The 69,929-nt window shown below is 41.0% G+C and overlaps 2 protein-coding genes across 2 annotated transcripts; one reads left to right on the top strand and one right to left on the bottom strand.

Moving 5' to 3' along the window:
* Nucleotides 1-20,206: 20,206 nt before the first annotated feature.
* On the top strand, nt 20,207-36,404 carry LOC121879294 (WD repeat-containing protein 6-like). Its single transcript, XM_042385890.1, has 9 exons — nt 20,207-20,475; nt 21,827-21,978; nt 28,354-28,584; nt 29,983-30,171; nt 31,006-31,303; nt 31,498-31,744; nt 33,194-33,350; nt 34,211-34,502; nt 34,756-36,404. Exons 1-9 carry the CDS (start codon nt 20,445-20,447, stop codon nt 35,055-35,057), a joined length of 1,899 nt encoding a protein of 632 aa, XP_042241824.1. The 5' UTR covers nt 20,207-20,444; the 3' UTR covers nt 35,058-36,404.
* A 9,703-nt stretch (nt 36,405-46,107) lies between these two features.
* On the bottom strand, nt 46,108-63,034 carry LOC121879284 (DNA polymerase epsilon subunit 4-like). Its single transcript, XM_042385879.1, has 3 exons — nt 62,918-63,034; nt 48,617-48,821; nt 46,108-47,332 (listed from the first exon to the last, which is right to left on the bottom strand). The coding sequence occupies exons 2-3, from the start codon at nt 48,788-48,790 to the stop codon at nt 47,192-47,194; spliced, it is 315 nt and encodes a 104-aa protein (XP_042241813.1). The 5' UTR covers nt 48,791-48,821; nt 62,918-63,034; the 3' UTR covers nt 46,108-47,191.
* Nucleotides 63,035-69,929: the final 6,895 nt, after the last annotated feature.

The raw sequence follows: 69,929 nt of genomic DNA, 5'->3' as shown, positions 1-69,929 counted from the left end.
AAAGTGGCATTAAACAAACACGCATAAATCAAGAGATGCCTGTAATGTACAGTAATTGAAGTGGCTTTGAATGAAAATTATTAAATTATTACTGCATGTGCACAAAATTCACAGCAAATTATTGTGTGCGAGATATGTACTATGTATGTATACACAAATTGTTTGCTAGGTCGGGATAAAGGAACAAAAATACAAGATGTGTAGTGTTATGGTGGCCAGCAGGGACAACCCATGAGAGGCATGGCAGATATACTAGTATACTAACTAGGTGTATCACAATGTGCTATAATGCTACAAATTCACATTGGACTCATTCTGAGGTCAACTTTTGTGCAAATTTATATTGCACATGACAATTTTATTGTATTTTTTCATTTGAATTCCATATACTTCACTTATCATAAACTTAACATCCACCAACATCTTCCATGTCTTGTTCATAACTTAAATTTTCATCTTTGCAACTTCTTTCCTTGGTATGTTTTACCTTGCCTGTACAGTATCACACTTTTTGGGGACTCGGTAAGACCAGCCATCCTGACATCTTCACAAATTGGTCTACCGGTACTTTTACCGCGCCTTATTGATGCACTTCCCACTGAAAAGTATGCTAGATTTATGGAAAATTTGACTTAAGACTGGTCAAGAACACCTACCTCCTGTGGTGATGTATTGAACACTGAATTAATCTGGTCATTTCCATTTTGTTGGCATATCAGTAAGCCAGATGCCACCTTAACCATATTTTAATTCCACCCATAAGAGCCAGCTGTCAAGTGTATCAATGAGGTTATTGGTAGACAACATGTTTCATAACTGTACAGTACATGTGGTCATACTAATACAGTGTATACTGTACTGTACTACAATATACTGTACAGTACATGTGGTTGTACTAATACAGTATATACTGTACAGTACATGTGGTTATACTAATACAGTGTATACTGAACTGTACTACAATATACTGTACAGTACATGTGGTCATACTAATACAGTATATACTGAACTGTACTACAATATATTGGACACTACATGTGGTTGTACTAATACTGTACAGTACTGTACAGTACATGTGGTTATACTAATACAGTGTATACTGAACTGTACTACAATATACTGTACAGTACATGTGGTCATACTAATACAGTGTATACTGTACTGTACTACAATATACTGTACAGTACATGTGGTTGTACTAATACAGTATATACTGTACAGTACATGTGGTTATACTAATACAGTGTATACTGAACTGTACTACAATATACTGTACAGTACATGTGGTCATACTAATACAGTATATACTGAACTGTACTACAATATATTGGACACTACATGTGGTTGTACTAATACTGTACAGTACTGTACTACAATATGCTGTACAGTACAGTACTAGAATATACTGCACAGTACTGTATACAATATACTGTACAGTACTGTACTACAATATACTGTACAGTGAACCCTCACTTTACGCGGTCAATTGAACCCACGGCAGCCCGCGTGAAGTGAGAAACGCGTAAAGTGAACAACATAACATATGGGATTAATTGAAATAGAGACCGGGCTGACCCCCAAACTCCACTTTTTCAGACACAATACCTACGTTGTAGTAAAAATAGCGTCTTAATTTTATGATGGTATGCACACACAATTAATAATTAAGAGAAATATCAACAATATTAGGTTTTTTAACACTTACATTAGTAGAAAAGATGGCTGGGCACACGGGGATGGGGGGTTGGTTCCGAGGCAGAGGGCAGATTATTGGCCCTCACCTGTATCAATTGTATCACTATCCACCACAGAGGCTTGCAGGGCCTCTTTGTCAAACCCTTCGAAGTCCATATAAATCCATATCCTCACTATCACTGACTTGGGCCGGCTGTGGAGGGTGAAGAACTTGGTAATGTTTTGATGACTGGGCGACCTTGTGCGCACCCTGCTCGCGCCGCTCTCCGCGTAAAAGGGTACACACTCCGCGGAAAGTGAGCATTCCAGTTTCGGCAGGGTACCACGTAAACGTGGAAACGCGTAAAGTGAGACCGCGTAAAGCGACGGTTGACTGTACTCCAATATACTGTACAGTACTGTACTACAATATACTGAACAGTACAGTACTACAATATACTGTACAGTACTGCACTACAATATACTGTACAATACTGTACTACAATATACTGTACAGTACTGCAATATACTGTACAGTACAGCACTACAATATACTGCACAGTACTGTACTACAATATACTGTACAGTACAGTACTACAATATACTGTACAGTACAGTACTACAATATACTGTACAGTACTGTACTACAATATACTGTACAGTACTGTACTACAATATACTGTACAGTACAGTACTACTATATACTGTACAGTACTACAATATACTGTACAGTACTGTACTACAATATACTGTACAGTACAGTACTACAATATACTGTACAGTACTGCGCTACAATATACTGTACAGTACAGTACTACAATATACTGTACAGTACTGTACTACAATATACTGTACAGTACAGTACTACAATATACTGTACAGTACAGTACTACAATATACTGTACAGTACTGTACTACAATATACTGTACAGTACAGTACTACAATATACTGTACAGTACTGTACTACAATATACTGTACAGTACTGTACTACAATATACTGTACTACAATATACTGTACAGTACTGTACTACAATATACTGTACAGTACTGTACTACAATATACTGTACAGTACTGTACTACAATATACTGCACAGTACAGTACTACAATATACTGTACTACAATGTACTGTACTACAATATACTGTACAGTACAGTACTACAATATACTGTACTACAATATACTGTACAGTACTGTACTACAATATACTGTACAGTACTGTACTACAATATACTGTACAGTACTGTACTACAATATACTGTACAGTACTGTACTACAATATACTGTACTACAATATACTGTACAGTACTGTACTACAATATACTGTACAGTACTGTACCATACTACAATTACAGTACAGTACTGTATTGTAGTGGCTCCTCTCCCCTACAACTCCCAACTGAGCTCCGGCCGCGCGCCTACCAGCCAATCAGCTTACAGCCAGCTACGCCGAGCGACTAGGTCTATACAGAGGACTTAGGGGTACGATCGCCGACCTAGTCTCGACCTTCAACCTCCATCTCAGGATCAGAGCGTTTCACACCTTACGCTTAAGCCGCTGTGATTGGCCCTCTTGCTACGCTCACCCCAAATCCTGATCCTCGTAAATTGTATAAATACGGCCATGCCTGGCCAGGGAGACCATTCTACACTCGGCTACCGGACCAGCAGCACCTCTCGCAGCTCCACACCACCTAGCTTCCTCAGAAACCTCCTCGCCCTACAGGACCTCTGAGCAAGTTTCTCCTCACCTAGTCACTCCTAAGCACTGAGCTGTACAACAATATATATACAGAAAGCACATTGTGAGTTTCTTTCCTACCTCATTCCTGAGTGTGAGATATCTACATGTACGTACGTTTGTGTGCCCATAATAAGAGAATTGACAACTGGCCACATACAATACGCTACAATTGGTGACCCCTGGAGCCGGGAATAAAACACTCCTTTCTGCTGCCTTACTCCTGGAGCTGAGAAGATCGTCCTGCCTGCTGTTGTTGTTATTATTATTTTTATTATTAATTATTAAATTTTCGCCCCCAGGCCTCGATGTGGGTCATTGACCTGTGCCCTGGTGGGCTAACTCGTAAAGAAAAATAATTATGGGAAATTTTGAAAGTTCATTAAATATTAGTTAAAGTAAAAAGATAAGAGTAATTACAGTACAAAGTAAATTTAAATCACATTACTTATAAAATATTAAATTATAAGTGACAACTGTTTTGTACCAGCGGCCACGGTTATACCTTAAATAAAATAATAAAAAGAACATGACAACAGCTAGAGCGGTTAGTAAGCTTATAAGGAGCAATGGTGAAATTATAATTAAAAAATATTTAGGCCATGTTTCAGTCAACAGCTGATGGAAGTAAACAAACACGACCTGGTGGTTCATGTTAAACTCTAATACCCCAAATAATATTACGAAACCGTTTATTGAAAAGATTGATTTTAAATCTAAGAAACATTAATTATGCTGTACTAAATAATATTATTATTATTTTGAGTTAGGTCAGTATAAGTTGTGTTGCGTTTTGTCGTCATTAAAATAATAAGTTTTGGGAGATGGTCGTAGATACTATAACAGAGGCCATAGACAGAGGCCATGGCACACATCAACCACCTGCTGTTGTCCATCAAGTGACAGCCTTGACGGAAAAATGACATTATTTTCATCGGTAAGTGGTAGATAGTTTAAGGGGCAGTTGTAGACCCGTGTTTGGCTCGTTTTAGTGTGTTACGAGATACAGGTGACTACTAACCACCCTTACTGTGGCACCACTACTAATTCTTACTGTGGCACCACCATCACCTCATTGTGGCACCACCACAACTTTTACTGTGGCACCCACCAAACCCCTACTGTGGCACTCACCACTACCCCTACTGTGGCACCACTGCAACCCTTACTGTGGCACCACCACCACCCTCTACTGTGGCACCACCACCACCCTTACTGTGGCACCACCACCACCTTACTGTGGCAACCACCACCATTCCCACTGTGGCACCACTCACAATTCTTACTGTGGCACCACCACCACCTTTACTATGTGGCACCAACCACCCCACTGTGGCACCACCACCACCCTACTGTGGCAATCCCACTTCACCCCTTACTGTGGCACCACCACCACCACCCTTACTGTGGCACCACCACCCTTACTGTGGCACCACCACCAACCCTTACTGTGGCACCACCACACCACCCTTACTGTGGCAATCACCACTCCTTACTGTGGCACCACCACCACCCTTACTTTCAAAATACCACCACCCTGCTGTGGCACCACCACCACTCCTTACTGTGGCACCACCACCACCCCTACTGTGGCACCACTAACACCCCTACTGTGGCACTGCCCAACACACCTTACTGTGCACCACCACCCTTACTGTGGCACCACCACCACCCTGGCTCAGGCACCACCACCACCCCTTGTGGCACCACCACCACCCCTTACTGTGGCATCACTACCTTCCACTGTGTACCACCACCAATTCTTACTGTGGCACCACCACAATCCTTACTGTGGCACCACCAACACCCTTACTGTGGCACCACTACCAATCCTTACAGTGGCACCACTACCAAACTTTCTTGTGGCAATATTTGTAATTTTCATGATCAGTGTCTGAACTAATCATCCTAACTGGATCAAATTTTGTTTTATGATTTAGCACTAGTAAATTAGCTTAGATTTAGGTTTAGTTAGTGTTAGGTTAAGCTAGGCTAGGTTAGGCTTATTTAGGTTATGTTATGTTAGGTTAGGTTAGGTTATATTAACTTAGATTTAAGAAACAGTTATATGTATTATGGAACTACACACCAAACAGAAATTGTCAGTTTTCCATAAAAGTGTGAAGCCTCTCTCTAGTTCCTCAGGTTTTAAAAATTAAATAAACAGAACTTTTATCTTTAGAAGAACAGATCCAAAGACTGACATTGTAAAAGTGATTTAATTTTCCAAAATGAGACTTAGTGTAGTGGCGCTTAATCGTGGTTTTGATTCTAGTTTGTATAAGATGGTGGCCAGTTATTGTATGGAGGCTGCGAAATGTTCTCAGGTGGGAGTAGTTAATGGAGGTAATTATTGTTTTATAAATCTGAAATTGGTTACTTGTACTACAATACAACCATGTAAGGTTAATGTGAAGAGTTTACTTAAATTCTGCTCTATCTATCTATCTATCTGTCCTATGTAACTGTGAAGATAAAATTAGGTTAGATGAAAGAGTTGTATTGAGACTCTGGTAACAGATTAAGGACAAGGGTCTGGGTCCAGGTTAATGGAGGAATAACACATGATAATTTGTATGTGTCTATACTTCAAATTTCGTGAGGTGAAAGCACATTTACAGATATTTTTGTTGTCATTCCATACTCCTCAGAACGAACCAACAACAACAACTAATATAATTTTGTTAATGACAGTGGTGATCAAATTATTCTCTGTTCGTTAATAAAGAATATTTTCCCAAAATAATAAAAATAGTATTTGAAATTTTTAGTAATACAGTGATATCTCTGTTAACCGGAACAATTGGTGCAGAGGACCTCCGGGAATGAAGATTTCCGGGTCAATAGACGCCTCTCAAAAGAGCGGAAAAAATTCCTCATCTCCGAATTTTCCGGTAAGGAAAAATCTTCTCCAATTTTCTGAAAATGTACCCCTCGAAAATTCAACTCCTGCTATTGGAGAGTTCGGGTTTGAGGATTCTGGCTTATGGAAATATTACTGTATTAACAGCACCACAAGTGCTTCCCATCAGTGTTGCCTTCTTCACCAACACAAACACTTCCAGCGAATGTTTTTAGATTAATGCTTTATAATGCCGCGACCTGTAAGATGAACAGACGGAAAGGCAGCAAGGCAGCTGCCAAACAGGGAGGCTACTACCGCCTGGGAAGATATTGACATTAATGTGTTGTCTAATGGTAGACCCTGCTGCTATATGTGATAAGTCCCAGGTTGATGATCTGACTTTCTGCCTCATTTACACACAATTGCAGGGTCACAATTGATTTCTCTTACTATTGACAACACAACTACCATTTTTTTAAATTTTGTATTTCTTTAGGTTCTTTATTATTATTATTTTCACTATATTGTTATTATTATTATTATTATCATCATTATATAATTATAATTTATTTTAAGTTTTGTATTTTTTTTTATTAAATTTATTTACTGTACTATAATTACAGTCTCTCCTCGATTCTGACAGGGTTCCGTCCCTGACGACCAGGTCGTAAGTAAAAATGGTCGACGTCGAAAAACAAAAATAATACATAGAAATTCTAAAATAGGTTGTCTTTTTCTTCTCAGCACCGAAGTTAAGAATCTTATGGAAGGTATTCGTTAACCAATCTTGTTAACAGAAGCTCGTTGAGGATCACTGTATTTTACAACATTTTCGCCCCTCAGGCCTGATGTGGGTCAGTGACCTGTGCCCAGGTGGACTAATCCGTAAAAAAACACAAAAAACGACCTCTTCTTGTATGGATTTTATTACTGATATCTCTGGTTTGCTTTAATTCACTCAACATTAAATTCGGTTTAGCTGCAAAGAATTTTGACACTCTTGCTTAATGTTAGGTCTAGCTTGAACCCACTGGGGTGGAAACTGGGATGGGGTAACTAGTTTATTTCTCAACGATTGACCACACTAAGGCTGCTGGTCCAGTTAGGTCAGGTTAGGTTAGCATTGGGTTGGTTTGTAACAATGTCATGAGTCTCCCGCCACCCGAGTTCCCGCCAATTCCAAGCCAATAGTGTGAAGGCCTTAGGCCTGTTGACCAATGATAAAGCCTAGAGGCGTGACATCATGAAAGTTGTATGCCTCTTGTAGGCTGACGCTGTTTGAACAGGAGTCTGTGTTGAATTTTGTGTAGGAGGTGGGACGCCTGTAGTGGCAACATGGCAGGTATTTTGGTGTAGTATTCTATTTGATAAACTCAAGTTCCCCATTTGTTGTAGACACGGGTCCCCTAACTAGTTAAGAACATAGGTTTATTATTTTGAGGTGGAGCTGTTAAACCCATAAAGTATTCAATAAATACAGTAACCATTAATAAGAGTCATGAGTCATCCTCCCTTGTAAGAAAGAGGTTGATATAAAAAATATGTTACATTAAATTAGGACACATATATAAATCATTTATTTGTTACAGGTTAATTCTGATGAAATAAGCTGGGTGTCTAATCTTCATGTGAAATAAGTTAGGTGTCTAATCTGAGGTGAAATAAGGGGTGTCTAATCTTGAGGTGATCCAACAATATTATCAAGATACTGTTCTAGTGTGTTGATTCCATTGTGGTTCTAACCAAAAGTTTCACCCATATTTTGATTAAGTCGGTTAGGGTTAGGTAGGTTGGTGTGTTAATGTTCTCTTATAAGTGATTCATGTCAACTGTATAATAAGATGACTGTATTGAAATTTTTACTTACAGAATTACTGAACAAATTTATTAGACTTAGTGGGATGAGGAGAACAGTGAGAAACGCCAGTTAGTTTAAATATATAATACTGTACAAACAACTACAAATTTATACTGTATACACTACAGTGATGTATGAGGAGTGTGGATATAGAGGCTGACTCTGTTCCAGAGGTCGGTGGTTCATTCTCAGGCACTCCACTTCACCCAGCTGTAAATGGGTCCCTAAGTTACAATTTGGGAAGTGAGTGTGGTTGAGACAAATGGGCCATACTGCCTCCTTGTGTACTGAACGAAGGCTTAGTATACAGTACTGTGTGCTGTATCTGTACTGTCCCTATATGAGCAGTCATGTATGGGACCCACATTTTCACAGTGATGTATATTTTATAATATTACTGAACCTATAACTAATTCCCTGACACAGTACTGCACTGCTTCCTACATGACTGCTAACAATAATACACTTACACTATAACCCTACAGTAATATAGTGTAATAATTGTGTCAAGTCTATGATGACGTCTGAATAAGTTTTATTAATGAGAAAATTTAGAATACAGTACAGTAGTTTACCCTATTTTATTTGTCAGGCGAAAGCAGCATCTCCACGTCCACAACATCAACACTGAGCTTGGTTATTCAGTGTTGAAGTTTTCCCTCGCGGCGGTGATTCACGGCATTCAGTTCCACTCAGCCTCGCCTGCCAGGAGATGTGTGGAGGGCGGCCTGTTTGGGCAGAAGAGTTGGGCCTGTGTTTTGATCCCACTCCTGTTTATGGTAGGTGATATGAACTGCCAGGTGTTTATCCCACCCCATGTATGATGCATCACAGGTGCTTATCCCACCCATGTATGATGCATCACAGGTGTTTATCCCAATCTCCATGCATGCACAGGTGTTAATCCCAACCCCATGTATGATGCATACAGGTGTTTATCTCACCCCATGTATGATGCAAGAGAGAAAATAGTGATTATTGTTGAGAGGAGGATTAGCAGAGGTGTCTCTCTGTTGTTTTCTTATTTAATATTTGTCTTGAGCTACTGTATTGTGGTGTGTGAGAACAGTGGTGACCAGTAGATGTGAACAGGGGTGTTGTGAGAGCCCTTCTGTGAGGTGACTGGAGTCCATGGTAGAGGTTTTCTCTTTGGCGGAAAGTTGCACAACAAGCTAAGCTTGACAGGAAAAATTCACATCATGTTACCATAAACTTTCCTCCACCCATTTTTAAGTCAACCTGTGTTTGTACCCACGTGTGGGCTCCCCTTGCTAAATAAAATAGTCTGGCATTGCCCGAATAAAATATTAAAAGTTGTGTCTGTAGTAGAAGGTGTTAAAAGCTTAAAGTGAACCAATATATTACAGTAGATAAGTTACACCATGCTCACACCTTTCAGCCGTATGTTACTGGAAAACGGCACTTTGATGACTGGATCGTTGATGCTCGCCTGGGAAGATGATGCATCACATTGTTCTGGCGTTGGCACACAATTCTCTTCACGTTATCAATTCAAAAATTTGGTTGAATCTATAAGAAAAGTCAGTATATGAAAGCAATCAAGAGGAGCCAACAGTAAATCTGGAAGCACAAGACAAGATGGTGGACCCCAGAGAGGAAAATACCTGTTTTCATTATGACCGAACATCACAAATGAGTGTATTGAAGGCGGTCCACGTAGCGACACTCGCGGCAGAAGCTAAGCATTTATCACAAGAGATAGATTTATAGTGCCACAGCTGAGTTCAGAAAAATGTGTCTGTTCTGCGGTCGTGTGGTGATGATGTCTGGTTAGCGTGGGAGGCGCGGTCCTTCTGGCAGGCATGGTGTCCCAGCAGCTGGTGGTATGGGAGCCTGGGGAACACTGATGATAACGGCACAATTGTTCCTCTTCATTCCTTAATTGGTCATCAGGTAAGTGTATCAATGTTCTTTATTATAGTATTTTAACAATTGACTGTCCTCGAGCGTTAACGGAGGCGAATAACTGCCACTTTGCCAGTTAAGAAGAAGGCCGGTGAAGACTAAGGTAGAAACATAATTAATTTGTTTATTTATGTCACTTACACTCTCACTGCTCTCCACCACACACTGTACCACATTTCCTTCTGGTCTATACTTAAAAAAAAGTTTCTCAAGGTTCAGTGAACATTTTGGGGGCTGCCTCACCTCAACAACATTTAACACATAAAACAAATGGCCTTACTTAATAGAGATACTGTACAGGTAGTTAGTCCTTATTAGTGAAATTTGATAATGAAAATATACAATTAATGTATACTCATGTTGTTTTTCTACCAGTATTGAAGCTTATTTCTTTCACTCACTCTCCCATTATTATCCAACACTCACAATGTCTATCAATAATGTTTCAGTGTTTCTTCTACATAACCTCCTCAAACCCACAGTAGATTCTATTACAGTAATACCCATTCTGGTCAATTGAACCCGAATGTAGCGTAAACGAAGCAGCGTAAATGGAATAACAGAACATGTGGGATTAAATTGAAATAGAGACTAGGTCGACTCCCAACTCACTTTTTCAGACACAATACTTACGTTGTAGTAAAAATAACATCTTAATTTTATGATGGTACACACACAATTAATAATTAAAAGAAATATCAATAATATAAGGTTTTTAACACTTATGTTGAAGAAAATGGCTGGGCACACGGAGATGGGGGTTGGTTCGAGGAGAGGGCAGATTAATGACCCTCACCTGTATCACTTGAATCAATTGTATCATATCCACCACAGAAGCACAGGCCTCGTCAAACCCTCAAATTATATAAGTCCATATCCTCACTATAATTATCACTATCACTGACTTGGGCGGCGTGGGTGGCGGGTGAAAACTGGTAATGTTTTGATATGCGACCTTGTCGCACCCTGCCCGTCTGCTTCCTCGTAAATGAGTAAATTCCGCGTAAATGGCATCGGTTCTGGCAAAGATGCAGCGTAAATGACAGCGTAGCGAGAACCGCGTAAATCGGTTCAACTGTATAATAATAATGATAATAATAATAATAATAATAATAATAATAATAATAATATAATGATAATAATAATAATAATAATAATAATAATAATAATAATAATAATAAATAATATATAATAATAATAATAATAATAATGAAATTACAGTATGCCCTTCAAATTCACGGGGTCAGGATCTCAAAATGGCGTGAATCACAAATCCATAAATAACATTTGCTGACTGGGGGGGGTTACTTGTGTGCAAAGAAATGCATACAGTGATCCTTGATTACCATGAATTCGATTAATGGAATTTCTGTTAATATTTTGCATTTTATATTAAAATTATTAGTCATTTTAAAATTTAGTTAACATATTGATAATATATATGTACAGAACTAGTTTTTGTGTATCAGCCACTTGACTCAGCCTGGCGTCAGTTTAGCTTTGTTGACAGGAGTGAGCATCTATTTTGTTGGTGTCTTGAATATTTTTCCATTTTACATTGAAATTATTGGTCATTCTGAAATTTAGTTAACATATTGATAATGTATAACACAGCAGTGTTGATTTAAATAAAATAATCTTGAATTACACCTAGTGAACTTAAAAATTTATTGTGAAATGATCACATGAAGCATGGGTCCCTGAAGGTGATTTCTCCTCCATTCCCATTTCCTTCTTCCTTTCCTCCACCCTTAATTCTAATTCCCATCATCATCATCATCAACCAGAACCTTCTACATACACACCTTCAAAGTAAGTGTACTTGCTGTGAAGATAATTTTCTTCCATCGTCTTTAAATTCCACTAAAACTTTGCTGCCCTCTTATACAGCACTCAGTAGCCACCATGCCTAATCAACAATGAAAATGTCACTTTTTCTTAAATTTTTCGAACCAGCCTTGCTGGCCCGAAAATCTTCAAATTCTGTGCCTGAAGAACCAGGTTGATCTGTCTTTATATGTTCGTAAATCTCCTGGCTCTTTTCACAAATGAATTCAGTAGAAACTGAATCACCTTTCATCTGTTTTTCTAATCCAAGAGGAAGTAACCTCTCAGTTTCTGCAATTAGGATCTACTTTTAAACACTCTGTAGATTTGTCTCTCACTTTCACTTTTAAATTTGTCTTTCTGTTCAAGAATTGTCGACACAGTTGATGTCGACATGCCATATTCTTTGCATAGCACATTTGTTCTAATGCCTTGTTCATGTTTTCTTATAATTTCCTGCTTGGTTTGGATTGAAAATCGCTTTTCTTGATCTCTCAGGCCCCATGCTGGACTCAAACAATGTCAACACGTGATCTTAGTATAAACTTGTTGTAAATAAAGAATATTTTCTTTTAAAATAACACTGCACTGCACTATATATTGTCAATATGAAAATAAATTTCAAATGACCAATAATTTGCTTTGGAAACACAGAAAAAGAATTATGTTGAAGAAAGTCTCAAGCAAGATGTTACCCACTGAAAACAGAGAGAGACTAACGCTTGTTTGCTGTGTTAAGAGGCTGATGGCGCATAAAACTAAGTCAATTTACCTTCAATGTCAACAATTATTGTTAAAATGACTAAAAAATTTAATATTAAACTTTTAAAATTATTGAATAGTATAAACTTCTTGGTATTTTCTAAAATAGTAAGAATTTAAGCCCTAGAACCGATTACTGTATTGGCGGATTAATACTACAGCTGGTGACCGCCGCGCGTTTCGAAAACTTGTTGAGGTCGGTTCGTAAGAAACTCGTTAACCGAGGGATTGCTCGTTAACCGAAGTTAAGAATCTTATGGGAGGTAACTTGATAACCAAAATCAATTTGAGGATCACTGTACGAATTATTATCTGTTAAACTCTGGTAGCAAATTCACGCTTTAGGAGGATGCATTTAAAATACGTATACGTACTTATTTTACCCACACACTGAGACAAATTAGATATCAGTAATACTACATTATGCAAAAACTAACATTTTAAAAGATTAGAATTCCACACTGATATATTACGAAGCGTCAACAAGGCGGGAAATATGAAGTTTCATAAACCATTAGTATGTGTTATATAAACCATTAGTATGTGTTATATAAACCATTAGTATGTGTTATATAAACCATTAGTATGTGTTATATAAACCATTAGTATGTGTTATATAAACCATTAGTATGTGTTATATAAACTATTAGTATGTTATATAAACCATTAGTATGTGTTATATAAACCATTAGTATGTGTTATATAAACCATTAGTATGAAAACCATGTTATATAAACCATTAGTATGTGTTATATAAAACGATCTAGTACAGTACAATTCTCTAAAAGGCTTATTCATGGCTGACAGTAGTGAGAATTAAGGTGAGACATTTCTTTGGATGTTATTTGATGTTTTAATCCATATTTTAATTTCACAGGGCTCCATCTTCTCGGTGAACTTCGTCATGACCAGAAAGATCACCACCACACTGATGACAGAAGTATAATTGTGGAACATTATTCCAGCACAGAAACAATCTGACAAGGATTCACACCCAACCTCTGCTCCCATGGACCCTGAGCAGGAGAGACACTACTGGAGAGGTGCACACATTGTACAAAAACTGAAATGTACGGACACAGCGAGAGTGTGGAGGTTGCTCATCCTATCCTCATGTATACTGAGCGTGCGAGACTCAAAAGAGTGCGTGGGACCATGAAGGAACTTTATTCAAGTCTTGGAAAGCTCACGATGGTTTCCTCTATATGGAGCATTGCAGCTACAGAGTGTCAGATAAAAGTGATAACAGGGGTGGGGCGGCAGTGTTAAGTCATGAGTCTTAATACAAAAGTTGTTCAGCTGCGAGTCACTTGTTGACTTACCTTGGACCATAGGTTTAGATCGTCGGATGAGGTTATGAATAAAAAATCTTTACAGAAAACTTACTAACAACTTCAGACAAGAAAATGAAGATTATGAGCAAGCAGTATTGAAGACACGCATATAAGTAGTATTGTAAAAAACTCCAGAAAGATAAAAAAAATATTAAAATCGAAGGACAGAAACTAAAGGGATTTTCCAAGATGTGTTTCACTGTTTGGGACTAAACAATTATCTGGTGATGGACAGTGGAGAAAACTATATTGTTGGATGAAGAACTCTGCCTCTTAGTTCAGCTGTGAGGAAAACGTCTGGAGAATACGTGGTGATGGGCGTGTCCTGACCAAAACAGCAATTGGAACTTTGTGGTGACGTGATCATCTTTAGCAGGTAGGTTTTTACAAATATTTATAAAGTTAATTCCATAGATGATACAAGGTTAATGTTAAATTAAACCCATATTCTGTGACTAAACCGGAATGTGTTGTGGACGGCGTTTATGCGAAATAGTCGGGCTGTTTTATACTGTACTGTATCATCAGAGTCGTTAATCTAGCACACTTGGTCACCATTTTATTTCTCAGCTGCAAACCCACTTTCATATGTCCTTTATTAATATATTTATTCTATTGATTTATTTATCATTTCAACACGGTATATTTGTTGTCAAGCTTCAACAACTGACACCACACAATCTAAAATATTTCCATGTTACTTGTACACCACTGACGCAGACTGATAACCTACTTCTGGCAGTACAATTGTGTGAGGAGAACACTAAGCACTATATGAGGTGTCAAAAATATAGAATAACAAGACTTTATATGACATTTTGGGATGTCATAATCTTACATATACATTGTGTCTCAGAGGAGCAGTGTGAGGAGAAATCAGATGGATATAATCGTCATATACATTGATGGAGACCAACTCTTGCTAGACAGTGTGGTGCAGTTGCCTGTGGGTTTTAGTGGGAAGACTGTAGCGGGGCTGTAGTAGTTGTTGGTTGGCTGAGGCATGTTCGACAACAAGTGTAACCATGACACTATAAAAGTGATGGTGTGACACTGAAAATATCTATTAAGAATGAAATATACCCCCGTGTGTCATGCGTCGTGAGTGGGTGGAGTGGGTAGTCCTACTAGTGATGTTCATAAGTGTTGAAAGTTTTGAGGATTTTCTGCACTGACTCAAGGAAGCATCTTGTCACCTCTACCCAGATATAGATGGTATGAGGTTATTGTTGAGTAAGTATAGGACCTGGCTCTGAACAGGAATCTCAGCTTTATAACAATGATTTTGGCCAGAGAATCCAACAAAACATGGCCCAAAGGTTGGTAAAATAACTCAGATATCTCAGTACTAAGTCTGTGATGATCAGATGGTGTTGTGAATCATTTACCAACATTACCTCAGACAGCCTCTGATCGGATCCTTTATCCCATAAACCCTTAGTGGCTGCAGGCTGTGTTTCTAGTTATATTAGTAACATAAGACCTAAGCTATACAATACACTACAAGGCCGGGACTAGTTATATTACAGTAACATCGACCTAAGCTACAGTACTACAGATAAGATAAAAGTTATATTACAATAACACAGAGACCTAAGCTATGATTTCTACAGGCCAGGACTGAGTTATATTACAGTAACCTGAGACCTAAGCTATACAGTACACTACGAGATGCAGGACTAGTTATATTACAGTAACCTGAGACTTAATATACAGTGCCAGAGCCAGGACTGGATTATATTACAGTATCATAAGACCCTATAAACTGTACTACAGACCAGGACTGGATTATAATACAGTGACTTTTGAGACTACACTGCAGACTGGATTCAGTTATATTACAGTAACCTGAGACCCTGGCTATACAGGCCAGGATGGTATATTACAGAGTAACCTGAGACTGTTTTATACAGTACACTACAGGCCAGGACTGGTTATATTACAGTAACACAGACTTAAGCTATACAGTACCACTACAGGCCATTCAGATTATGTTACAGTATCCTCAAGACCCTCGCTATACAGTACACTACAGACAGGACTAGTTATATTACAGTAACATAAGACCTAAGCTATACAGTACCTCTGGTAGGACTAGTTATATTACACAATGGCTGTAGACCTAAACTATACAGGTACACTGCAGGCCAGGACTGGTTATATTACAGTGACACAGGGCTAAAACATACAGTACACTACAGGCCAGGACTAGTTATAATGCAAATGACAAGACCCTATTTTATGCATTACTACAGACCGGGACTAGTTATATTACAGTAACCTGAGACCCTGTAATACAGTACACTACAGGCCAGGACTGGTTATATTACAATGTTTATCATTTCGACTATACCCAGTACACTACAGGCCAGGACTAGTTATATTACAGTAACATAAGACCTATAAGCTATACGGTACCTACAGGCCAGGACTGGTTATTACAGGCTAAGACCTTAGCTATACAGTGCACACTACAGGCCAGGACTAGTTATATTACTGATAACCTTACTGAGACCTAAGCTATGGCTACCTAGGACCAGGACTGGTTATATTACAGTAACAAGACCTAGCTATACAGTACTACAGACCAGGACTAGTTATAACAGTAACATAGAACCCTCAGCTATATATGGTACACTACAGGCCAGGACTAGTTATATTACAGTAACCTGAGACTAAACTATACAGTACACACAGACCAGGACTAGTTATATTACAGTAACACAGACTGGCTATACCATTGCTAGGGCAGGACTAGTTATATTACAGTGACAGAGACCTAAGCTATACAGTACACTACAGGCCAGGACTAGTTATATTACAGTAACATAAGACCTAAAACTATACAGTACACACAGGCCAGGACTGGTTATATTACAGTAACCTGGGGACTAAACTGCTGCAGTACACTGCAGGCTGGGACTAATTATAAGTAACCTGAGACCTAAGCTATACAATTACTACAGGCCGGGACTGGTTATATTACAGTAACATAAGACCTAAGCTATACAGTACACTACAGACCAGGACGGTTATCACGGTAACCTGAGACCTAAGCACTACAGTGCACTGCAGGCCAGGACAGATTATATTACCCAGTAACTTATAAGACCCTAAGCTATACAGTACACTACAGACCCAGGACTAGTTGTATTACGGTAACCTGGGACCCCTAAGCTATACAGTACACTACAGGCCGGGACTAGTTACCATGCAGTAACATAAGACCTAGCTATACAGTACACTACAGGCCAGGAGACTAGTTATATTACAGTAACTTACAGACCTAAAAGCTATACAGTACACACAGACCAGGACTAGTTCTTCTGACCAACATAAGACCTAAGCTATACAGTACAAATAGGACCTGGTTGTATTTTGGCTAACATGAGCCCTAAAACTGCAGGCTGGGACTAGTTATGTGAATAAACATAGACCTAATATTACCCAATTGCACTACAGACCAGAACTGGTTATATTACAGTAACATAGACTATTTATACAATTTACAGACTGAGACTAGTTATATTGTCCAACCTGAGACTAAGCTATACAGTACACTACAGGCCAGGACTGGTTATATTACAGTAACATAAGACTAAGCTGCTCCCAGTACCTGGTAAGATGAACATAATATACAGTAACATGAGACCCTAAGCTATACAGTACCTACAGGCAGGACTGGTTATATTACCAATAAACCTGAGACACAAAGCTATACAGTACACTACAGGCCAGGACTAGTTATATTACAGTAACACAGGAGACTGGCTGTCGTGCACACAGACCAGGACTAGTTATATTACAGTAACATGAGACCTAAACTACAGTACACACTACAGGCCAGGACTAGTTATATTACAGCTAAACCTAAGACTTACAAGCTATACAGTACACACTACAGACCAGGACTGGTTATGTTACAGTAACCTGAGACCTAGCTATACAGTACACTACAGACCAGGACCTAGTTATATACAGTAACACTGAGACTCGCTATACAGTACACCTGAATGATTTAATTCTATTTATGAGACCTAAGCTATACAGTACACTGAGCCAGGACTAGTTATATTACAATAACATAAGACCTAAGCTTCTATGGATACACTACAGGCCAGGACTAGTTATATTAAATAACCTGAGACCTAAGCTATACAGTACACTACAGGCCAGGACTGGTGTATGCAGTAACACAGGACCTGGCTTCTTACAGTACACTACAGGCCAGGACTAGTTATAATACAGTAACATGAGACCTAATACACATTTTCTGTTTGAGATACATTTATATTGCAGTAACCTTGCAGACCCTCACTCTACAGGTCAGGATTGGTTATATTAGTAGCTGAGACCTAAGCTATACAAGTACTTTTCTGACTGGGACTGGATTATAATACAGTAACCTGAGACCTAAGCTGTACAGTACACTACAGGCCGGGACTGGTTCTGCAGTAACCTGAGACCTATTTCTCCCAGTACTGGTAGGACTAGTTATATTACAACCTGGATTTCGGACATAGTACACTACACAGACCAGGACTAGTTATATTACAGTAACATGAGACCTAAAGCTACGGTACACTACAGGCCAGGACTAGTTATATTACAGTAACCTGGGACCTGGCTGCCTACAGGCCGCAGGACTATTTTCTTCTGCAACCTGAGACCTAAGCTATACAGTACACTACAGACCGGGACTAGTTATATTACAGTAACCTGCGAGACCTAGCTATACAGTACACTACAGGCCAGGACTGAGATTATGTTGCAACAACATAAGACCTAAGCTATACTACAGTACACTACAGGCCAGGACTAGTTATATTACAGCTAAACACTGAGACACCTAGCTATACGGTACACTACAGTGAGACTAATTATAGTAACCTGAGACTAAGCATACAGAAATCTACCATTAGGGACTAGTTATATTACAGTAACACCAGGCTTCTATTCTACAGTACACTACAGACCAGGACTAGTTATATTACTAGTAACATAAGACCTAGCTATACAGTACACTACAGGCCAGGACGTTCTTACAGTAACATAAGACCTAAGCTATACAGTACACTACAGGCCAGGACTGGTTATGTTCTGTTTGAGACCTAAGCTATACATTGCACAGGCCGGGTTCAGATTATATTACAATAACTTATAAGACCTAAGCTATACAGTACACTGCAGGGCAGACTGGTTATATTACAGTAAACACCGAGACCTAGCTATACAGTACACTACAGGCCAGGACTGAGATTTATATTGCAGTAACCTGAGACCTAAGCCTGCAGTACGCCTGAGCCAGGACTAGTTGTATTACACAGTAACCTGGACCTAAGCTATGCACAGTACACTACAGGCCAGGACTAGTTATGTGCAATAACATGAGACACAAACTGCTGGTGCTGAGCGGATAGACACATTACAGTGGAGGCATGAGACCTATACAGTACACTACAGGCCAAGACTAAAGTTTACATTACAGTGACATAAGACCTAAAGCTATACAGTACACACAGGCCAGGGGCTAGTTATATTTTACAAGTATAACAGAACTCAACTATACCCAGTACCTGGGCCAGGACTGGTTATGTTACAGTATCATAAGACCTAAGCTATGCAGTACACACAGGCCAGGACTGGATTATATGTCATAAGACCTAAGCTATGCAGTACCATACATAATAATAATGACATTTGTAGTTGTCAATACATATATATAGTTCTTTTTACAGTAAGCAATTGGATGTTTTTTTTAGATAGGTTAAAAGCTTAGCTGTGGTTGTGGTTTAGAAAACTTGTGGGCTGGGGTGGTACTTGAAAGACAGCCTGGCCAGGTCACCTAACTGACCTACCTAACTGACCCACCTTACCTAACTGACCCATCTTACCCAACTGACCCACCTACCTAACTGACCCAATCTTACCTAACTGACCCACCTTACCTAACTGACCCACTATCAATCGACCCAATCATTTAACTGACCCACCTTACCTAACTGACCCACTCATCCTAACTGACCCACCTTACCTACTGTACAACCTTGACTTGCATTTATTTAACACAATTCATTACAACTGTTGTGTGTTTCATGACTGTCTTTGTTGTAGTTGTTGGTTTAATATACTGCACCTACACGAGGTTTGTCTTGGGGGCATAGCACGATTACGTAATATTGCTACTTGACTTCTTCTGGGGTTAAGATTCCAATATATATGAGTATTCTGATCTCAGATTATTCTAAGGATTAAATTTGGTCTAATCTGATGATTTTCCTTCCTCTGTCTACCTTAATTTAATGGTCTTAGTTTTCCAGGTACCATAATTCTTAACAAGCTATCACTTGAACATACCACCAGGAGATAGAGGCACCGTGGGGGTTCTGCTGGAGGAGAAGGTGTGTGAAGGGAAGGTGTTTGGCCTCACCTGGCTGGCTCAAGACCACCTCCTCGTGTGTGGGGCCGTGGGGGTCATGTCCACCTGGCGTGTCCATCTCCATACAGGTAAATCTTAAAGGTTGACAATTTTTTTTTTTTTTTTGTAACTTGATTTCTTAATGGCAGAAATAATGCTGTACTGTAATATACATGTGAGCTGTAATTATTATTGCCGTGTAATCAACCTGTCCATCTGTCCACTACTATACAGTATGTCTGCTCTGTATGTGTTCGTTTTCTCCCCTGGGTGTGGACCATTGATGATATACCACATGTGGACAGTTTTGAAGAAGAGTTTTTGTTAATAACTCCAGTGAAAACAAAGCCAGAGTTTTTATTTTGTTATGATCAATGGATATGATACTGTACACATGCTAAACATAAATTAACACACTAACTCTTCATGAAAAAATGGAAAAGTGAGTATAGTTGCAAAGTCAGGGTTGAGGTGACTTTGGACAGCCTTGGGGTGACTTTGGCCAGCCCTGGGGTGACTTTGGACAGCCCCGGGGTGACTTTGGCCAGCCCTGGGGTGACTTTGGAAAGCCCTGGGGTGACTTTGGCCAGCCCTGGGGTGACTTTGGACAGCCCTGGGGTGACTTTGGACAGCCCTGGGGTGACTTTTGGGGTGACTTTGACAGCCCTGGGTGACTTTGGACAGCCCTGGGTGACTTTGGACAGCCCTTTGTGCCAGCCCTGGGGTGACTTTGGACAGCCCCGGGGTGACTTTGGCCAGCCCTGGGGTGACTTTGGAAAGCCCTGGGGTGACTTTGGCCAGCCCTGGGGTGACTTTGGACAGCCCCGGGGTGACTTTGGACAGCTCTGTGAGAGGCGGGAAAATATATATAATGTATATAGTGTATATATACACAAAGGGTAATGTCAGTGTGTGGGTAGGGTATGGTGGGGTGGGGATGTGTGAGGTGAGGTGGGGTAGGGTGTAATGTGTGGTGAGGTGTGGGTGGGGTAGATGTGAGGTGAGGGTAGGGTGGGGTGGGGTAGGGTAGGGTGGGGTGGGGATGTGTGAGGTGAGGTGGGGTAGGGTGGGGTGGGGTAGGGTGGGGTGGGGTAGGGTGGTTGCCATAGGACCCATCAGAGGAATATTCCATACCCATGTACTGATGTTATTATAGACTGTACTGTATATGTACAGGGCGACCAACTATGGGTTAATGTACACATGGCTCAACTGACTTGTATTGAGATACTTTTCACAGTGCATACATTTTGAGAAAGAACTAGTGTGTGTGTGTTTGACTGCTTCTATCACCCTGCTTTAATATAAGGTTTCTCTGATCCCTGTACTCCTACTAATATTTACAGCACAATACAGTACATTACTGTATTATATGACTCAATACCATGTAATATATGCTTTAGTTACAGGATGAATACATAATTGGTGTATTATTTAAAGGTGAACTGCAGAAGGAGTGGAGTTATATCTTACCGGCCTGCAAGCAGCGGTGGGTGTCTGCGGCCTGCACCCACCCCATAACACCAGCAGCTGCTACTCACAAACTTATTTGTGGAGATCGTGCAGGTAGCCTTCACCTGTACATTCCTGATGTTAGTATTAACAACTTACTTCTGTGAAACATTTAATCCATCATACTTCTGATTCTTGTAGAGTATTGTAATGTTCTCCAGCCTCTCTCCTGAAGCTCACATTGTTCGTGTTCTGGGTAATAAGTTCAATATACAGGAGCGAACACAAACACCTGTATAATTTTGTAGGTTCGATTTACTGGATAAGAGATATGTACACAAGGGGAGTAGCGCTCTTCAACCTGTCTGCTGGTCAACTGCTCTATAGACGACGTATGGCAAGTGATACATTAACAGCTTCCATATGTCGCCAGGCACATTAATTAGGCATGTGGGACATCTTAAATATATTGCCACACGCTACTAGCTAGGCTGAATAAATAATACATAAATGGAGCACATACATAAAATACATACATAATATAAATACAGCATACAGAATATACATACACACATGGTTTTAGTTTCTGTCTTGTAAACAAAGTAAACATGTTTTTGCTAATAGTTTAAGTAAAGTTTATAATCTTGGGATTTATATACAGATATACTGTACGTACTTTAGGACCATATAAATTGGCAATGTAAAGTAGATACGGTTCGTCCCTCATAATGATCTTCAAAAGTGATGTGCTTCCCCGACTGGAGTACTATCACCCTGTCTGGTCCCCGAGATATGCTAGGAACTGTCAGTTGGTTGAAAATGTTCAAAGGAGGGCCACCAGACTGGTGCCTGCACTTCGGCACCTCAGCTACCCTGAGAGATTGGAGTGCCTGAACTTGCCTAGCTTATACTACAGACGGGCAAGGGTTAACCTAGTTGAGGTGTATAAGCATCTCAGGGGGCACTACTCAGTCGAGTGTCCTTACCTGGAGCTGGCGGACGCTCGCCCCACAAGGGGTCACATCTCAAGATTGAAGAAGCTGCAGGTCCCAAAAACTGTGAGGGCAAACATTTTCGGAGTGAGAGTTGTGAACTCGTGGAATAATTTGCCAGAAAGTGTTGTGACGGCACCAAGTGTGAGCTCTTTCAAGACAAGACTTGACCAACACTGGAGCAGGTTCAGGTACATTCAGGAGCCAGTACATGCCCAGCACTTGCCAACAGTGCGTAACAGAGACGGGACAGATCGCCCAAGCGGCTAGCGAGTCGATCAATGGTGAAGAGGATAAAATTAAAACAAGTAAGGATCTGGAGGTGGCTGCTGTTGTGGGTCTACCATACAATCAAAGAGAATCAAAGCTTCCGATCTAATGACTGTGCGCCAAAAATCTTTCAGAAATACTTTGAGCCAAAATTTAGATGTGCCAGAACGAAATGCCTACAATTGCCTCAAAGGTATTTGGACCATTGGCCTTATCAGAACTGGATGAACAGTTGAAGGATGCTCATTGTGAAACAATATTAACTGATAAAGCAACCATTGGAGCACCAAAATCTTCCCTATGAGGGTGTTCAAGTAAAACTCCTTGATTTTCAGTCTCAGCCTGGAGAAACCTCGGATATTGTGGTGAACTATTTAACAGATATTATCAAAGAACATGATCTTGGCAAGAAATTAGTTTTTTCTACGGTGATAATACAAACTGTAATTTGGGTGGAGATAAAGAAAAGAAGTTAATAACATCTTCAGGAAACTTAATACTGTATTTACTAAGGCAGAGAATTGATTGTAATTGGTTGTTGTGCCCACATTTTACATAATGCCGTGCAGACTGCCTGCGACTGATTGCCAGTTGATGTGGAAACAGTTGTTGTTAAGATAAATTCATATTTATACTTGTATACCGTTAGAGTAGAAGACTTGAAGGACTTCTGCAATTTTGTGGAGACTGAATATAAACAGCTACTGGGGTACTGTACAGTAAAACAAGATGGTTAGCTCTAATGCCTGCTGTTGAGAGAATTCTTAGAATGTTTCCTGGCTGAAAGTGGTATTTTCTCAGTCAAAGGAAGTGTCCTTGTAAGAGTGCGGGTTGCTACTACTTACTGCTGAACCACTGAGGCCACCAATTGCAAGAACGCGCAACACAAGCTGCCACCCTGCGAGGGCTCGGCACTCTTACAACTTACGTTGATACTCTGACCTGGTAGCGTGACGTGAGAGGAAGGCCCATGGGTACATGTAAATATAGTATCGAGTATTAGGGAAAGAACAACGGTGAATACTATAGGTGAATCATAGACCCACATACAAATACACTGTTTATTGAGACACAAAAATGGTTACAGAAAAGATGTTGTATGCACCCAAAATAGGAACTCCTGGTACCACTACTGGGTGTACTCACACCAAAACGCACATAACTCTCACAGCACCTTAGCACCAGTAAACCTGTGGCACCTGCCAGTACAACACTCAATACCCCAGGGGCAACACTCCAGTGGCCGCCAAGGGAGTCTCATTACCAAGTGACACTTTCCAACACTCCGATAATTCCGGTGGACTAACACCACCACACAAATAGCCTTACAGAGCTATGTACTGTACTCATCCACCAATGATGGGGCTGGCAGTGGTTTGTGGGCTTGACGATCCGGGTTCACCACAGGGCATGGCGTCAGGGGGAATACTGGCCAGCTATGGGCCCCATAGGTGGTAGTGGAGCTTCTTACAGTCGGGGTTCACAGGGATACCCGACTCTACTGGACCTCAGACATCTCCCCAGACTAGTGGATGCGTCAACCATGCTACAAACACGTCCTAGGCTGCGATAGGGACCTGTGGGTGGAGGAGCATGGCGCTGACTGACGGTTCATAACGAACCTCCACGTTTCAAAGGGACATTAATGATATAAAATACTTCACTCAAAGCACATTAACTACTTTACTTTAACACTTGCACAAACAAACTACAGTTAGGTCAAATCACTTAAAAATGGCGAATTACAACACGGAGAAGGTGGAGTGACCTACCTGTGGGTGGAGGAGCATGGCGCTCACTGGTTTGAAAAAGCAACCGCCACCTTCCACCCCACTAAAGTCACATATTCCACCTACTCAACCATTTCACTGAAATGCGTTACTGTAACACTCTGACGTTTGAAACTGAGACTACGAACTCAGTTTCATTCCCTACTATTATCTTTACAAACAATGATCTGACTGAGCTATCAAAAGCAAGAATTAAATTGATAACAAAAGGTTGGATGGCAACAGGTCTTGCTGCAACACCCGTGGAGCAGATTTTAAAGTTTCCTTTCCAGGAATATCAACTCATTCCTCAGTTAACCTCCCTACCACAATTTCACTATGATTATCAGAGTCTCTGCTAATCATAGGTGAAAAAAAAGGTTTACAGGTTCTCGGTAGCAGAAAGAATTTACAACTACAGTCAACAAGCATATGACATCTCGATGACGTCATCAAAGAAACAGGGAGAACGGAGGACATTCCCACTGGGAGACTCAGAAGGTTTTGTGGACGTGTAAGCGTAATATGGATCATTAGTTTAACAGGTTAGCCGTCATTACGATCATGACATCCTGTTGTGCTAAAGATTTGACTTTTTTGAGAACCTTTGTGCAGAAGTCTGGCTCAACTTTGTGCATAGTCAGTCAGCCACCCTCCATCAGGTCATCTCAAAGATTGAAGAAGATACAACAGCAGTAGAAGTTATGATCACAATCAATGATCTGTAGCAAAATCTGTAATCCAAGAAAGATAATCTATTTTTGCCACATTCAGTGAGGGTTCGTAGCAAACAAACTTGAAGAAGACGGATTATTTGACTCATCTGCATTGGAGAAAACTGCTACAGATTTTTATGACACATGTGTTCAGTATTTAGGCCAGTGGTCAGGTCACTTGCAAGACTTTAAACATAAGCAGTGGGCCTCATTAAAGCAAATATGGCAAGACATTAAGAAAACAATGGATTTTGCTGCAGAAAAGAAATTCTATGACTCAAAGTTTGATACTGAGTTATATGAGGAGTTTTGCTGTGTTGCAAGTTATATCTCTGAGGAAAAAGTGTCATAGTGGAATGTAGCTAAGTTACTTACAGACCAGCACTGGCGTAGAATTGATCACTCACTCTGAGGACAGATATATTACCCACCAGCACATGTTAAAATTGGTTCAGTTCATTCTGTGTCTTCCTGGAACAAATTCATCTACCCAAAGTGTCTTCTCTCAGCTAAACAAACTGTGGACATTTGAAAAATCACAATTAAAAGTCCCAACCCTCAAAGCAACTCCAGAGATGTTAAAACAAATCTTATCCAGTGAAAAGTACGATCATTAGAAGGTAAGTTGACAAATACCATTGTTATGTACAATTGTTTTGGTTTTGGGTCAAGTATAACTGTGTGGTCAGTGTTGGTGTACGGGTTGTAGGGTTTTGATTTGATGATTTTTGGTATGTCCCGCTTTAGCTCCAACGTATGTCCCGCTTTAGCTCCAACATGTGTCCCGCTTTAGCTCCAACGTGTGTCCCGCTTTAGCTCCAACGTGTGTCCCGCTTTAGCTCCGTGTGTCCCGCTTTAGCTCCAACGTGTGTCCCGCTTTAGCTCCAACGTGTGTCCCGCTTTAGCTCCAACGTGTGTCCCGCTTTAGCTCCAACATATGTCCCGGTTTAGCTCCAACGTATGTCCCGCTTTAGCTCCAACGTATGTCCCGCTTTAGCTCCAACGTATGTCCCGCTTTAGCTCCAACAAATACGATCACTTTAGCCACATCCGCCCTTGTCCATCAGTGAAATTTATCATATATCTATGATGGTTAGTTTTTTATACTATACTAGAAGCATTGCAACATATTTGTGCAGTAATTGCAATTATGTTAATAGTCAACATTGATTTATCCTTAGGGCCTGCTTAGGGCACCCACCTCCTTCTTACGAAAATTTCAGTTATATGTCAGCATTCCCCACGCTTCTTGAATGCAAAATGTGGACAGTCCCCATAGGGAGATCTCAAGCTGAACGATCTTGAATATGGACCTATATTTGACCCGGCTGGATCCAATGCCAGGGTGACTCCACACTACACTGTGTAACAGTGTAGGTTACTCATACACCTTTCTTTTATTCTTTGTCTCTTTGTTTGTGATGGAGCTCTTGGCTTACACTGTGCAAAATCAAACTTGACAGCACTGACATGAAAAACAAAATGAAAATAATTTAAGGTGTTGTGTTGCATCAAATTATGTTAAGTCAGGAGTCTAGTGTACTGTACACTGTGTCCATCTCATAGTCATTCCTTTTCTAACCTTCATCACCACCACCGTCCTGCATCAGCTAGGTAACATCTATATCACCACTTACCCACTTGAGGTGGCCATGTGAAGGGAAGATGGCCAGTGGCCTGTGTAGGATTATTCCATTGCTCTTGATAATTTTGTCTATGTTTATTTTCAAGCCCAGTACTGTTCTTGACTGCACAGCTTGGGCTGGTAGACCGTTCCATAGGTCTACCAGCCTCTGTGTGAAGAGGTATTTCCATATGTTCACTGTGAATGATAACTTGGCCAGCTTGTAGTTATGTCCCCTCGTGTTGGTGGTGCGTGACATCATTAATAAATGTCCCGGGGTTCATGTTTTCCATCACATTCAGGATTTTTAATGTTTCATTGAGATCTGTCCTCTTGTGTCTTCTATGAAAGGTTGTTAGTCCTAAGGCAGTCAGTCTACTTAGATAATGGAGATGACATAGTTCCAGACTCATCTAAGTCTCTCCGTGTTGCACTTTTCTGGTAAGCATTTTAACAGTAAGCATATAATAACTATAAGGATAAATAAAACAATTATATAACTATACTGAACTAACACATAGATCTAAGCCTATAGGAGAACAACATGGGTGAGGTTATAAGATGCAACATGATGTTAGTTAAGAACCTGAGAAGAGAGACCGTGCATCATGGAGAGCTGCCATTAGGTTATTGAGGCTAGTCCATGCAAGTGTGTTTAAATGGCCATGAAATGTTGATGATGATGATGCTGTAATTTTTATTATTACTGTCCACTGTATTCTATTACTGTCCACTGTATTCTATTACTGTCCACTGTATTCTATTATATTTTTATTTATTTGATCTCCTGTGTGAAGATGATCATCATATATACTACAATATTACAATGATTATTGGGCCATTTATTGAAGTTAGATCATTGAAAGGGTAGTTTTGTGGTACAGTACTGTGGTGCTCCTGGTACCTGTCCTGTGTGAATAACATATTTACCGTACAGTGCTATACATGAGGTGGCCTTGACTATAGTATTGCTCTGAATATTTATTTAAATTGTGAGTTAATTTCAGTACAGTTTGTTGGGATAATTAAATGTTTCTGGGTAATTTGAATGATCCAGAGCGTTGATGACATTGGATAAGTGAAGGTTCAATGAGATCAATTTCTTGTTTACTCTGGAGGTTTACTGTTAGTGTTATGCCTACAGATACCCCAAGTCCAACACACCCTTCGCAGTATCCACGGTAGAAATGGGGTGACCAGCCTGACCACTCACGCAAGTTTTGTGTACAGCAGCGGCCGAGACGGGTGCGTGCGATGCTTGACCGTGAAGGACGGCCTCCTCCAGGTCGTCACGGTGTCTAGGGTCAGCGGCGTAAATTGGGTCGCCAAACTATTGTTCATATACGGCAGACCTCTAGCTGTGTGCTTTCATGACGTAAGTACAGCACAGCACAGTGAAGTACAGCACAGCACAGTGAAGTACAGCACAGCATAGCACAGTATAGCACAGCACAGTACAGTACAGTACAGTACAGTACTCTTAACACTCTTTTGTGCTTGTAAATTACAAATAAATACAAGGTAATCATAAAAACCTTGTTCTAGCTACAACACTCTGTTTACATTATACAGTTGTTGGTCTCATATATTAGGATGGTACAGCACAGCGTGGGGTAACACGTTGAAATGTTTTATGCCAGAACCAATACCTAAAAATATTCACAGTAGCCTGGATGATGTTTTATCTGGACATTATTATAGATATTGGGACATTAACGACAGGCACTCATACACCCAGCCACCCACAACTTAGGGTGTTGAGACCAAAGACACAGACAGACAGACACCTCATTCACTTATTATCCCATTTTTTTAGCTGATGTAGCGTGATAAGTTTAGCTGATGTAGTGTGATAAGTTTAGCTGATGTAGTGTGATAAGTTTAGCTGGTGTAGTGTGATAAGTTTAGCTGATATAGTGTGATAAGTTTAGCTGATGTAGTGTGATAGTTTAGCTGATGTAGTGTGATAAGTTTAGCTGATGTAGTGTGATAAGTTTAGCTGGTGTAGTGTGATAAGTTTAGCTGATATAGTGTGATAAGTTTAGCTGGTGTAGTGTGATAAGTTTAGCTGATGTAGTGTGATAAGTTTAGCTGATGTAGTGTGATAGTTTAGCTGATGTAGTGTGATAAGTTTAGCTGATGTAGTGTGATAAGTTTAGCTGATGTAGTGTGATAAGTTTAGCTGATGTAGTGTGATAGTTTTAGCTGATGTAGTGTGATAAGTTTAGCTGATGTAGTGTGATAGTTTTAGCTGATGTAGTGTGATAGTTTTAGCTGATGTAGTGTGATAGTTTTAGCTGAGCTGATAAGTTTAGCGTGATATAGTTTAGCTGATGTAGTGTGATAAGTTTAGCTGATGTAGTGTGATAGTTTTAGCTGATGTAGTGTGATAGTTTTAGCTGATGTAGTGTGATAGTTTTAGCTGATGTAGTGTGATAGTTTTAGCTGATGTAGTGTGATAAGTTTAGCTGACATAGTGTGATAAGTTTAGCTGATGTAGTGTGATAAGTTTAGCTGATGTAGTGTGATAGTTTTAGCTGATGTAGTGTGATAGTTTTAGCTGATGTAGTGTGATAGTTTAGCTGATGTAGTGTGATAAGTTTAGCTGATAGTGTGATAAGTTTAGCTGATGTAGTGTGATAGTTTAGCTGATGTAGTGTGATAGTTTTAGCTGATGTCGTGTGATAGTTTTAGCTGATGTAGTGTGATAAGTTTAGCTGATGTAGTTTAACAGTAAAGTCCCACTAACAATAGTATGATATCATTCTTGAAGGTGAAATTAAAAGTATGGAGTGTGCAAGAGGACAGAAGTGTGGTGGAGGTAGACTGTGGGGGCGGCCACCGCTCCTGGGACCTGAGAGTTTCCGAGGGTGAAGACAAAGTAACTTGTTTGTTCCTGAAAGATGGTAGACCTTATACCTTCCACACTACACTGAAGGATAAGTTGTTACCAGTGATCAAGGTCAGTTTGGTGTTATTCTTTCCATATTTTTTTTTATAAATGTTGTGATAATGAACCTGGTTAGATTACTATGTGTTTAAGGGCCTTAGTTGTTGAAGCACAGTAAGACACAAGAACAACGAGGTCGCTTGTTGTTTGTGATGATTACGTGCACCAGTTGTGTGTTTGCGTGATAAAGTCTTGAGTCTAGATTTTCTCTTTCTGTCATTTGTGAGATTAAATATTGATCAAGTTGTTTATTGTGAGAGTTGTATCTTTGAGATGGTCTCTCAAGAGAACTTCAGTACAGGGGGTCACTTTTTGTAGTGGCTCTGTGGAGGTAGATGGTGGGTGATCTCTGGAACTGGTGATGAATTTTACCGAATTATGGGAGCAGGTTGTGGGTGCTCAGTATGTGTACACTAAGGGATTAGTAGTTTGAAGACTTATTGTATCTTTAGTTGCTTGTTCAATCTTTCATTAGGGGTAGGTTGGCAATACCAACCTCAACAAGGAAGTTTTAAAACGAAATTAGATATATTTTACTTTTTTTTTCAGAGATGAAATCTAGTGGCAACAAAAATATTTAAATTTGAATTACGTAGTAGATGACATGAGCAGCCCCATGATGGAGCCAGGCAGTTTTGGTGAATGGTGACACAGCCTTTGGAGACTTGTTAAAACTAAAAACATTGTTGAGAGGAACTTTACATGTATTTTGGAATCAGGTCATTACTGTTACATAAAGTATAGTAAAGTACTGTAGAGCAAAGGAACATGCTGATGGCTCTCTTTATATGGTTTTCTTATCATAATTATCTGCCACGTATAGTACAGTACTTCATATATTTTCAGACTGCGGTGAACACCCACGAGACCACGTGTGTACAGGTCCTCTTCCTGAGTGGGAGAGAGACAGTGTTTGTAACAGGAGGGGAAGACACCACAGTGAGACTTCATTCTGTCTGGGGCTCAGAGATGCGTAAAGCTCTCAGTGTTATCCGCAGCCACATATCCAGTGTCAGGGCCATTTGTCTAATAGATGGACGAGGAAAAAATAGTGTTAATGGAGATCCCTCTGCGGTGTGGATGGTGTCTGCCGGAGGCCGTGCACAGCTGAAAGTGTGGAAGGTTACTCTTAGTAAATATACAAGTAGGTGTATAGCCCAAAATCTTCTTGTAATTACAGTTCAGAAAGTTTATTTTATAGAATGAAAGTAATGAATAAATATGTTTCAATAACTTGATCACAAAATACACGTTCAAGAAACTTTGATGGACGCCAGGGTGGTGTAGAACGAGTACTTAACTGCAAGCAAAATATTCATATAGATTTTTCTTCTTCAGGGGAACAAGATGTCCCGACTGGCAGTGACATGAAAGCAGTCATGGATAATAACGTGGGGAGACTGGAGGCCACGGACGTTGTGTGCCGAGAGGTCACGTCCCACATGTTACGTACTGGTTCTAACAAAACTTGGAAGAGCCAAGAGCTAACCTTTGATCCGGAGACACGCTACATGGGTGCCGCTGCTTTTTGGGTCACTGAAACTCAAGCTATATTGGCACTGGCATCATCTGATGGACTTTTAAGGTAAATGAGCAGGTTGTTGATAAGTGAGTTCCTAAAGTTTTTCTGGTAACCATGTTTTAGAAGATATTACACTGGGTAGACTCACTTGTACTGTATTTACAGTATAAGTTTGTTAAGAGAAGAAGTTGTCATGTTTGCCTCACTGCACATAGAAGCTGTACTGTGAGTGGTGAAGTTGTTGTTATACTCTCATGTGTTGTGAGCTTCACAACCCTGTGTCCAACATGTGTTGTGAGCTTCACAACCCTGTGTCCAACATGTGTTGTGAGCTTCACAACCCTGTGTCCAACATGTGTTGTGAGCTTCACAACCCTGTGTTCAACATGTGTTGTGAGCTTCACAACCCTGTGTGTTGTGAGCTTCACAACCCTGTGTCCAACATGTGTTGTGAGCTTCACAACCCTGTGTCCAACATGTGTTGTGAGCTTCACAACCCTGTGTCCAACATGTGTTGTGAGCTTCACAACCCTGTGTCAACAACAATGTGTTGTGAGCTTCACAACCCTGTGTCCAACATGTGTTGTGAGCTTCACAACCCTGTGTCCAACATGTGTTGTGAGCTTCACAACCCTGTGTTCAACATGTGTTGTGAGCTTCACAACCCTGTGTCCCAACATGTGTTGTGAGCTTCACAACCCTGTGTTCAACATGTGTTGTGAGCTTCACAACCCTGTGTCCAACATGTGTTGTGAGCTTCACAACCCTGTGTCCAACATGTGTTGTGAGCTTCACAACCCTGTGTTCAACATGTGTTGTGAGCTTCACAACCCTGTGTTCAACATGTGTTGTGAGCTTCACAACCCTGTGTCCAACATGTGTTGTGAGCTTCACAACCCTGTGTTCAACATGTGCTGTGAGCTTCAAAGAAATGCTTACTTGGCATCCTTTTATGAGACAGAAAATAATTAATATTATAATACCTGCATCATGTAGTAAACCCAGGCACCCATTTACAGCTGGGTGAACTGGGAACACCTCCTTGTGTACTGAAGGCTTAGTATACAATGTGTTGTATCCACACTGTCTCTAATGGGCAGTCATGCCTATTTGAGGAGGGGTTTAGTTGAGGGCTCTGTATACTACAGTGAATTTGTTCAGAATAGAGAGGTACTGTACTACTGGAATCTGAGGAGCTGTTCAGTATAGAGGTAATACTGTCCTGTATGTAGTGTCTTACCATTATTCTATAACATGTGATAAGCTTGATAGAATTACAATGTGGGAAATGTTAACTGTGTGTGTGGTAACTGAGAAACTATTGAAAACCGTCCATATTTCTTATAATGAGACACGCACATATGACCAGTACCACAGAGACACATGGGCAACAAGAGACACACACATGTATCACTTTAATGTGTCTTGATGCCAATGTTGTCTATAAACTGTTTTTAGTGTCATACTGAAGCAAATTTATTGACATTAGTTAATAATAAGTTTTGTTTATAGAATATTTCAGTTTGATAGTGAAAGAGAAGTGGTGGAGCTGGTGTGTTGGGAGCAGTGGGATCAGTGTGTCCTGGAGGTGACCACACTCATGGTGCCACACACCTCCATCCTGGTCTCAACAACTACCGCTGGCAGTGTCATCTTCTCTGACATACAGGTTTGTGTTATTTAACTTGTGTACACAACTCCAGAGTGAACTGTGCTCTTAACCCTTAGGCCCAGGGTGACGTTCCAGAACGTCCTTCTATTCCCGCCAATTTTTTTGTTTTTGTTTTTTAATAATTTTTGGAAAAGTAGATTTTTTCTCGATTTATCCCTGTGGGGGGGGGGTGTGTTATTGCCAGCAGCACCCTAACCTGGGGCTTAAGGTTAAATATTGGGACCTTAGAATGGTTATATATATATATATATATATATATATATATATATATATATATATATATATATATATATATATATATATATATATATATATATATATATATATATATATATATATGTATATATATATATATATGCTGTAAACAAGAGTACTATACTGTACTGTATATACATGCTGTAAACAAGTACTGTACTGTATATATATGTTGTGAACAAGAGTACTGTACTGTACTGTGCTGGATATATACAGTACACTGTATGCTGTGAACAAGAGTACTGTACTGGTTACTGTTTGAAGTGTTGTTCTTACAGAATTTTTAAAATTTTATATGGGTGTATAGTAGCTGCCCATACTGTACTGTGTCATTGTGGGCTTTATATTGTTGAACTTTAATATTATTAATAAAGGAACCTGCTATTGAGATGAGGCCCAGCCAACTTTGCTGCTGGGTCAGTGTTATATGTTGGGTAATACTGTAGTGTGCAGAGAATAACTTGTATGGTGAGTGAGATAAACCAAGTGAGTTAGAACAAAGTATAAAACCCAGAGACCTGAAAAAGTGCAGAATATGAACCAACATTCTGGGCCATAATGTGTAGAATAGTGGTTTGTGAGATACTTACTGACATTTTCAGGCTGTAGTTTACTGGATTCACGAGGGTGGTGGTTCAGAGGGCTCGGCCGCACCTCCACCGCTGCAGGTCAGCAGCGTCGCCGCGCACCAGTCGGGAGTCAACTGTATAGCCTTCAACTACCACACTGATGGTACAATGTTACCCAATAAGTACAGTGTTACTATGGCAACAGGAGGTGATGACAACAAACTGAGCATCTGGGAAGTGTTAGTGGACATCTCAGGAGCTCAGCATGTAAACATTTTAATAACTAACATATGTAATGTGTTAGGACATTCTGCACAAATTACAGGTTAGTGACTTTTTCATTAATGTCTTGTAAGAGTAACTTCACACCTGTCATATGATAATTTGTGTTTGCATTTCTTTAATCATATGCAATACTGATTTTTTTATTTCTGCATCATAAAACTGTGGACAGATTTGAGGCAGTACACACACACACTAATGATGCCTTTTTAAACTGTATATTTAACTTGAAATTTTATTATATAAATTTCTATACAATATGATAATTAATAGTCTCCTTAATGCTTCACGTGCAGGTCTTCACTGGCTCTCCCGGGACCTACTGGTGAGCGCCTCTATAGACCAGCGTGTTGTGGTTTGGAAGCTTCAGCACACACACAAGAGCAGCAACGAACATCATGCAGGAAACACAACAGAACTGGATAAGCCAAGTCTGTCCACACTACAACCAGTATGTTCACGCTTCACAGGAGTACCAGATGTTAAGGGTATTGCTGTGGTCGAGAGAGACGTCACAGTTAGCCATACGAGGAGGAGGAGGATCATCGTGTATGGTATGGGTCTCCAAGTGTTTGAGTTACACCTTGATGATGATTAATGACACACAGTATTACATGATACAGGTATACACATTGATGCATACTTAAAGTTTACAGAGATACATGACGCAGCTACAGTAAAACCTCGATAAATCGAATTTCAATATACTGTATTGGAATTCGCTTTTTTCTGACTCTGAGATGCTCTGGTCACCACAAAAAAAAAATTAAGAAATGGGGAAGGTTAAAAAAATTATTCAATCAACAACACTTGCTCAATGAATAGTGTACAGTGGTTTAATTAGATTAGCTATAGGCCTACTGAGAACTAAGACACTGTAAGCAGGCTGGGGCTGATCAGGTGTTATCACATTCATCAGGTTTATTTATTTTTTGATTCAGTAATATATTCTCATATGATTGGCCTCTTATGGTTTCTCATGATTAATATAACAGCTTCAGTAATAAAGAAAAAATACAATACTGTATGTAATTTGTAATATGACTAGAAAATAAAAGGGTAAGCTGTATTGGAAGGTCTTCACTCAGGATGTGTTCGTGTGAGAGCTTTAGGCAAATAAGCTTACAACAGGGGTTACTATAACACACTTCCTTTGAGTGTTATATGATGACTCAGTTTGTCTACTTGTTCACTGAGATAAATGATTAATGAATAAACCAGGGTATATGCAGATGCATAGTACTTTACAAAACAATATTACTTATTAAGTGATGATAAATACACAACTTTACTGTACTAATTTACTAAGTGTTAAAGACAGATATTGTGGTAAGCCAATCAGATGTTTGGGCCAAACAGTTTGGCCTCTGTACCTATAGTTTTTTTTTTTTTTATCCTCTTCGCCACTGATTGGCTCGTTGGCCACTTGAGCAATCGGTCACTTCTCTGTCTGCACTGTTGGCAGGTACAGTACTGGGCATGGACCGGCTCCTGAATCAAGCTACTAAAACACATAGATGGACCTCCCCCTCAAGCTGGCACTCAAACAAAGTTACTACAGGATACAATATTACTATATTTATGATGGTTCACATAGAGTATTGAAGTTGATGAACTAAAGAGAAAAACATTATTTTATAGCTACAAGAGTTCTAGGTGTGGTGATGATGGCTGTTGGTAAGGCAGCCATGGACTCCTGCAGGTTTACAATATTGAAGTATTAGTCTCCTGTTTGTGTCTTTGAAGCAACACACACACACACACACACACACACACAGACACACACACACACACTAAGCTGCAAAATACTATGAAAACTGTGCCTTAAATATTATGTCACTCAATTCATATCAAATAATATTTATAGCTAATTATTTTTGTAATTAAAATTCTGTAATGAAGGTGATGTGATGATGATAAATAATAATAATAAAAAATACACTTATCTCAAGACTGTGAATGACCTGCCATTGTCTGAGATACATCTGTGTTTCAGAGACTCATTAGTGAGAACAAATAGTACAGTTTACAGTACTCTTGATTTAACAGAATCCGATATAACAAACTCTCGTTTTAATGGAAGGGGTTTGTTGTTTATTTTAATTTTTTCTATAAATTCCACTTTTTTCAAATTGATAGCCACACGCTTTTCACTTTCTCCCCCACACCGCTTCCTTTGAGATGTCAGAAAGACTTTCAGCATGATGTCTAAGCTCAGTAGTTAGTTGACTGAGAGGTAGCAGTGAACAACACATGCGGTGGTGGCAGCACACAGACTGAGTGGATGTAAGCAAACCTCATGTGCCAAGTGGCACATTGGTGCTGAATTTAACAGAATCATGCTTAATTTAGCAGAAATTTTGGTTTAACGGAAAGGGGCGGCTCAAATTAGTTTGTTAAATCGAGAAAATACTGTGTATACTGTACTAGGTCAGGATAATGAAGATACTCCCTGACAGAGCTGCCTTGTTCAGGGGGCTATATGCACTCTGAGGGTGGGACACTGTACAGTACGTTCAAAAGATACAATCAGCTTAACACCCACACAAACCAAAGTTATAAAGTAATGTCTAACTGTGATCTGATAGTCACTGAGTCAACAGATACACTAGGTTGAAGTGAATTAGTTTGCTGGACAAGAGTTTCTGACACAAACTTGGGCATCATTGAACAAAGCTCATGTTTTCCTGTAAACTCCTTGTGTACGGTGTCCCCTCTTGTGTTGAACAAAATCGTCCATCATTAACCAAATAAAATATCAAAAGTGGTGTCCCAGTAGTGAAGGGATTAAGGGGCCTGGGAGTCCAAAAGGGAAGAGGAAGATATTTCAAGTCACTTGACTTACATTTGGCCATAACATAGGGCTTTATAATTCAACCCTTTGTTTTATGGCCAACAGAGGTTCACAAAGTGACTGGCAAGATTCCTAACCTGCTAAGGAACTTGAATAAGTAATTGTCTAGGAACCAATATAAAGCAGCCGAGCCAGGAAGTACTCACTCGCCTCAGAGAATTGACTACTGTACAGTAAACGGTGTTTACTTGATAACACCAACGGTCTGCTGTAAGAGTCATCATCCATCTGGTCCATCTCTGAGTTCACCATAAAAATTACCCAGAAAAAGACAAACTGAACAGTAATTTGATGTACTGTAAAAGTGATCTTCCCTTGGGATAAAGAGTTACTGAGGCATCTGATGTAAAAGTTCTGGTAAGTTATGTTGACTAGAAAGAATGAATGAGGTACAAGACTTACAAAAGAGATCAAATTCAAGAGTTATTTGGCAGAAAAGCAACTAAAAGGCTGTGGTACAAACATCTTCTTTGTGTGATAATATAAACTAGAAATCCGCATCTTGTCAACCTTCAGTATGACTGCCATAATAAACTGTCTCCACTCACCAGTAAATCTATCAACCGAGGTGTCATCCCTGTGTCTGAGGGTTGTCAACCACAGTCCTCCACCCAAACTTTTTCAAGCTGTATTTATACATTCTTCCAGATTTTAATTTCACTCATCGACCCAGTCTCTACCTCCTCCTGACCTGAAACAGTTTCCCCGTACCTACACCAGCCATCTTGGGGTTCATCATTACCATCATGTACAGCCAGCAAAAAATTATCCTGCCACTTTCCGCACTTTTTATTCTGGAACACGGGATGAAATGTTCAGAAAAACCCGGGTACTGTATGCCAACCCAACACATACCATGCGTGGCTGAGGCATTTCCTCATTCCCAGTTCCAACGGACCCCCTGGGGTGTGATAATTTTTTGCTGACTGTAGTTACATCAATTCAATTTACAAATAAGATTTAGGTAGTTTTTTCATATAATGTATAATAGTACCCTGAGAGATTGGAGCGCCTGAACTTGCCTAGCTTATATTACAGACGGGCAAGGGGTGACCTAATTGAGGTGTACTGTATAAGCATTTCAAGGGGCACTACTCAGTCGAGTGTCCTTACTTGGAGCTGGTGGACGCTCGCCCCACAGGGGGTAACAGCTCAAGATTGAAGAAGCCGCAAGTCCAGAAAACTATGAGGGCAAACTTATTTGGAGTGAGAGTTGTGAACTCTTGGGACAATCTATCAGAAAGTGTTGTGACGGCACCGAGTGTGAGCTCTTTCAAGACAAGACTTGACCAACACTGGAGCGGGTTCAGGTACATTCAGGAGCCGGTGCATGCCCAGTACTTGCCAACAGTGCGTAACAGAGACGTGGCCGATTGCCCAAGAGGCTAACGAGCCGATCAGTGGTGAAGAGGATAAAAGTAAGTAAAAGTAATAATAAAAAAAATGTAAAACTAATAATATCACTAAGGAACCATAAATGAAAATTTCCTAAAAAGGTAAATGTAAATGTGCAACATAAATTTTTATTATTTCATAAACATTAATAACATACAAGAAAACACTGATAAATATGTAAACAGAAATTATGAGTAAAAAATAAAACAAAAAAACATAGAAAAATATGTAATATTAAATAATAATCTGTGAGCTCACCACCACTGTACAGCGTAAACAAACACAAGACGGGAGCTGTGATGTCATAAGAGGGGTATGGGTTATATGCTAAACTGAATCTAATAATATTACTGAATATTGAATTTATTAAGCTGTCATGTGATCGCAATTATCTTCTTCAAATTTCAGAACAACTACACAATACCCTCATTAATTAGACTCTTCACCACTGATTGGCTCGTTGGCCGCTTGGTCATGTCTCTGTTACGCACTGTTGGCAAGTACTGGGCATGCACCGGCTCCTGAATGTACCTGAACCTGCTCCAGTGTTGGAGCAACCATTTCACGTGACCTAGGCTTCTCGTACTGCTCGACCATATCTACTATTCTGAAGGACAAGGAACGTATTCGTGAGGTAGTGAAAGGATCAGCACCTATAAAGGGAACTATAATAACGAAGAAAAGACTAGGTCCTCTTCATGAGATGGAAAAATTACTTGTGACATGGATGGAAGACCAGATACAAAAGCCTTCAAACCCTACAGGCTAAGGCAAGAAGCCTTTTCGAAAGCCTGAAGGAGCAGGCATGAGATGAGTGCGACCAAACCTTCACAGCAAGTCATGGGTGGTTTAACAGATTTAAGAACCGCTACAGTTTACATAATGTTAAGGTGAGTGGAGAGGCAGCTAGTGCTGATGTTGGTGCTGCCAAAGCTTTTAAGGAGGAGCTAGATCGTGTCATCGTGGAGGGAAATTATTTGCCTGAGCAAATATTCAATGTGGATGAAACTGGATTATTATGGAAGCGCATGCCTGAACGGACATAAATCCACAAAGTGGCGAAAACAATGCCAGGATTCAAGGCATTCAAGTATGAGGGCCTGTGCTGCCACCATTTATGAGGGCCTGGACTGCCACCATTTATGAGGGCCACTACTGCCACCATTTATGAGGGCCTCTGTGTGCCAGTAACAATCCCTTGTACTCTCATACTTATTACCATTGGTAGCGTGACGAGAGGAGGCTCGTGGGTAGATGTAATGATAGTATCAAGCAATAGGGAAGAAATAACGGTAAATACTGTAGGTAAATAATAGACACAATTATACAAATACAAAATTTATTTAAACATGAATATGAAATTAGGAGAAAGAATTTATTTGTACCAACAGACGAAATCTAGTACTAGGCCCTCAGGCTCAACATACTCACACCACTACTGGGTGGACATACTCAATAACACTTCCAACCCTATTGGGTGGACATACTCAATAACACACAACTCTTATAGTCACTTAGCACCATAAAGACCAGGGCAACTGCCACTACAACACTCAGTCGTCAGGGGTGATACTCAAGCAACAGCCATGGGGTCCAGCCACCATGGAGTACTTTCCGACGAACTCTGAAGATCCCAGTGGATTAATTCCACCACACAAATAGCCCTACTGAGTTAGACACTCATCCACCAATGATGGGGGCTGGTAGTGGTGTGTGGCTTGGTGATCCGGGGTCACCTCGCAGGCCGAGCGTTAGGGCCAGACGAGCCAGCTATGGGGGCTATAGGTAGTCTGAAGTGTCTGACGGCCGGGTCTCACGAAGGTAACTGATCCTACTGGACCTCGGACATCTCCCCAGACATAGTGGATACAACATCCACGCTACAGACACGGCCTAGGCTGCGTTAGGGACCTGTATGGATGAAGGGACGGGCACTCACTAACGGTAACAACAACATCACGTTTCAGGGGACGTTAAAGACGTAAATATGACTTCACTCAGAGCATATCAACTACGTTACTGTAACACTTGCACAATCAACTATTAATTGGGTCAAATCACTTAAAGAAGGGCGAATTACAACACAGAGTGGAATGGCATACCTGTATGGATGAAGGGACGGGCACTCACTAACGGTAGAAATGCCCGCGGGCCCTCACTGAAAACAGACCAGGGAGCCCACCTACTTCTATTCCGATGAATTAATTTACTGTACACTCTGACGTTGAAACTGAGACTATGAACTCATTTTCATTCCCTACTATTATCTTCACTAACAATGCTCTGACTCAGCTATCAAAAGCAAAATTAAATTGATTACAAAGGGTTGGATGGCAACAGGTCCCAGCATACAGCGTCTGCTACTAAATCCGTGGATTATATTCAAAGTTCCCACTAAACAAAGACGGGGAAACAGAGAAAACGGGGGACGTTTCCACTGGGGGACTCAGAAGGTTTTGTGGACGTTTGAGCGTAATATGAATCCTTAAGGTTTTCAGGTTAGCCATTATCACGATCATGACACAAGGACCGAATTACACTTCTGTTGGGGACGAATATAGCTGGTTTCAAGATAAAGCCCTTCATGATCTATCATTCAGAGAACCCAAGGGCTATTAAACATGTCAGCAAGCACACACTGCCAGTGTTTTATCGAAGTGACAAGAAAGCCTGGATGACCCTAGTACTGTTTGAGGATTGGTTCATGACTTGTTTCATTCCTCGAGCCAAGGAGTATTGTTCTGCAACAAGGGATTGCATTCAAGATTTTGTTAATTTTGGATAATGCTCTGGGACACCCACCACACCTGGACGACATGCACCCTGATGTAAAGGTAGTCTACATTCCACCTAACACTACCTCTATCATCCAACCCATGGATCAAGGTGCTATTGCAGCTTTTAAAGCTAATTATTTATGTGCGACCTTTGCTCAGGCTGTTGCTGCTACTGAAGATGAGAAAACGCTCAGAGATTTTTGGAAGGACTACAACATTTTGAAATGTATAAAGAACATTAGTGCAGCATGGGATGAGGTTACAGGACAGTGCGTGAATGGAATATGGAAGAAAGTCCTGAAAAGATATGTGAACAATTTCAAAGGATTTAATGAAGATGAAGTAATTTCTGAGATTAGTAACAAGATAGTGGAGTTGGGTAAACAGCTTGAGTTAGAAATTGATAATGAAGATGTTGAACAGTTGGTTGAAAGTGTAGCAGAAGAGCTCAGTAACGAGGATCATATCGAACTGGAAGCACAGAAAAATGCAGAGGAAGAAGAGAGTAAATGTAGAAGAACCTGCACTAAAGACCATTCCGACTTACGACCTGGATTTGGGTCCCTAACCCCGTCGTAAGTCGGGGAGTAGCTGTATTTGCTCACCAGAGGCGCCAGCGTAACTGCTCACTCATGCATTCACGCTCCCCCGCTCAGTCTTTCTGAGTGAGTCTGTTGTTCTCGGGATGGCGCGTCAGCTGCTGAGTCTGGTGCAGATTCCACTTTCTAAGGCAAGTGTAAATGGGTTGCTAGTGATGTGAAAAGTGAAGTGAAGATAATGGAAAGCTTAATGGAAAAGATTTAATACTGTAACTAATATTTTTGGTGTTCGTTTATGTAGGTGTGGGATTGTCAAGTGAGGGCGACAGTGTGGCATCTACTGCCGAGTCTGGTGTTCCTTAATATTGATATTGAAATAGCCTGTTGCTCCCGAGTCTAGTGTTCATTGGTTCTTTAGTTAGTAAGAAAATGAACTCGTTAAGTCAAGTTTAGTCACTTTTTTTGGCCTTCAGAACCTAACCCTATTTTTCCCATTGATTACATGTAATTACAGTATTACCCCCCTTTACGCTTTTTTTTATGCGTTTCCACGTTCACGCGGTACCCTGCCAGACCCGGAATGCTCACTTTACGAGGTGAGTGTACTCTTTTACGTGGAGAGCAGCGCGGGCAGGGTGCGCACAAGATTGCCCAGTCATCAAAACATTACCGAGTTCTTCACCCGCCACCTACCACAGCCGGCCCAAGTCAGTGATAGTGAGGATATGGACTTATATGGACTTTGAGGGGTTTGACAAAGAGGCCCTGCAAGCCTCTGTGGTGGATAGTGATACAATTGATACAAGTGATACAGGTGAGGGCCAATAATCTGCCCTCTGCCTCGGAACCAACCCCCCCATCCCCGTGTGCCCAGCCATCTCTTCTACTAACGTGTGTTAAAAAACCTAATATTATTGATATTTCTCTTAATTATTAATTGTGTGTGCATACCATCATAAAATTAAGAAGTTATTTTTACTACAATGTACGTATTGTGTCTGAAAAAGTGGAGTTTGGGGGTCAGCCCGGTCTCTATTTCAATTAATCCCATATGTTATGTTGTTCACTTTACGCGTTTCTCGCTTTACACGGGCCTCCGCGGGTTCAATTGACCGCATAAAGCGAGGGTTCACTGTATACATCATGATTTAGTATACAGGTGCTCCTCTACTTATGAACGAGTTACGTTCCTGAGGCTTGTTTGTAAGTTCAACTTTACTCTTGTAGGTACCAAACATATTGTAAAAAATTAAAAGATTATGGATATTTAGTACAGCTATACCCTTTAATACAGCCTTACAACCTGGCTCACTCTTCTCCTCTTAGGTAATGTTTGTTCTATCTGGAATTTTCTTCAAAATAATCCAGTCTCATCCACATTAAACACCTGTTCTGGCAGGTAACCCCCCTCAGTGATGATGTTTGTATCTCTGAAAGTTTGTAAGCTGAACGTTCTTAAGTAGAGGAGCACCTGTATAGTGAAGCCTCCGATAACGATGGTTCAACTAACGAGGATTCATATCTAAGACCCTGGTTAATTTAGGACCCAATTCAATTTACGCCATTATTTTCTTCGTATTCACGACATAATTAAAAAATATTACATTTTCATATAAATAATATCTAAATCCCAATATTAAAAAAACAAAAACACACTTTGCGCACGGAGGCTGTGGGCTTGTTAGTGGTGACGCCAACATCACTAGTATAAACAATCGCAGCTGGCGAGCCCTTTGTTTTCACACGAATCTGAACTTTCTCAGGTTTCTAACAGCATTTTTGCATCCCTATTCAACATGAGCAAGAGAGCAAGTGATGGCAGTGTTTTTCAAAAGCCTAGCCAAGAAACTAGATGTGTTAAAACGATATGAAAAAGGTGAGAGGTCTGTGGATATTACATGGAGCAAGCAATGAACATATTTTCTGCAGTGGATCCATTAACAGAACAAAGCATTAAAATTTAAATAAACACAAATGACCTCAACATAAAGATGTACTGTATAATGAGAAAAGAAAGCAGCTGTGCAAGGTTCTTTCGACAGCTTTATTATTCGCAGGCCTAAACATGCAACTTTAGCTACACCATCAAATTCAGCATCATAAGCAACTTCAACAACAACTTCAGGTTCAGTAACAGCTTTATGGAAAGCTACAGCTTCAGCCAGAGTTGAACCTGATGACTCCGTCATCTGAGTAAAAACTCGCACAACATCATTGGCTGTTCTCATGTTTTAGACTTTACCACCATTGGTGAGTAGAATTTTTGTTTTACATTTGTAAATATTATTTAAAATATATATGAACAGTAAGTAAGTAAGTGTTGCTTTCATATTCATATGCTGAGAATTGACGATATAATAATAATAATAATTAACGGTTTATTGAAAAGTTCTGAGTCTTAAGGCTGAAAAAATAAATATACATTGGACATAAATGACTTATTACATACAAAAGCCTTCTATTAGAGAAAGGTAAAGGACATACAGATTAATGTAGGTGTTGAAAAGCAAACTCGTAGTGTAGTAACTCCTCCCAGATGGTGTTAGGAGGAACTCACGTGGCCTCAGATCAGTGGTGAGGGGCCTCACGTAGTAGTAATTCTAGCAGATGGTGTTATGAGGGTTCAATGGTGTATATGTTTTCACATATAATGACTCATTGTCATAGGCGTTCCCAATTGTCTCGCTTTATTTCTTTACCATTAGTGGTTACCTACTTCTATTGTTCCATTTATTAACATTAAATAACATTACTTAAAACATACATATGTACAGGTATTCGTTTTTTTTTACATTAAGTTTACTACAGCTACAACCAGGGTCTTATTTTCTTCAGTTTCTTATGTAGAATCATCGTCACTCACGAAAACAATGCCGTCTTGCCTCTTGTGCGTTTTAATATTCATTGTGTTATTAATGAATTGCGTTGTTCATTTCACACATATAAACATTAATTCAATCAAATACATATTCAGTAATAAACAATAATGAATCTTTTGTACATACAGCTACTCCCAGACTTACGACCACTCGGACATACAACCGCCTCAGTCGTACCAAAATTTTGTCAAATTACGTATTTTCGAGTCCCAATGTCAGTGATTGCGCTGTGTACTGACACAATTTTCGTTTGTAATTCACTTTAAAATGGCTGGCAAGCTTAAAAGTGAGAGTTTTGTGGTGCTGAGAAGAAAAAGAGACCCATTTTAGATTTTCTATGTATTATTTGAGCACTTTCGACTTATGACCTGGATTTGGATGCCTAACCCCGTCCTAAGTCGGGGAGCAACTGTATTCTTAAAAAGATAAATGACGTGGTATCCTTAAATGCACAAGTATATGTTGGCATTCCCAATCCATCTCACTTTTTTTTCTTTACCATTAGTGGTTAGCTACTTCTATTGTTCCATTTATTAACATTAAATAACATTACTTAAAACATATACTGTATATTCATTTGTTTACGTTAATTTTACTAAGGCTACAACCAGGGTCTTATTTTCTTAATTTTCTCGTGTAGAACTATTGTCCCGGACTCCCGGCTGTAAACATTAACGAAAACAATGGCATCCCATCTCCTCTTGTGTGACCATTTATTGTATAAGGTGCATTCAGAAACATTATTTAAAGAATATAGTTTGCAATTTTCATAATTGTATTGTTTTGGGGGAAAAGAGGGTAAAAAGCCACACAAAAGATATGAAAAGGTCACACTTGGGAACGCATCTCATTATTATAGCTTTATTTTAATTGTAATTAATGATTTATGATAAGATGATTCACCTTACACTGCAATATTGGAGGACACATTACCGTCGTTATTTGAGGCTTTACTGTATAGCGAACATCGTTGGACCCTATCTCATGATATATCCCGACCCTACTGAAGTATCCTTAAGGCTCTTCAAAACTCCATCAATACTTAAGATTTTTGCTGTCATCTTAAGTAGTACCTCCTGCCTTCTCTCAGGATAACAGATTCTAAAAGCCTTCAAAATCTGCCATATGGACTGAAACATAACACACTCTCAGGGACTAAAGGATATATAAACACAAAACAAGACAGGATAATAAAATGACAAAATTCTAAAAAGTATATATTGAAAATTTATCTCTAAGACTGATCACAGATGGAAGTACACACACATACGACTTAGGCCTGGCACTTATGTTAACCCTATCGCTGCGTTTCCCGCACTTGCTATTTTATTCTGGCTACCACCACGATGATTTTATTCAGCTTAGGGTAACCTTCCACAGCCAAAGGGTTAAGCTTCCTGTTATTTGTATGATATAAATACAGTATACTACAATGGACAGTGTATATTTATGAATAAGTCTGCTGCAATAATTTACTTGTACTTTATACAATTAAGTACTGTATTTTGAAATCAACTACTGTACTGTATACCCAATGACATTATCTTGTTACCCAGAAGAGTAACCTCCCAGATGATCACCTAAGAGAGTGAGTGAAAAGTTGCTCAGATAACAATGAAGACAGCATGACTTTAAGGTCTCTAAGTAGAGATCTTGAACTGAGGTAGCAAGTGATACCAACTTTTGTAAGAACCAACTATAACTACCATAATCTACTTATTAACAGCCAAAAAATATAAATTATGTTAAAATGGTTTTCAAATAAGTTAAAATGGAAATGACTCTTATTGTGTAAATCTGAGGATGGCTGAAGATGAATAACAGCTTGGTGGTCAATAATGTGTTGAGTAACTACCTGAACATCACTTATTAATGACAAGACTAACATGTAGAACAGTAGTTATATGATCACTAATCCTTGGCAACACTATCATATTCAACATTACACAGTAACAAGTTGCAAGGATCAACACAAAGGTTCACACTACCTGGGTTCACAATGTCTGGTAAGTACAATATATAATGTAGAAAATATTATGTTGTGGCTAGTCTCTGGTATTAAAGACATCAGTGTGTTACGCCTTCATCTACAATTTTCTTTACAATAATAAATACTGTACCTGCATTGTCACCCCCCGACAGGCTGTGATGCCCTGAACAAAACACACCTTGTCCTCTTGAGAGCCAGTCCTGGTAAGGTTGTCGTGACCTCTTCACGAGCATGCAGGCCAGGGTATCACAGCTTAAGATTTACTGTCACATCTTGGAAGCTTTACATCCCAACACCTTCATTCCAAGGCACCCTCCAAGAATGCCAGGGCCTCGATGGCTTCAATGCTGTTATCAACGTCTCTTCTGGACACAGTTTTCTTGCGAGAATGAACAGTGTATTGGTAGGACTCCTGCACCAGACTCTCCACAAAAAGTTCCTGAAATACAAAAATTCATAGTAGTTTCATCATCTCCTGAAGCTGCTACGCTGACTTACTCACCTCACTCTTCAGGGAACATTATAAAGTACAGTATAGTCTCGATTCACGCGGCACCTTGCCAGACCGACAATTTTTATTTACACGGTTCATTCCACCATTTACGCGGGAAGCAGCGCAGGCAGGGTGCGCACAAGGTCGCCCAGTCAACAAAACATTACCGAGTTCTTCACCCGCCACCCACCACAGCCGGCCCAAGTCAGTGATAGTGAGGATATGGACTTTGAGGGGTTTGACAAAGAGGCCCTGCAAGCCTCTGTGGTGGATAGTGAAACAGGTGAGGGCCAATAATCTGCCCTCTGCCTCGGAACCAACCCCCCATCCCCGTGTGCCCAGCCATCTTTGCTACTAATGTAAGTGTTAAAAAACCTAATATTATTGACATTTCTCTTAATTATTTATTGTGTGTGCATACCATCATAAAATTAGGATGTTCTTTTTGCTACAATGTACAGTATTGTGTCGGAAAAAGTGTAGTTTGGGAGTCGGCCCAGTCTCTATTTCAATTAATTCCATATGTTCTGTTATTTCATTTACTCGTTTTACGCGGACCTCCACGGGTTCAATTGACCGCTTAAATGAAGACTATACTGTACATAAGTAAAATGCATTTTAGGTATTCCCAGGAATATTTTACAGGAACACACAGTGTTAAGGGGTGAACTTAGCCTCCGGCCCACCTGTCCGTCCACCCAGGCAGGATAGTTTCATGCAACGGTGGTAAACACTTCACACTGCCGGCCAACTGACTCTCTTATTGATGTTGTAGTTTGTGTAAATGTTAAAAACGGATATTTTAAAAATAAACTCTACTTAACACTTGTGGTTATGAAGAACAGACCTATAACTAAACCACACCTTCCTACCTACCTTACCTTACCTTACCTAACCTAACCTAACCTAACCTAACCTAACCTAACCTAACCTAACCTAACCTAACCTAACCTAACTTCCCCGGTATATTAAACAGAAAGAACTTACTTCAAGGGGCTCCTGTCATAAAGAAATAATTTACCACAGTTTCTATTAAATGCAAAAACTACTAATTCACGCAAAAATGAAGGTCAGAATTTAGTAAAAACTAATATAAAAAAAACTATTCACATTCCAAAACCTGATGACAGCCAATGGACGAATATTTACCGGAATAAAAGACAAAAATGGTAAAATATAGTTAAGGTGTACATGATAAAACAGATGTTACATCTTAGGGGTGAGACTCACGGTGGCCCGGGCGACGAGGTACACGGCGTCCTGGCTGGCCAAGTTCAGGTCTGGGTCACACTTCATGATCCTCTTGACCCTGGCCAAGGGTAACCTTAGTCCTGACCCTCTCTCCTCCTCCTCCACAGCTCCGTCTTCACCAACACCGTTATGACTCCACTCACCTCCCGCCATTAAGACAAAATGGCCGATGTTACTAATTAACCCGAAACAAAAAATTTGACCTATTATGTTTTTATATATATATATAGATATGCTGATAACCACAAGGAAAGAAGAAAACACGAAGTTCCCAAGTGCTTTCGTGTAATTCACATCTTCAGGGGTGAGTACAGACTAGAGAGAGAAATACAAATCAAGGTGTATATATACAGAGGAGGGTGAGACCAGGTCCACCATGGTGGACCTGAATCTCCCCTTTCACCTTGCACCTACAATGATTTACTTGCATATATATATATATATATATATTATATAATCTGACGTTTATAAAAAGAATATTAATTTATAGTCTTTAGGCGTTTTATTTATTAAGTTATTTCTTGTATTTTTGGTTTTGTTCTTTGAAAAATTAATAGGTACTTGATTGTGTTCGTGGTAAGGCTTAACATTAACCAAACACTGGCTGCTGGTTGGGGTTAAATACGGCTCAGGTAATATTGTAAACAGGTAATATTGTAAACTAAATTTTATATAAATATTAACCTTACTTTTGCCAAAAATATTAAGATATTACAATAATATTATACTTAAATTATTTTTTATTATATTTATTATAATTTATGAGCTATTTTATATTGATATATATTTTATGGCTTTATGTAATATGGAGCTTAAAAGAATTTCTTTCCAAGGATAATTGTTCATATTTTTTAATATAATGTACAATATATTTATTTTGATGCTATTTTAACCAAATAGAGTAAAAGTTATAATTATAAAAGTCCAAGGTAGCCGTTATCGACCTTACGCATACTGTTGCAGCATACAACATGATATAACAACGAGCTCTGGATTATTTTCTATTATTTACTTTCATTTTTACTTTTATGGTCTTTGTCACTGATCGACTCGTGAGCCGCTTGGACGGTCGGTCACGTCTCTGTTATACACTGTTTGTTGACAAGTACTGGGCATGAACTGAAATTGTCTGTACCTATCGACAATATTTACCTAGATGTTGCCAAGGATTTCGACAGTGTACCCCACGAGAGGCTGAAAATCAAACTGGAAGGGTACGGAATTCGGGGAAATGTCCTAGCGTGGATAGAAGACTTTCTACATGACCGCAAGCAGTTTGTGGTGATTAATGGTACGAAATCGTCATCCGTACCTGTCACAAGTGGGGTACCACAGGGCAGTGTATTGGGCCCGCTGTTGTTTGTTTGTTTCATAAATGACATGCCTGACGTTGTACACTCCTCCATACAAATGTTTGCCGATGACGCCAAGTTATTTCGGGAAATTAAGAACCAAGCGGACTGTGAAGAGCTGCAGAAAGACCTCTGTGGGCTCCAGGAATGGCCGAAGAAATGGCTGCTGAGATTCAATGTCACGAAGTGTAAGAGGATGCACCTGGGGCATTACCAGCAGTCAGGAGGCGTATATATGTCCCAACAGGATGAAAACTGCACCTAGTTGAGACTGTGTGAGAAGGACCTAGGTGTGTATGTTGACGTGAGCTGGGATTTCTCTGTTGCATTTGTGAGAGAAGATGAAATGGGCAAATAAATTATTGGGTCTTATAAGAAGGTCGTTCAGATATCTAGACGGTCCGACCCTCCTTGATCTTCAGGGTAAGTGCTTCCCCCATCTGGAGTACATGCCCCATCTGGTCCCCGAGATACTAAAGGGACTGTCAGTTGGTTGAAAATGTTCAAAGGAGGGCCACCAGACTGGTGCCTGCACTTCGGCACCTCAGCTACCCTGAGAGATTGGAGCGCCTGAACTTGCCTAGCTTATACTACAAACGGGCAAAGGGGGGACCTAGTTGAGGTGTATAAGCATCTCAAGGGGCACTACTCAGTTGAGTGTCCTTACTTGGAGCTGGCGGATGCTCGCCCCACAAGGGGTCACAGCTCAAGATTGAAGAAGCCACAAGTCCAGAAAACCGTGAGGGCAAACTTTTTCGGAGTGAGGGTTGTTAACTCTTGGAACAATCTACCAGAGAGTGTTGTGAGGCAACTCCACGATGGCATGAACGGCAGTGTCCTGCACAATGGCACCCTGTCTGAGTTCTTCTCCATCCAAACAGGGGTTAAACAAGGGTGAGTACTGGCACCAATTATCTTTTCCATCTTCTTGGCTGCCTTCCTTACTCGTGTCAGTGCCAATTTAGCCGGCGGGGTGGACATCGAGTACCGGGTGAAGGGGGGTCTTTTCAACATAAGACGACTCCAGGCAAGAACAAAAGGCCTTTTCCAGGTATCTCGGCTCCCACTTGTCCACCACCGCAGACATCGATGAAGAGATTCAGCACCGGATCAGATTTGCATCTCAAGCCTTTGGCGGACTCCTAAACCGTGTCTTCAACTGTAGGGAGCTGAAATTATCTACAAAGCTGCATGTATATCTAGCAGTGGTCCTCCCCACCCTGCTATATGGCAGCGAGACATAGGAAGCACCTCAAGGCACTTGAAAACTTTCACCAACGTAATCTACGTTCCATCCTCTGAGTTCGCTGGGAAGGCAAGGGAACAAATGCCAGTATTCTTGCTGACACCAACTGTAGGAGCAGCGAGGCGACCATTATCCATGAACAACTACTCTGGACTGGCCCTGTTAACCGCATGGACAACAGTAGACTGCCAAAGCAGCTACTTTACAGTAAACGTAACGCTGGCGGGCAATTAAAAAATTATAAGGATAGTCTTAAGACAAACCTGAAAAAGTGCCAAATCGACCCCCTCACCTGGGAGTCGATTACTGTACATCGTAACGCTTGGAGGAGCACCACACGAGAAGGTGTCAATACTTTCGAGTTAGCCCGACTGCAGACAAGCGCCAACGCCGGAAAGACGCTGCCACCGCCCCTCCCGCACTAGATGCAGCCCTCCACATGTGCAACGAATGTGGACGACTCTGCCGGTCCCGTATCGGTCTCTTTAGTCACCTCAAAACTCACCAACCTAGGTGTACATCCTTAACACCTCATATCATTGTATCATAGCTGGATGATCGTCATACTCGATTCCGAGTGACAGTAAAGTAGTAGTAGTAGTAGTGTGTGTGTGTGTGTGTGTGTGTGTGTGTGTGTGTGTGTGTGTGTGTGTGTGTGTGTGTGTGTGTGTGTGTGTGAATGCATATGTGCATGTGTGAATGCACGTGTGTGTGTGTGTTCTCTCCCTTCACAGCTGCGTCTCTTAACACTTGTGTATTTCAACACCTGCGTCCTCCACCTCTCTCTCTCTCTCTCTCTCTCTCTCTCTCTCTCTCTGTCGTGTTAGTATAAAATATATAAATTTGTGGACAAAAACAAGACAAAAAAAAGCCCTATAATTGAATACTGTTTTCATACCCTTTCATCGAGTAAAATTTTGTATAAATAAATTTAGCAAATTACCTGAATCACCTAAAGATTAACCACCCTGACCCTACCTCATTCCCCACATAGTGTTAGGGGGCTTAATCTATAGGTGAAATAATATCTTATACATTCCATAAAAACTAGGTGGCTAAATAGAGGCCCGTGAGTGGCTTATTCCTCAACCAATGAGAGAAGGTTGACAGAGTAACATGGCTCATTAGATATATGTTAATATAATTTGTATTTTCCTTCAGACATAAATGATTGCTTTTTCCCGTCTCGTTCACAGTGTTAGTTTGACTATGAGTCGTCATGTATCTAACAACAAACTTTGTAAGGACTTGGGATATGAACCATCAGGCACTAGAGGGAGTGAACATAATTTTATGGTACCTGGTGTCCACAATCAAGTGAAAAACACTTTATTCTTTACTGCTATAACAGCCTGGAACAAGTTACCAGACCACATCAAAACCAGTTATGGTATTAAGCAATTCAAAGCTAAAACAAAGAAATACATAAAAGATGAAGATACAGCAAGAGAAGAAAGTGGGTTTTATTAAACGATAGAAGGTAGTACCGGGGTGGTGATCCAGCAGCCTAACCCGGCCCAAGCAACGGCCTGACTGGAATGAACCATCATATGGCGTTGTCAGCTCTCATTGTTAGAATGGTTTACCAGTATTTGTATATTTGCACTGACTAGGAACTGTACATAGGAAGGTGTATACCAGTACTGTTTGTACACAGTGTACCAGCATCGTCCATATGCATGCTGAAATATATACAGAAATTATCTATCTATCTGTGTATCTATCTACTGGGCATGTACTGGCTCTCCGTAACACTGTTGGAAAGTATTGGGCATGTACTGGCTCTCTGTAACACTGTTGGTAAGTATTGGGAATGTACTGGTTCTCTGTAACACTGTTGGTAAGTATTGGGCATGTACTGGCTCTCTGTAACACTGTTGGTAAGTATTGGGCATGTACTGGCTCTCTGTAACACTGTTGGTAAGTACTGGGCATGTACTGGCTCTCTGTAACACTGTTGGAAAGTATTGGGCATGTACTGGCTCTCTGTAACACTGTTGGTAAGTATTGGGAATGTACTGGTTCTCTGTAACACTGTTGGTAAGTACTGGGCATGTACTGGCTCTCTGTAACACTGTTGGTAAGTATTGGGCATGTACTGGCTCTCTGTAACACTGTTGGTATGTACTGGGCATGTACTGGCCTCTGTAACACTGTTGTAAATTGGCATACTGGCTCGTAACACTGTTGGTAAGTACTGGGCATGTACTGCCTCTGTAACACTGTTGGTAAGTATTGGGCATGTACTGGCTCTCTGTAACACTGTGAAGATGATATCAAATGTACTGCTCTCTGTAACACTGTTGGTAAGTATTGGGCATGTACTGGCTCTCTATTACACACTATTGGTAAGTACTGGTGTACTGGCCTCTGTAATACTGTTGGTAAGTATTGGGCATGTACTGCTCTCTGTAATACTGTTGGTAAGTATTGGCATGTACTGGCTCTCTGTAACACTGTTGGTAAGTACTGGGCATGTACTGGCTCTTCTGTAACACTGTTGGTAAGTATTGGGCATGTACTGGCTCTCTGTTAGACACTATTGGTAAGTACTGGACATGTACTGGCTCTCAGTAACACTGTTGTAAGTATTGGGCATGTACTGGCTCTCTGTAACACTGTTGGTAAGTATTGGGCATGTACTGGCTCTCTGTAACACTGTTGGTAAGTATTGCATGTACTGGCTCTCTGTTAGACACTATTGGTAAGTACTGGGCATGTACTGGCTCTCTGTAACACTGTTGGTAAGTATTGGGCATGTACTGGCTCTCTGTAACACTGTTGGTAAGTACTGGGCATGTACTGGCTCTCTGTAACACTGTTGGTAAGTATTGGGCATGTACTGGCTCTCTGTAACACTGTTGGTAAGTACTGGGCATGTACTGGCTCTGTAACACTGTTGGTAGTATTGGGCATGTACTGGCTCTCTGTAACACTGTTGGTAAGTACTGGGCATGTACTGGCTCTGTTAGACACTATTGGTAAGTACTGGGCATGTACTGCCTCTGTAACACTGTTGGTAAGTATTGGGCATGTACTGGCTCTCTGTAACACTGTTGGTAAGTACTGGGCATGTACTGGTTCTCTGTAACACTGTTGGTAAGTATTGGGCATGTACCGCCTCTGTAACACTGTTGGTAAGTACTGGGCATGTACTGGCTCTCTGTTAGCACTATTGGTAAGTACTGGGCATGTACTGGCTCTCTGTAACACTGTTGGTAAGTATTGGGCATGTACTGGCTCTCTGTAACACTGTTGGTAAGTATTGGGCATGTACTGGCTCTCTGTAACACTGCTGGTAAGTACTGGGCATGTACTGGCTCTCTTAACACTGTTGGTAAGTATTGGGCATGTACTGGCTCTCTGTAACACTGCTGGTAAGTACTGGGCATGTACTGGCTCTCCGTAACACTGTTGGAAAGTATTGGGCATGTACTGGCTCTCTGTAACACTGTTGGTAAGTATTGGGAATGTACTGGTTCTCTGTAACACTGTTGGTAAGTATTGGGCATGTACTGGCTCTCTGTAACACTGTTGGTAAGTATACTGGGCATGTACTGGCTCTCTGGTAAGTATTGGGCATGTACTGGCTTGGTAAGTACTGAACATGTACTGGCTCTCTGTTACACACTATTGGAAAGTATTGGGCATGTACTGGCTCTCTGTAACACTGTTGGTAAGTACTGGGCATGTACTGGCTCTCTGTAACACTGTTGGTAAGTATTGGGCATGTACTGGCTCTCTGTTACACTCTATTGGTAAGTACTGGGCATGTACTGGCTCCTGAATGTATCTGAACCTGCGCCAGAGTTGGTCAAGTCTGATCTTGAAAGAGCTTGCGGTCTCAGCCTTTCTTCTTGTTCATAACCTAACTTTTCTTGTTCATAATCTTACTTTTCTTGTTCATAACCTAACTTTTCTTGTTTATAACCTTACTTTTTTTGTTTAGTTGCGGTTAAACTGGCTTTGGCAGAGTCCCTAGATGTTTGTGTTTACAGAGTCCGTTGATGTTTGTGTTTACAGAGTCCGTTGATGTTTGTGTTCACAGAGTCCGTTGATCTTTGTGTTTACAGAGTCCGTTAATGTTTGTGTTTACAGAGTCCGTTGATCTTTGTGTTTACAGAGTCCGTTAATGTTTGTGTTTACAGAGTCCGTTGATGTTTGTGTTTACAGAGTCCCTTGATGTTTGTGTTTACAGAGTCCGTTGATGTTTGTGTTTACAGAGTCCGTTGATGTTTGTGTTTACAGAGTCCGTTGATGTTTGTGTTTACAGAGTCCGTTGATGTTTGTGAGTCCCTTGATGTTTGTGTTTACAGAGTCCGTTGATGTTTGTGTTTACAGAGTCCCTTGATGTTTGTGTTTACAGAGTCCCTTGATGTTTGTGTTTACAGAGTCCCTTGATGTTTGTGTTTACAGAGTCCCTTGATGTTTGTGTTTACAGAGTCCCTTGATGTTTGTGTTTACAGAGTCCCTTGATGTTTGTGTTTACAGAGTCCCTTGATGTTTGTGTTTACAGAGTCCCTTGATGTTTGTGTTTACAGAGTCAGTTGATGTTTGTGTTTACAGAGTCCCTTGATGTTTGTGTTTACAGAGTCCCTTGATGTTTGTGTTTACAGAGTCCCTTGATGTTTGTGTTTACAGAGTCCGTTGATGTTTGTGTTTACAGAGTCCCTTGATGTTTGTGTTTACAGAGTCCCTTGATGTTTGTGTTTACAGAGTCCCTTGATGTTTGTGTTTACAGAGTCCCTTGATGTTTGTGTTTACAGAGTCTGTTGATGTTTGTGTTTACAGAGTCCGTTGATGTTTGTGTTTACAGAGTCCGATGTTTGTGTTTACAGAGTCCGTTGATGTTTGTGTTTACAGAGTCCGTTGATGTTTGTGTTTACAGAGTCCCTTGATGTTTGTGTTTACAGAGTCCCTTGATGTTTGTGTTTACAGAGTCCCTTGATGTTTGTGTTTACAGAGTCCCTTGATGTTTGTGTTTACAGAGTCTGTTGATGTTTGTGTTTACAGAGTCCTTGATGTTTGTGTTTACAGAGTCCTTGATGTTTGTGTTTACAGAGTCCGTTGATGTTTGTGTTTACAGAGTCCATTGATGTTTGTGTTTACAGAGTCCCTTGATGTTTGTGTTTACAGAGTCCCTTGATGTTTGTGTTTACAGAGTCCCTTGATGTTTGTGTTTACAGAGTCCGTTGATGTTTGTGTTTACAGAGTCCCTTGATGTTTGTGTTTACAGAGTCCGTTAATGTTTGTGTTTACAGAAAATAATCATTTGTAATTATTTAATTTCACTCTGAGATAATCTCCACTCATGAGCTCTGTCTATCAATTATTTCTCCATGTTATTTCTCAAGTAATTTTTCTACTCTCATCTTCAATGGCGTATTATTAACCTTATTTCATATATAATGTTTCTTATATATCTGCATCACTATATAGTTTTCCCACGACATGTTGATTCAGACTTTAGTGATGGGGAATTTTGGTGGAGAGGGAGAGTGAGGGAGAAGTGGGAGTGTTGGAGAGAGACATGGTGGAGAGAAGGAATGTATGCGTAGGTGTATAAAGCAGGTTGGCTTCTCACCATTTTGTTACAATCGTTCATTACTAATCTCTGGTGACACTACAGACCGGAAACATTATATGGGTGAATTACTCATAGTTATAAAGACACACATATAAAAAAAAAACCTCTAAGATTCACAAGTTTCTCTTCATCAATGGGACGAAAAATTGTATAGAGACTGTCTGTTTGGCTGGTTGGCTGAGTGGATGCCTCATTGATCTGGAAACAAACATTAGAATCTTCTCCATATGTGTATAGGTAATGATAATAATAATGATATTGAAACAGTTTATTTAGTCAGAAGAACACAGATACAGAGTGGACATGAACAATAATACTGACATGGCTGAGCTAGGTAGAACATTAAGCTCTCAAGGAATTATTATATGACATTTACTATCAACTGGATTATAATATATTACATGGTGTTGGTAAATGCTTATTAGAATGTCACTATGCACGGTCTTCACATTCTGAGTCCCTATTGGATAATTGTAGACAGTACTCGACTTGTGATTGGTCATTGGTTACTCCGTCACTCTAAGGTCAAAGTTCTAATATATTGTAAATATTTACACACACACACACACACACACACACACACACACACACACACACAGACATATACACACACACACACTGACTCAGTGGAAGAATTTGAAGTAGCAAGACGTCTGGACAAACTGAGGATAAAGCGCTCCACCACCCCCATTGACTTACCAATGAAACTCTACAAGGAGTTCTCCCGGAACTAGCTAAACCCCTCTGCTCCATCATCAATGCTTCCCTCAGCCAAGGAAGATGCCCAGCTGACTGGAAGACTTCATATGTGTCACCAGTGCCCAAGTCAACCAGCTCACAATCTTTAAATGAGCTACGTCCCATTGCCACCACCCCAATACCCAGCTTAATCTGTGAAAGTTTCGTTTTTGACTGGGCCTGTGCTGATACTGCAGGCGCCATAGATCCTCAGCAAATTGGCAATATGAAAACTTCCTCCACCACTCACTGTCTTGTCAGCTTTCTCGACTACATATACCGCCATCTGGAAAAACGAAAGACGTCTGTGGCTGTCGCCTTCATTGATTCACCAAGGCCTTTGACCTAGTCGACCACAATTTAACCACCAACAAAGCTATCGACATCGAGTTTCGGAGAAGTATTAAACCATGGCTTACAGACTTCCTTAGTGACTGACGCCAAGCCTTACGCTTCCGAGGGACTGTCTCTACTTTACAGTCACTCACCTGTGGCGTCCCCCAAGGCACCAAAATAGGACCGCTCTGCTTCCTCATGTTTATCTAAGACGCCCTAAAAGACACCTCTGCTCTCTGGAAATATGTCGACTCCTCCTCCATTGGGATGAGTGTGAACAACTCGGCTCCCGACTACACCGCCCTCCAGAATATATTGAACAGTCTCCAGAAATGTGCCACCAAATATCACATCACCGTCAACCATACCACGACCATGGCTATGCACATCAACCTCTCCTCTGACCTTGTCCCCCAACACCCTCCAGGTTGTGGACTCCACCATGTACCTCGGCGTCTCTATTGATAAGAAACTAAATTGTAAAACACGTCAGTACAATTGTCAAATCCTCCAGTTTTCGTCTCCACCTCCTCCTCTGCCGCCTCAAGTCCCTCGGAGTTCCCGAGCCCGAGTTCCTCAGTGCTTGTTCAATATTCATACTTCCCAAGCTCACCTATGCTTCCCCTACCTAGTCTTCCTCCCTAAATGTCAAATAACGAAAACACCCAGAAAATGCGCAGAAGATGATGTGCAAGATTATATTTCTCCTCCTCCTACTCCACATATCAAGAAGTGCTCAACTCACTGACCCTCTCGTCTCTTTCTGATCATCACCACGACCTCCTCTACAAATTTGGTGAAAAGCTTCTGCACCATCAACGGCACCAGCTCCTGCTTCCACCCGAGATCCCTCGTCCGCAAATTGCTGTTCGACACCACAGCAAAACCCAATATAATATAGATTTACAAGCCTAATTAACTTAGACAGAATAAACAGTTAACCGGCTATTATACAGCCCTTACGAGCACGTACTGATCGCTATAAGAACAGCCCAGTCCCAACCATTATAAAAATTATCAACAACTCATAATCAACCAGTGTATTCACTCCCAGCCAATCTTACCTTTTTACACTGTCACTATGTTGAAATGCCCTGTAGTACAACCTTCTCCCCACTTAGTTATTATATATCATATTTGTATCAATTAGGTTCTAGTGGTCAAGTATCCATGGTTCTAGTAGTCAAGTATCCATGGTTCTAGTGGTCAAGTATCCATGGTTCTAGTGGTCAAGTATCCATGGTTCTAGTGGTCAAGTATCCATGGTTCTAGTGGTCAAGTATCCATGGTTCTAGTAGTCAAGTATCCATGGTTCTAGTAGTCAAGTATCCATGGTTCTAGTAGTCAAGTATCCATGGTTCTAGTAGTCAAGTATCCATGGTTCTAGTAGTCAAGTATCCATGGTTCTAGTAGTCAAGTATCCATGGTTCTAGTAGTCAAGTAACCATGGTTCTAGTAGTCAGGTATCCATGGTTCTAGTGGTCAAGTATCCATGGTTCTAGTAGTCAAGTATCCATGGTTCTAGTGGTCAAGTATCCATGGTTTTAGTGGTCAAGTATCCTTGGTTCTAGTAGTCAAGAATCCATGGTTCTAGTGGTCAAGTATCCATGGTTCTAGTAGTCAAGTATCCATGGTTCTAGTAGTCAAGTATCCATGGTTCTAGTAGTCAAGTATCCATGGTTCTAGTGGACGTTTATCCATGGTTAAGAATTGTGAACCGGTACAACGAGCACAGTCAATTACCCTGCCCATTATAACGGTCACAACTCATAACGACAGAACAGAAATGGGCGGCTCATCGTGGTAAACTTCGTGGGCTGAAAATGGGTGGGGTGAGGTTATGGGTGTGGGTGGGTTAGGTTATGGGGTGTGTGGGTGTAAGTATGGGTATAGGGTAGAATGAAGGAATGAGAGAGAGAGAGAGAGAGAGTGTGTGTGTGTGTGTGAAAAAGGGAGGAAGAGTAGAAGGAAAGGGAGACGAGACCAGCAGGTGTTGGTATCGATCTAATACACAGGTGTGGCATTAGGCAGGTGTAAGGGGAGGGAGGGCGGAGAACCTCACGTGATGGAGGTAGTATCGTGGAGGGGAGGAAGGGGGTAACAAGTGTGCAGTGTGGAGGTGGGTGATGGAGGAGGTGGGTGATGGAGGAGGTGGGTGATGGAGGAGGTGGGTGCTGGAGGAGGTGGGTGATGGAGGAGGTGGGTGATGGAGGAGGTGGGTGATGGAGGAGGTGGGTGATGGAGGAGGTGGGTGATGGAGGAGGAGGGTGATGGAGGAGGAGGGTGATGGGGGAGGGAGGTTACTTCACCATCATAATCACCACCATCTCCATCATTAACATCTGAGAGTACTATGTTAATGATGATATAATGATATAATGATGTAATTACCAGGTGACGACGACCACTCAAAAGTTATATTGCAACAACATCAATGATAATAATAATAATGATGATAATAATAATAATAATAATAATAATAATACAATTACTACTGCTACTGCTATCACTATTATTGCTACACCTACTACCGCTACCACTATTACTACTACTACTACCACCACTACTTTCTACTACAGCTACTACTATTACTAAAATTACTACTTCTACTACTTTTACTACTAATACTAATATTCAAGTGTGTAAATCGTAAAGCAAATAAATACAGTATATATTACTCAAGTTAAAGTAAAAGTACTTTTCCAAAAACTTACTCAAGTATATGTGAAAGTACTTACCCCAAATTGTACTTACATAAAAGTAGTAAAGTATATATGAAATTAAGTACTCAAGTAAAAAAGAAAAATATTCACTAAGGTAAAGTTCTCTCAAGCTCTCGTCCATGAAGATTTATCAGCTATAAAAATTATCAGTGAACAGCCGTTAAGGAAGATTTGTCTTAGTAATCTGAAACACATGTCTAGCAAAAATTGATGGCTGTGTACAGTCTGGTGTTCACATATATATTGAGGATTTAAACTCGGCAAGTAATTTAGCACGATTACAGTAATGAAAATTTAAATCTTACTGCCCTTCTAGAACATATTTTGTCTAAAGCAATTTAGATTGAGGATTATAAAAACAAAAACATTATCCACAAGCCGCTGAGCACCAAAAAACTGTAGCGGAATGAACTTTTTCACAAAATTTGGTGAAAAAAATGTTGAATCGGCAAAACTGCACGTTAGTACTGTGTTATCTTGAACATCGTGCAGGGAGAAGGTTGTCTCGTTGTGACTGGCTGCTCACTGCGTGGTACGCCGTCACATCACTGAGTTACGACTGACCAGCTGCCACCACACAACTTCGAATTATAAAATTGTAACGAAATGCAATATATTAAATGACAAATTAGTGAAGCAAAAAATACGAGTAACTCTCCTAAATTCTACTAAAGTAAACGTAAAAAGTGGATAAAAAAATACTACTTAAGTACAATACTTAGTAAAGTACTTCGTTGCCTTCCCATCACTACTGCTACTACTACTACTACTACTACTACTACTACTATATCTATCATGAGAGTGTACATCTATCATCACTGGGTCGTGTACACCACCATCACAGGGGGCCGTGTACACCACCATCACAGGGGGTCGTGTACACCACCATCTGAGGGCCGTGTACACCACACTATCACAGGGTCGTGTGCACCATCATCTGAGGGGCAATGTACACCACCATCGGGGGCCGTGTACACCACCATCACAGGGTCGTGTACACCACCATCACAGGGGGTCGTGCACACCACCATCACAGGGGCCGTACACCACCATCACAGGGGCCGTACACCACCATCACAGGGGGCCGTGTACACCACTCATCACAGGGGTCGTACACCATCATCACAGGGGCTGTACACCACCATCACAGGGGCCGTGCACCATCACAGGGGCTGTGTACACCACCATCACAGGGGGTCGCACACACCATCACAGGGGCCGTGTACACCACTATCACAGGGGTCGTGTACACCACCATCACAGGGGGCCGTGTACACCACCATCACAGGGGCCGTGTACACCACCATCACAGGGGTCGTACACCACCATCACAGGGGGTCGTACACCACCACCAGGGGGCCGCACACCACCATCACGGGGGCCGTACACCACCATCACAGGGGCCGCACCACTATCACAGGGTCGTACACCATCATCACAGGGGCCGTACACCACCATCACAGGGGGCCGTGTGCACCATCACAGGGGCCAGGCACCATCAGGGGGCGTGTACACCATCACAGGGGCTGTACACCATCACAGGGGCTGTACACCATCACAGGGGTCTGCACCATCACAGGAGCCGTACACCATCACAGGGGGGCGTGTACACTCATCACAGGGGCTGTGTGTACCATCACAGGGGCCGTGTACACCATCACAGGGGGGCGTGTACACCATCACACAGGGGCCGTGTACACCATCACAGGGGGCCGTGTACACCATCACAGGGGCCGTGTGTGCACCATCACAGGAAACTGTGTACACCATCACAGGGGGACGTGTGCACCATCACAGGGGGCCGTGTGCACCATCACAGGGGGCCGTGTACACTATCACAGGGGGGCCGTGTACACTATCACAGGGGGGCGTGTACACCATCATGGGGGGCGTGTACACCATCACAGGGGGCCGTGTACACACCATCACAGGGGGCCGTGTACACCATCTCAGGGGGGGCGTGTACACCATCACAGGGGGCCGTGTACACCAACTATATGAATGGGAATAATTATGACGTCAAAGGTTTCATCGGAAATGACGTGTCAACAGCAACAATGGCGGCCTGGTGACGTCAAATGTTTGGGGATTACTGATATAAAATGAACGTCTATTGGGACGAAGAATGAAAGGGGGAGGGGGGATTCTGTAGAGATGGTGAGCCAATAGAGGAGACATTTTAACAGTGACTCTCTGGTTAGGAAGCTGTGATAAGATGGCGAGTAACTTAAACTGTGATTAGAGAGACAGGAGGGAGTGATGGTGGCGGGGAACAGGTCCACACTCACCTGTACTTACCTGATGCTGTGACGTGTCAACAATGGCGTGGAGGAGGATATGCTGGGTGACACAATGGGTGGCTGGGTGAGCACTGTCCTCAGTGTACCGGTGCCTCAGGTTATAACCCCCAGACTGGCCACCCCTCTCTCTCACCTGTCCTGGGCCGCTGTCCCCTCCCACATCTGCCTCCCCCCTCACTTACACTTGCTCCGCCCCCTCCCATCCCCGTCCCACACACCTGTTGCCTCTTATCAATATACTATCTCAACTACTAACAGAGAGAGAGAGAGAGAGAGAGAGAGAGAGAGAGAGAGAGAGAGAGAGAGAGAGAGAGAGAGAGAGGAGGGGATATGATCACAGCCGTGTGGTGGAACAGCTGTACTAGGTGTGTGAGAGAGAAAGATAAGCTCACTGTCGCTTTACGAGTAACCTTCCGCTCACCCCCTCCCCCACCCCTCCCGCTGGCTGATGAAACAAAATGGCGATTGATGTGGGCGCGAGTTGATGAGGGCGCGAGTTGATGAGGGCGCGAGTTGGTGAGGGCGCGAGTTGATGAGGGCGCGAGTTGATGAGGGCGCGAGTTGGTGAGGGCGGACGTTTTACAGGTAAGCGACAGTTAAACCTCCCTATTGGGGTTATGACCAGCACGGCTGACACAGGAGAGAGTATTAACATGAGTACTCTCTATAGTGTACCAAGCCCCGTCAACACACACACGGCAGAAGTAAAGAAGGTGGAAAAGAGCAGAAAATGGCTGAAACAGGGGAGGGTGGGGAGGGAGGGAGGGAGGAGGAGATGAGGTGTGAGGGAGGAGGGGTGAGGAGTATAAAGGGAGGGAGGGTGTGTGAGGGAGGAGGGGTGAGGGAGGGAGGGAGAGATGAGGTGTGTAGGGAGGAGAGGTGAGGTATATGAGGGAGGGAGATTGTGTGAGGGAGGGAGGGAGGGGTGAGGGAGATGAGGTGTGTGAGGGAGGGAGGTGAGGTATATGAGGGGAGGGAGGGAGGGAGAGAGATGAGAGGTGTGAGGGAGAGAGAGATGAGGTGTGTGAGGGAGGGAGAGGTGAAGGTGTGGCGAGGGAGGGGAGAGGTGAGGTGTGTGAGGGAGGGAGAGGTGAGGAGGGAGGGGGGGGAGGTGGGGGGGGAGGGGAGGGAGGGGAGGGGGGAGGGGAGGGAGGGGAGGGGGGAGGGGAGGGAGGGGAGGGAGGGGAGGGAGGGGAGAGATGAGGGGGTAGGGGAGGGAGAGGGAGGGGAGTAAGGGAGGGAGGAGGGAGGGGTGGGGAGGGAGGGGTGAGGGGAGGTGGGGAGGGAGGGGTGAGGTGGGGAGGGAGGGAGGGGTGAGGTGTGTGGGAGGGAGGGGAGGGGTGAGGGGAGGAGGGAGGGGAGGGGTGTGGGGGGAGGGAGGGGTGAGGGGGTGGGGGAGGTAGGGAGGGGAGGGGTGAGGTGTGGGGGGGGTGGGGAGGGAGGGGTGAGGGGGGGAGAGAGGGAGGGAGGGGGAGAGGGGGGAGGGGAGGGAGGGAGGGGGAGGGTGTGGGGAAGGGGAGGGAGGGGTGAGGGAGGAGGAGGGAGGGGGGGGGTGGGAGGGAGGGGTGAGGTGGGGAGGTAGGGAGGGAGGGGAGGGGAGGTGGGGAGGGGAGGGGTGGGGAGAGAGGGAGGGAGGGAGGGGTGAGGGGTGTGGTGGAGGAGGGAGGGAGGTGAGGTGTCTGAGAGAGGGAGGGAGGGGAGAGGTGGGGAGGGAGGGAGGGAGGGGAGAGGTGTGGGAGGGGAGGGAGGGAGGGAGAGGTGTGTGAGGGGAGGGAGGGGAGAGGTGTGTGAGGGGAGAGGTGAGGTGTGTGAGAGGGAGGGAGGTGAGGTGGGGGAGAGAGAGAGGGAGGGGTGAGGGGGAGGGAGAGAGGGGAGGGGAGAGAGGTGAGAGACTTACAACAAGACTCCAGACTAAAACAACAACCATTCACCATTTTCTATAACAATCTTCCCGCTGTATGGAAGTTAACTGAACCTCAGAATATATTTGTCCAGAAGCCATAGGAGGTAAATACAGAGGTAACACAGAGGTAACACAGAGGTAACACAGAGGTAACACAGAGACGACACAGAGGTAACACAGAGACGACACAGAGGTAACACAGAGGTAACACAGAGGTAACACAGAGGTAACACGGAGACGACACAGAGGTAACACAGAGGTAACACAGAGGTAACACAGATATGCTATAGGACACATTAAGGTGTTAAGTTGAACTGAGACATGTGGCAACCCATCCCTTAACACACACACACACACACACACACACACACACACACACACACACACACACACACATACTGTACGTGTTACACCGTTACTGTAAATTGTGACGTCATCGGGACTAAACGTAGAGGACGGTGATTGGTGAATGAGTCAGAGAGAGAGAGAGAGAGAGAGAGAGAGAGAGAGAGAGAGACCAAAATGAACATTAAATAAAGGATGGAAGTAAGATATGTAGGATGATAATATTACCACAAGTCACAGTGTAGGATGATAATATTACACAAGTCACAGTGTAGGATGATAATATTACAAAGTTACAGTGTAGGATGATAATATTACCAAGTTACAGTGTAGGATGATAATATTACCAAAGTTAAGGTGGATGATAATATTACAAGTATGGATGATATACCACAAGTCACAGTGTAGAGATAATATTACACAAGTTGTGAGATGATAATATTACCACAAGTCACAGTGGATGATAATATTACCACAAGTTACAGTGTAGGATGATAATATTACCATAAGTGTATTAGAAGTGTAGGATGATAATATACCACACAGTGTAGATGATAACACAGAAGTCACAGTGTAGGATGATAATATACCAGTATGTAGAGATAACACAAGCACAGTGTGGATGATAATTCCACAAGTCACAGTGTGGATGATAATATACCAAAGTCACAGTGTAGGATGATAATATTACACAGGTTTAGGATGATAATATTACCAAAGTCACAGTGTAGGATGATAATATTACCACAAGTTACAGTGTAGGATGATAATACTACAAGTTACAGTGTAGGATGATAATATTACAAGTCACAGTGTAGGATGATAATATTACCACAAGTTACAGTGTAGGATGATAATTACACAAGTCACAGTGTAGGATGATAATTACCTGTCAAGTGAGGATGAAATATTACCACAAGATGTAGGATGATAATATTACCACAATACACAAGTCAAGTAGATGATAATATTACCACAAGTCATATGTAGATGATAATATTACCACAAGTCACAGTGTAGGATGATAATATTACCACAAGTCAAAGTGTAGGATGATAATATTACCACAAGTCACAGTGTAGGATGATAATATTACCAAGTCACAGTGTAGGATGATAATATTACCACAAGTCACAGTGTAGGATGATAATATTACCACAGTCACAGTGTAGGATGATAATATTACTACAAGTCACAGTGTAGGATGATAATATTACCACGTCATAGTGTAGGATGATAATATTACCACAAGTCATATGTGGGATGATAATATTACCACAAGTCACAGTGTGGGATGATATTACCACAGCCATGTGGATGATAAATTACCACAATCACAGTGTAGGATGATAATATTACAAGTCACAGGTAGGATGATATATTACCAAGTCACAGTGTAGGATGATAATATTACCACAAGTCACATGTAGGATGATAATTACCACAAGTCACAGTGTAGGATGATAATATTACACAAGTCATGAGGTAGGATGATAATATTACCAAGTCACAGTGTAGGATGATAATATACACGTCACAGTGTGGATGATAATATTACCACAAGTTACAGTGTGGGATGATAATATTACAAGTCACAGTGTGGGATGATAATATTACGTCACAGTGAGGATGAATACACAAGTCACAGTGTAGGATGATAATATTACGTCACAAGTTAAAGGCTATAATCAGATCACCAGTGTAGGATGATAATATTACCAAGTTACAGTAGGATGATAATATTACAAGTCACAGTGTAGGATGATAATTACTACAAGTTACAGTGTAGGATGATAATATTACCAAGTTACAGTGTAGGATGATATATTACCACAAGTGACAGTGTAGGATGATAATATTACCACAAGTTACAGTGAGGGATAACACGTCACAGTAGGATGATAAATTACCACAAGTAGTGAGGATGATAATATTACCACAAGTCAGTGTAGGATGATAATATACCACAAGTCACAGTAGGATGATAATATTACCACAAGTTACAGTGAGGGTGATAATATACACAAGTAGTGTAGGATGATAATATTACCACAAGCACAGTGTAGGATGATAATATTACCAGTCACAGTGAGGATGATATTACTACAAGTTATGTAGATGATAATATTACCACAAGTCACAGTGAGGATGATAATATTACTACAAGTCACAGTGTAGGATGATAATATTACCACAAGTCACAGTAGGATGATAATATTACTAAAGTTACAGTGTAGGATGATAATATTACCAATGTTACAGTGTAGGATGATAATATTACCAAGGTTACAGTGTAGGGATGATAATATTACCAAGTTACAGTGTAGGATGATATTGATACCACAAGTCACAGTGTAGATGATAATATTACCACAAGTTTGGTGTAGATGATAATATTACTACAAGTCACAGTGTGGGATGATAATATTACCACAAGTTACAGTGTAGGATGATAATATTACCACTGCTACAGTGCAGGGATGATAATATTACCACAGCAAGTGTAGGATGATAATATTACCACAAGTTACAGTGTAGGATGATAATATTAACAAGTTACAGTGTAGGATGATATACCATAAGTTACAGTGTAGGATGATAATATTACCAAGTCATGTAGGATGATACTATTTACCACAAGTCACAGTGTAGGGATGATAATTTAACACAAGTCACAGTGTAGGATGATAATATTACCACAAGTCACAGTGTAGGATGATAATATTACTACGAGTATAGGATGATAATATTACCACAAGTTACAGTGTAGGATGATAATATTACCACAAGTTACAGTGTAGGATGATATTACTACAAGTTACAGTGTAGGATGATAATATTACAAAGTCACAGTGTAGGATGATAATATTACCAAGGTTACAGTGTAGGATGATATATTACCACAAGTTACAGTGTAGGATGATATATTACCAAGTCAAGTGTAGGATGATAATATTACCACAAGTTCATGTAGGGATGATAATATTACCAAGTCACAGTGTTGGATGATATGATTACTACAAGTCACAGTGGATGATAATATTACCACAAGTCACAGTGTGGATGATAATATTACCACAAGTCACAGTGTAGGATGATAATATTACCACAAGTCATAAGTGTAGGATGATAATATTACCACAAGTTTCAGTGTAGGATGATAATATTACCAAGTTACAGTGTAGGATGATAATATTACCACAAGTCACAGTGTAGGATGATAATATTACTAAGGTCACAGTGTAGGATGATAATATTACTACAAGTTACAGTGTAGGATGATAATATTACCACGTTACAGTGTGGGATGATAATATTACCACAAGTTACATGTGAGGATGATAATATTACCACAAGTCACAGTGTGGGATGATATTACCACAAGTTACAGTGTGAGGATGATAATATTACCACGAGTTACAGTGTAGGATGATAATATTACCAAGTTACAGTGTGGGATGATATATTACCAAGTTACAGTGTAGGATGATAATATTACCACAAGTTATATGTAGGATGATAATATTACCACAAGTCACAGTGTGGGATGATAATATTACCACAAGTCATGAGGTAGGATGATAATATTACCAAGTCACAGTGTAGGATGATAATATTACTACGTTTATAGTGTAGGATGATAATATTACCACAAGTTACAGTGTGGGATGATAATTATTACAAGTCACAGTGCAGGATGATAATATTACCGACAAGCAGTGCAGGATGATAATATCACACGTCACAGTGTAGGATGATAATATTACTCACAAGTGCAGATGATAATATACCTCAAGTGAGGATGAAAACACTCCGGTGTAGGATGATAATATTACCACAAGTTACAGTGTAGGGATGATAATATTACCACAAGTCACAGTGTAGGATGATAATATTACCACAAGTTCACAGTGTAGGATGATAATATTACCATGGTTTACAGTGTAGGATGATAATATTACCACAAGTTCACAGTGTAGGATGATAATATTACCACAAGTCACAGTGAGGTGATAATATTACTACGTTGCAGTGTAGGATGATAAATTACCACAAGTACAGTGTAGGATGATAATATTACCACAAGTCAAAGTATGTAGGATGATAATATTACCACAAGTCACAGTGTAGGAGACAATTTACCACAAGTTACAGCGGGGTGATAATATTACCTCAAGTCAAAGTGCAGGATGATATATCACCACAAGCACAGTGTGGGATGATAATATCACCACGTCACAGAGGGATGATATGATACACAAGTTATATAGATGATAATATTACCACAAGTCACAGTGTGAGGATGATAATTACCACAAGTTACAGTGTGAGGATGATAATATTACTACAAGTTACAGTGTAGGGGATGATAATATTACCACAAGTCACAGTGTAGGATGATAATATTACCACGAGTTACAGGTAGGATGATACATTACAACGTTACAGTGTAGGATGATAATATTACCATGTTATGTAGGATGATACACAAGTTACAGTGTGAGGATGATAATATTACCACAAGCTGTATAGGGATGATAATATTACCACAAGTTCACATGTGAGGATGATAATATTACCACAAGTTAAGTAGTGAGGATGATAATATTACACAAGTTCAGTATGAGGATGATAATATTACCACAAGTTAAAGTGTAGGGATGATAATATTACCACAAGTTACAGTGTAGGATGATAATATTACCACAAGTCACAGTGTAGGATGATAATATTACGTTACGAGTGTAGGATGATAATATTA

Source organism: Homarus americanus, unplaced genomic scaffold, assembly GCF_018991925.1.
Source record: "Homarus americanus isolate GMGI-L3 unplaced genomic scaffold, GMGI_Hamer_2.0 scaffold16894, whole genome shotgun sequence".
NCBI classification, from domain to species: Eukaryota; Metazoa; Arthropoda; class Malacostraca; order Decapoda; family Nephropidae; genus Homarus; species Homarus americanus.
This window is presented reverse-complemented; position numbering and strand designations above follow the sequence as displayed.

Bases quoted from the DNA above. Each gene is read 5' to 3' on its own strand.
- LOC121879294 (XM_042385890.1), top strand. From the start codon at position 20,445: ATGTCCACCTGGCGTGTCCATCTCCATACAG. The intron at 28,585-29,982 runs GTAAGTACAGCA...TCATTCTTGAAG, and splicing joins TAGCTGTGTGCTTTCATGAC to GTGAAATTAAAAGTATGGAG. The intron at 34,503-34,755 runs GTTAGTGACTTT...CTTCACGTGCAG, and splicing joins ACATTCTGCACAAATTACAG to GTCTTCACTGGCTCTCCCGG.
- LOC121879284 (XM_042385879.1), bottom strand. From the start codon at position 48,790: ATGGCGGGAGGTGAGTGGAGTCATAACGGTGTTGGTGAAGACGGAGCT. The intron at 47,333-48,616 runs GTGAGTCTCACC...TTTGTATTTCAG, and splicing joins ACCTCGTCGCCCGGGCCACC to GAACTTTTTGTGGAGAGTCT.